Here is a 72,089-nt window from a genome sequence, read left to right on the forward strand (position 1 = left end):
AAATACCTTGGCTATTACATGTTAGAGATTGCTTAAGTGTGAAGAAGAATCAGTTCCCTAATAATAGCAAATATTGAAATGCTTGATGATAGTGTCTGTTTGATGTTATGGTTGATTTTATCTTGCTATTGCGATTTTAATAAAATCTCATTCCTTCCAAATGCAGATAGTTTTTTTTAGAGGCTGAACCATCCAGGGAGGAAGAAGAAAATGTTGAAATAATGATCTATATCTATGAAACTCCCTTAACTTTTCACAATGTAATTAAATGTATGCATGGATGCTATAACCCTTTAAGCTATTATTTTGGAGCTGTAATTTGACTAAGTTGTTGTTTGTGTTTAATTCTAAGATTTATTATGATTGTATTTCACATCTTAAGCTTCAAATCAATAGGTACAATATTCAATTGGATATATGTATGATTGATGGTGATTTTTTAAAATTAGGGTTTGAAATTTGGAAAATATTTTAGACCAATGGAATAGTAGTAATTTCCATACAAATCAGGTACTATTTCACCCTGAATTGGCTCCTAAGAATATTTTTTCCTTGAAAGAGAACTCAAAGAGCTTTCTGTACAACCTGGAATCACTTTATTTCAATTTGTTTAGAATTGATTATGAATTTTCAAAGTTGGACAGAAATTCTGGATTTACCAAGTGAACAGTAAATCCGTAAGTAACATCCCAGATTCGTTTTTCTTAAGTGTTAAGGCCATCCAAAGTGGTCTAAATTGACATAAAATGGACTCTAAGGTATTATAGAAGTAAGGTGTAACACTGCCTGTAGGGTATACTAGCCCAAAATACTCATAAAGTATTGCAAATAAGGGTATATTGCCCTCTCCAAAAGGCCAACTATAGCATACGCTATGAAGGAAAACCATATTGTAATATATATCAGTCTCTATCACAACACCTCCTTCAAGTGTTAGGTCAGTTAATCATAGCTATGACATTTCTTAATTCTCATAAGGTATCGCAAGAACATGTGTCATATGAGATTCAAAACATACCATGCTCATACCGGATAATTAACATCACACCATACAATACTATTCTCTAATAATCAAGGCATAAACATATAGTCCCAATTGTCAGCATGCCATCACAACATATATTATATGAACACACAAAGTGAGAATAGACAGTATAACAAACCTGAGCTCCTTGCCACGATGAACAAGGTCCTTTACTGCAGCAGACATTGTTCCCACCATGATGAAACACAAAAAATTTCACCACCGTGAACATCACTGTTCACTATCAAAATCAAAAAAATAGTCAAGAAATCACTGATTTAGGCCTCTATCTAGTCCTAGAGCTCCAAAAATTTGATACTTTCATAACATTCAGTTATGCTAGTTCAGTTACCAGCTACAAATAGCACTCTATCCAATTTTTATACATAGTTGTTCTATTTCAGAAAAAACTAAAATTGATTATTTAATTAAAAAATGCAACATCCTAAAGTTTAGGCCTAGAAATGTAAGAAATAATCTAAAATGGGTAGGCCACTAGACCTTTTTTGGTGTGAGTCTCAGAAATTCTCTATAAGGATAGAAGGATTCTCAGGGACCAAATTACAAAGTAAAAGTTTTTTGAGACTAGGGAACGAGGAATATAGAGACTCCAATGAAGTCTCGGGTCAAGTAGGAGAAATTGAGATGATTATGGGCTACAAATCATGTTAGACACCTCAACAAGATAATTTTTTAGGTTAAACCCTAGTAGGGACTAAACCATAACTTTGACAAGTTTCAAGTCGAAAAGGACAATGATAAAATATCCTTAAAATTCTAAAAAACTTTCAAAAAATGGGAAACGAGTTATAAAGGCCTATTTGAGATTAAAAATGATAAAAATATCCCTAAAACACATTTAAGCGATTTTAGAAATTTAGCCAATTATGAGAACTTTGGCTAATTAGGAAAAATTACTTAGTTAATTATTTAATTATATGGGGGTTTCAGATAATCAGACAGAAATGGAAGAAAATTAATTTAGAGATTATTGAAGATTGTAAAATTATTTCTGACCCTTGAAGATGAAGAGGTTGACTTTAAATAAAATTTAAAGCCAAATATCCTATAAATGAGGGTATTTGGGAAATCTTTAAAAGAAATATTTACAGGTCAAATTTTAATATGAGAAAAATTAGGAAATTTCCTTATAATAAAAGGGATATAGTGAAGTAGAGGAGTGAATTTATAGATCCAAGAAACATCAGGAAGCATTTGGTCAAAAATACGATGGAATAAAATAAATTGATGTTTTGCTTTTAGACATATAAACCCTAAAGACATTTTTACCTAGTCATTGTCATCATTTGAAGTCATATATGATAAGTGAGGGAGTGTAATTGCAGGATAAGGATATCAAAACACATGTTAGTGTTATCAAGGAAGTTAGGACCTAAAAAAATACCCCATGTGGTGCAATATTGGAAGATTAATTAAAGAATAACCTAGGGTTTATTTTTAAACGAATTTTGCCTATTTTTCATCCATTTTTTGTGCCAATTTTCATGATGGGATAGTATTAGAATTTTAGCATTTGTCAAAGGGCAAATTAGAAAGGAATTGTCATAGAATTTTAGCATTTGTTCAAAGGTTAAATTAGAAAGGAATTACTTTTAGATAAAACCATATTGGGTGGAAATGAAGACAGTGGCTGTGGTAATTTTTACCAACTTCAAGGGTAAAATAAAGTCTTTGAACTTACATGGACACTTGAAAAATATGACACATATTTTAATTTTGTGTAAGATTGATGGAAAAAATATGAAGGGTTAACCTAAGAGGCATTATAAATATCTTTCCCTTTTTCCCGAAATTTGCATGAGGATTTTTGGCCAAAATAGAGAGAAGAGGAGGATGAAATTTGACCTATAAGGAAGAAGAAGAGGAAGAGAAAAGGAGCCATGTAAGATCAAGCTTCCATATAAGGTAAGGATATGGATTTTGATGTATTTTATGATGCGCAAAGTTTGGTTATGGTTTTTGATGAGTTTTGGAAGCATTAGAATTAAAAATGAAATTTTTGCTCTAAAACCTATATTTTTTGACCAAGGCTTGTTCATAGGAAAAGAATTGGATTTTGTTAATTTTGAACTTGGAAATAGATTCGACATGCAAAATTATGTGAAAATAGCATGTGAAATTAAATTTAGAAAGATTGGATTGAAAGTCCAAAAGTTGGAGGTTAATATATGTTAAAGAAAGCAAAGTATAAATGTTGCTTGTTACTATGGCTCTAATAAGTGAATAACATGATATGTTAATATAATTACGGCCATGTGACATCAAAGAAGATGAAAGGAAAAGGTTAATCAAGAAACTTCAAAGATTGGTTGCAAAAGGAGCAAGAGATCAAAGAATGTGATAAGTGAAATATAGTAAGCTTTATCCTACTCTTATGTGCTTAGTATTTGTTTACATGTATGACATATTTGTTATGTTTATGTGATTTTATTAACTCATGCATTGTGTATGTGATAATATTTGAAGAGGCCTATGTGATTTATGATTAATGTATGATGGTTTCTAAACATGTTATTATGTTATGAAAGTTAAATTTGCAAGCATGTTATGAATGTCAAGCTACGCCATGTATGTTTGGATAGTACTTGTTTACTATTGAGATTCTCCCGAATCTCACCCTCCCTTAACCAAGCGTAATAGGTGTTATATGCATTGTAATGTAATATTTCTCCCTTATGTTGATGTATTTATGAATATGCCTATGTTATGTAATGACGAATGATGAGAATGACATGTAAGGTTGAGCATGATGATCTATAGGAATGATTTATTAGAATGCTTGCATGGGTAACACCTTAAATTTTCTGGCTTAAGACAAGTAGAAAAGAAAATTTTATTTAAAATTATTTAAAGCCTAAGTAAATTGGGAAAAATTATGGAATATCAGTTTTAAAGACTTTTGGAAATTTTATGAAAAATTTTATTCCCTAGAAAGTGGCTTAAATAATTTTAAAGCTATTTTTAGAGTAAAATGCATTAATTTATTAGAAAATTCTAAAAAAAATATTTAGAGGTTTCTAATTCATTTGGACATTTTAGGGAAATTAGTTTAAGTGATAAAGAAGCCATTTGAGTCATAAAATTCTTAAAATGGGTTAAGGATTAATTTCTAGAGTTAATGACTATTTTCTTAAAAAATTCTAAAAAAAAAGATAGGAGATGAATTTTGATCCAAAATTTTTATGGAAATTATTTTAAGGTTCAAGAAAGCTATTGGATAAGAAAAATCCATATAAAATACTATGGATTAATTTTTGGATTCGCTCTTTAATTTCAAGAAATTTAAGTGAAGGATGGAATTAGAAATAAGAAATTAATATAGACGGGCAAATTGGTCCAGGAATTTCACTCCCACACTTCACACGTGTACCCAACCTTTTAACCATCCGATTTACTCCTCCCATTCTCATTTGTTTGCTGCTGCTCAAAGTAAAAAGAAGAGAGGAATGCGAGAGAGGGAGTCAACGTCGAAGAGTGGTTCCATGGGACCAATCTCACATGCAAGCTTAGTTTTGGGGTGAGGTAAGCTCTTTTAACATCATTCTACTCTTGATTTCTGCATACGGAGTGTATTTGCGATAATGAAAAATCTGAAAGTTAAAGAGAAAAATGAAGAAATGGAGAATAAGGAAGATATGCATGTGTGTTTGGTTCTATTACACGTTGATTTTCTAGGTTGCATGTGTTGTTTTCCTTCTCTGTTCAGCTGGTTGCTAAAAACCGAGGTGAAAATCGCAAGTTTGAGATGAAAATGGACCAATGCTTGTGGAGTGTGTTGAATGGGTTGCATGTGGAATTTTGCTCTGTTTTGTCCTCGCCGAAACAGAGTCTGGTTTCTTTTATAATCATGGCATTCAATTTGAGTCTGGCAGGTAATAAATGTTGCTGCATGTTGATGATAATGATTGCATGTGAGTTCTGGCTCTATTGTTCAGTCTCAGAAATGAGGGTTTTGGTTCATGGGGTTCGAATTCATGGAGATAAGGGGGGAAGAATTGAACTAATATGTGTATATATAGTTGTTGTGGCTGTTTCGAATGAGGTTTAGGAGTGATATTATGATGATTCTTAGCTGGTTAAGTTTCAAAGCCCATGATTTCATGTTTTGGTGGTAGCGACGGGGTCGTTGGGTTATGAAGTTTCTTGTTTACGTTGAAAAGGAAAAAAAATAGTGAACTGCTGGATTGTGTGTCGGGTTTCATGAGATGGTTAGTCAATGATATATAAATATATACATGTATATGTGATGGGATATGGAGTAATGACTAATTAGAATTTTTTATATTTTAAATATTTATCATTATTAGGAAAATTTAGTTTAATTTTGATTGATTGTTATCTTTTATCATCAATCATCATTTTCATTTAATTTTAGGATTTCTAGAATATTATACATTTAATTTTTAGGGTTAGGTTGGGGCTTATAAATAGACCCTCAACTCATTTACTTTGTATGTCTTATGATTTGAATAAATATATTATTGAGTTTCTTCTCCTCTGGGTTCTCTTCCTTTTTTATTCATCTAAGTTTTCCCTCCTTTCTTGTTGTCTTCCCCCTCTAGTCTCTTCCTTCCCCTTCTTTGTACCTTACTCCCCTTCTATAATCTCCTTCTTCTTTCTTTCACCCCCTTATCTTACATCAATTAGTATTAAGTTAGGTTCACACTTCTCTTCTCCTTGCATGTAAGCCTTCCAAGTTAACACTTAAAATCTCAATAGCCTTCCATAGCTTTAAGATTATAAAGTTTTGCTATGCCATATTGTTTTGCGTGGTTTTGGCCATTTTAAGTCTCCCTCAAGTAATAGATCGTTACACGGAAGAACTTAGAAAAGTTTTTTGAGTTTCACCATCTAGAGCTGTTGTTTGGGTAAACTTTTTCCTCTTTCTGTTGATTTCATTTTTTAAAAAAACAAAGGGCAAAAAAGTAAAATGCAAGAAAAAAAGAAAAAAAAAGCAAAAAAAAATGTTGCAAAGCCAAAAAAAAGAGGGGAAAAAATCAAAATCCAGGGAGGAAAGTTCAATTTCTCGACTTGTACTTTTTTTTTGAATTTTGTTTCTTTAATTTATACTCTTTATTGCTTTGCTTAACCTATTTGCTTTATCCTAGACCGGCCCTATATGTAGGTCAAATTTATCCTAGGTTAGTTGAAGTTTCTAACAGTTTTCCTATGAGGTTACTGTTAAGACTTTGCTCAGGTTGTTACTTATTTAGCCAAGCATAATCCCTGTGGAGCTATAGAGTTCACTGAAGATTAAACTTGTTAAATAGGGTCTTCACTTTATAGGTAGGGGCAACTTGGGAACTTTTTTTAGATTTGGAGAACCACCCTGGAATTCCTAAGAAGCATGTTGTTCAGCTATAATTATGAGTTTTAGACAATGCCCGTGTAAAGAATATTGATATTGTTGGATTTTGGGCTTGGATCCGCCCTTGATGGACCAGATTGTTTGACTGGGTATAAAGAGAATATACCAGTCAAATATCCAGGCGATATTGTGATATGTTTGACTTGGTCAAACACCCTAAATCATATCCAATCGGTTACGATATAAATCTAATTAATTTAATATTAAATTAATTAATTTATATTGTGTAGATTAAATATATATTAAGTATATATATTTAGAATTAATTGTGATTGATTTTGGATTTGAATTCAAATATCATGATATTATGAGATAAGGATATATTTATATATCCTATCTCAGATTTTATCTGATGGGCTCAGTGGATATTTTGGCTACCCAAAATACCCCTGACAAAAGCTATAAATAGAGGCTTCCCCCCATTAGTTCAAATCACTCCAGTAGTAGAGCTTTCCTACTATATCTCTCTCTCTCTCTCTTATTTTCTTTCTTGCAAAAAGGTGCTCTACTGTGCATTTAAAAGCTTAGACTTTTATAGTCTAGCTTAAGCATGAGCTAAGAAGATTAGACCGACCCGACCCGAGATTTGATCCGGTATGTTTTCGATCCATTGTCTTTTTATTCTAACATTGGCATCAGAGCCACGATGATCTTGAGGCTTTCATTATATATGCTATTCGCTTATTCCGCTGTCGTTAATATGCTAATATACCATTCGAATTTGATGTGCTTGTGTTTTAAACTCGAATACACGCTATGTATATATATTTGAAGCTTGAAAACATTACCTGTAATGCCGTAAGGTTCAAAAAGGTGATCAAAATCCTTTTTCCAAAAAGCTCCAGTGTCGGCCGTACAATCCTATTTTTGGGTCTTTAAAAATGATGTTTTTTAAAGAAATTGAACCCATAGAGTTGTAGAGCACGAAAATACGAGTTCATAGACACCTAAAATGCATAAAACGGAGCTCGGAGGTGAAAGATATTAAGGTTCGAAAATGACGGGTCGCGACGGACCCGTCGGAGCTCCAGCTAGATCTGGGGCGACACGGTCACCCGGCTGGAGGTCAAGGATGACCTGACCAACCCAAAACGACGTCGTTTTGGGCTGGCCAGGACGCAGCATTTCACTTCAAGTGAAACACTGCATCCCGGGTCTGGTGGACTCGGATCCTCCCTGGAAGTCCCGACCCAAAAAAATTTTTTTTAAAAATTTTTTTTTGAAATTTTTTTTAGATGCACCTTGTGGGCGCGTGGGGTCCACCTGGGGGCCCTTTGGTCATAAAATGCACATGTATAGATTCCATAGGACGTGAGGAATCAGATAGAATAGGTCAGGTAACGGCGAGAGGCCGGAAAGGCAACGCGTGTAAGACACGCGCCGGTCCCGAGAGTGGACAAACCTACCCCTTATTTTAAAAAAAATTGGGAATGTTTATTGGGGCACGTGAGGGCTTATGAGGGCCTATTTTTGAGCCCTGTTTGACCTAAAATATTTCTAAAATCATGAGCTACAAATTGATATATTATGTGCTTATTTTTTATGATCTTTTGGGTACGAAAAATGGCATATAAATGTTTTGAGTATTTTTTTTTATATTTTTCTTAACTTCTTTTATTTTTTGGGTTTAGGAAATGGCAAACTCAAATTATAACCAATCTTTTGAGACATATCCAACTTATTCTCCTCTTTTTGATGCTCTGAAGTCTTCAAATTATTATGCTGAAGAAAGTACAAATAAAAGAAAAGCGCCTCAATCACAAGTAAACTCTAATGTACCTGAGGGGAGCAGTGGTAAAAGGAAATGTGTTCCTGATCAACAAGAGGAAGAAGTCTGCAGACCCAAGGACATAAATTTAATAGAACAAATAGCCGAAAGACATGCTGATGAATACAAGCATCAAAAGTGTCTGTTTTCAAAATTGAGTTATTATGCTAAACAAATTTTCAATGAGCAATACGCACTCTTTTTCTCAAACATTACAATCCAATATAGAGAGGAACTGGCAAGGAGGGGACACATATTTAGTGAAGGATTTTTTAAACAAGTCTTTGTAGATGCTGGAAAGATGTTGAAGAGAGTTTGAGAGAACCCATAATAAAATATATAACGAACGAATGAGTTTTTGTTCACATTTATTTTTCCCTTTTCATTTTATGTTTACTCTTTGAGACTTTATTTTTAGATGATCCAAACTTTTGTAAACATTTATGCTTTGTTAAATAAAGTTTTTTTTATTTTAAATGCTTTATTTGAGTGGGAGTTTCATGAGGAAAACTCAAATTAGGGATATGTTCAAGGAAAGTCAGAGATAAGAAAGGTAAGAGACTAACCAGGAGTAATGGGATGGGAGCCAACCTAGTTGTCTCCTGATCATGAAAATGGTAAGACTCTTACCCGGACGACCTATGACCTACTTGAATGATGTGTATGTTGCATACCGTACTAAAATGCATTGTTGTCTATGTGATAGCATGATGTCTCAAAGAGGAATCAAGTCCATTATAGCTGACCTCGTAGGAGGTGACAAGCTGAACGGAGACATTTATAGCATGTGGCGTCGTAAGATATCATATGTCCTCGAAGAACAAGAAGTCACTGATGTGTTGACTACTTTTCTTCCAGAGCCTGAGGCGAATGCATCGCGAAGGGACCAAGACGGCTATGCGGCCTGGAAAAGAAGGGATACCATCGCAAGAATTACTATGCTAAGTGCCATGACTGACGATGTGTTGGTGCAATTCGAAACACACCCTTCCGCCTCTGCCATGTGGGCAGCGCTGAAATCCGAATTTGACGGTACCTCTGCTGCAAGGCTTAGGAGACTCACCGTCAAACTTGATAATTTCAAGTTGGGTCCTAACACTCCCATAAGGCATCACCTAAGGGCAATACAGAACTTAATCAGGGAGCTTAAGGAAGCCAGAGGCGCCTTATCTGATGAGCAATAGATTCAAGCTGTCATGAGATCTCTCCCGGCAAGTTGGGATGCCATGAAGCACACCATTACTCATAATAAGAGTATAAAAACTTTGCTAATGTAGCTCGCCACCTCCAACTGGAGGATGACCGGATGGAAACTGTGAAACCTATCAGTAAGGCATATTTAACTGAAGGAAAAGGAGGGGCAGCCTCCCAAAACTAGTCCAAGAGAAGCAAAGGCTCTCAAAATAAGAAAGGCGGCCCTAAAGTGAAAAAGGGAAAGAATTCCTTCAAGAAAGGCAAGAAACCTGCAAAAAGTGGAACATAGCAACCATCAAATGCTATGCTTGCCAACAAAAGGGGCATTATGCCAAGGACTGCCCTGAGCAGAAAAAGGTATTGGATTCAGATTCAATACATTTCTCTTATGTTTCTAGCACTGCGTTTATTGCTGAAACTAATCCTGTTTGGATTATAGACTCAGGGGCCACAGACCACGTGAGCAAGGATCGTGGCAACTTCACAGAATTTCGTCGGTTACCAGCAAGAAGCATATGGCTTTATGTTGGGAACAACGCGAGAGTAGGAGTCAAAGGGATTGGTACTTGTGAGCTAACCCTGCATGGAGGAAAAACCCTAATCCTGTAAAATGTCCTCTATGCTCCGGAAATCCGATGAAATCTTGTGTCTGTTATTTCCTTAGTTAAATTTCATTTTAATGTCTTTTTCCATGATTTCACAGTAGACATTTCATATGGGACCAATTTTTCAGTTTCTGGTTATGCTTCGGATGGTTTCTTTGTTTTAGAGAATTTCAATGACAATTTTTCTAGTTCTTGCTATGCACTTTCTTCTGATGTCAATTATGATATATGGCACGCTAGATTAGGACATATTGGTCAAGAACGCATGACCAAACTGGCAAAAGAGGGTTTGCCAGGAAACGTGTCCAAAAAGGAAATGTCTCTGTGTGAACATTGCCTTGCTGGCAAGAGCACAAGGAAACCTTTCAGAAAGGCAACCAGGGCTAACCATCCTCTTGAATTGGTACACTCTGATAGTTGCAGACCAATGAGTGTTGGGGCACGTCACGGAGTATGGTATTTTATTACCTTCATCGATGATTCTTCCCGATATGGCTATACTTACCTGATTTCCCACAAATCTGAGGCATTAGCGTGCTTTAGAAAATATCTCAATCTAGTGGAAAATCAGCTAGGTTCAAGAATCAAAGCCTTAAGAACTGACCGAGGTCGAGAATACCTCTCTGATCAGTTCAATGAGCTCTGTGAAGAAAGGGGTATTACTAGGCAACTAACAATCCCCGGCACTCCTCAACAAAACGGAGTTGCTGAAAGGAGAAACAGAACTCTCCTCGATATGGTTAGATCAATGATGGCACAAGCTGAGCTTCCAACCTCATATTGGGGAGATGCTCTTTTAACTGCCACATTCATACTTAACCGAGTGCCTTCTAAATCAGTCACCACAACCCCTTATGAATTATGGACAAACCGCAAACTGGATCTAAGCATCCTGAGACCATGGGGGTCAGCGGCCTACATTCGTGATTCTTCCCATAAGTATGACAAGCTAGAACCGAGGGGCAAAAAGTGTATCTTCATAAGATACTCTGAGAACTCTAAGGGGTATGTCTTCATTGGTGAAAATGATGACGGCTCAGTGACTGAGATAGAGTCAAGGGACGTAACATTCATAGAAACCGAATTTCCTAGTAGAGGGAGTATTGATCTAACAAGCCGTCTTTATGAGGATGATAGCAATGAGGTACAACAAAGTGTTCCTTAGTCTACTGATCCGAGTGGGAGGGTTGAACCATTTTCACAACAAGGTTTAACCCAGCCACATGAAGAAAGTCCTACAGCAACCCCACTTAGAAGAAGTAACAGAGACAAAACTCCCAGGAGACGCTTCTCAATTGAAGGACAACCTTCATCGTTAGTCCAGAAAATGATGAAGAAGACCCCGTAAGTGTTAAAGAAGCACTAACAGGACCTGCTAAGGAAAAATGGCAGAAGGCCTTACAAGAGGAAATGGATTCCATGGAGTCCAACCAAGTATGGGAATTAGTTGATCTACCACCTGGCCGAAAGGCAATTGGGAGCAAGTGGGTTCTCAAGTACAAACGTAAGGCTGATGGATCAATTGATAAACCCAAAGCAAGGTTAGTTGCCAAAGGGTATACACAACGAGAAGGAGTGGATTACGGAGACACCTTCTCACTTGTTGTATGTTTCAACTCGATAAAACTGATACTGGCTCTAGTAGCAAGTTTAGACTTAGAGTTACATCAGATAGATGTAAAAACCGCTTTCCTGAATGGAGAACTAGATAAGGAAATCTATATGGAACAGCTTGAGGGCTTCATACAAAAAGGAAACAAACAAAAGGTTTGTAAACTCTTGAGATCCATTTATGGACTCAAGCAATCGTCTAGGCAGTGGTACTTAAGGTTCCACAAAGCTATAAGCTCCTATGACTTTGAAATGATCAAGGAAGATCACTGTGTTTATATCAAGCGGTTTGGAGACAACTTTGTTATTCTATCCCTCTATGTCGATGACATACTACTGGCTGGTACCAATCTTAAGCTAATAAAGATGATCAAAGAGTGGTTATCCTTGAACTTCGAGATGAAAGACATAGGCGAAGCAGAATATATCTTAGGTGTTAAGATAAGAAGAGATCGTTCTAGAAAATTGCTGTCATTGTCACAAAAGGCATACATAGCAAAGATTCTTGAGCGTTTCAATGTGAGAGACTGTAAGCCTATGGATACCCCTATGGTTAAGGGACATAACTTCAGTGAGGAAATGCGCCCTACAAAATAATGTGATATAGAACGCATGAAGAGAGTCCCATACTCAAGTGCTATTGGCAACCTAATGTACGCCATGTTGTGTACCAGGCCAAACATATGCTTCGCAGTCAAACTTGTGAGCCAATTCCAATCCAATCCAGGAGTAAAACACTAGGAAGCTGTAAAGAGGGTGTGGAGGGTTATTCCGATGCTGATTGGGCAGGAGACCTGGACGATCGACACTCGACGTCAGGCTATGCTTTCCTACTGAATAACGGAGCAATCTCCTGGAGTAGCAAGAAACAAACATGTGTGTCTCTTTTATCCATGGAAGCAGAATATGTAGCATGTTCTGCAACTGTCCAAGAAGCTCTATGGCTTAAAAGATTCTTAGTATGATTGGGAATCCATGGTGGGAGTGAAGGACCAACTCTGATTCACTATGATAATCAAGCAGCAGCCTATGCAAAGGACCCTAAGTACCACAATCGTACTAAGCATATAGACATAAAATATCACTTTGTAAATGATATGATCGCTAAGAAACAAGTGACAGTTCAATACTTGTCCACTCATAAGATGTTGGCAGATCCCCTAACCAAGCCTATAGCTAGAGATTCTTTCATCAAGCATGTAAAGGCCTTGGGCATGCGTAGAGCATGATGTATTGAACTCTTTTTTCTTTTTGATCCTTTTTCAAATACGCAGGCACAAGGCATGTTGTATTGAACTTTATGTTTCCTCTTACTTAGTAATTCAATGCATTTTATCTAGTTCAAGGAAATTTTTCTTGTATATACCTTTGTGTATTTAGACATGCATAGGCACGAGGTATGCAATACAAAAACGTCGTACAGGTCACAAGGTTGGCTCACTCACACTAGCAGCCGCCTTGCTATGTTCTCATAGGACATAGAAGGTTTGACAGTAGATGATCACCATGAGATGGTAGAGAAGAATCACCACACAGATGTCGCCTCAGTTAGACTGAGATGAGACCCATAAAAGTTCGGGCCGAATCATGGATAATGTGTCATCTATGAGACATGTAGCTGGACAAGGAACTCTTCACTGGTAAGACGTCATATATAGTTGTGATGAAAGAGCTCCTAGTTCAAATGTTGGAGTGCATTTGGAACTTAAGTCTGTACAGTGCTATTAAAACCAAAAGCAACATACTCCACCTGGTGGATTGAGCGTCGTAGCATGCAATTCATACTGCATGAGCTCACTCAAATCCGCAACATGGGATGTAGATGGAAGATCCCTGATCCATTACGGTGTGAGTCCCAGAAAGGAAATAAACCTTTCATAATGCCCTTAAGACTTAGACAACATCACAAGGTTTTGGTTTAGTGACAGCTACTCTAGTCTAAACCCCATGGTCAAGAATAATGCGATCTAACGGGTCAAGACTGGGAAAGCGACTATGCCAAATCTAAATGATGAATAGTTAGAAGGAAGATTTATCCTAAAATACACATCTACGTTGGTGTATGTGACATGTCCCTTGCAGGTTGAACAGAACAACTAAGCAAGTGTGGATGCCATACGTATAGGAAGGCAATTTGAGTAAACAAAATGACTCGAGAGGGATTAGATATCCCACGAGTAAAGTGTATGGATAAAACTAGGGTATTTGAGGCAACAAGCATACAATTTGCAGGTACACCAAGGGTGTTCTTGTGTGCTAGTTCTACATAAAGGATTCCTAGTGCACAAGTACCCGAATCGATGACGTCATGCCCACGCAGTCACGACAGACACCTAGTATGAAGCAATGAAAGATTTAGCTATCGCATGATGGGCAGCCCATCAAGTGCGAGTGGGAGATGTTGGATTTTGAGCTTGGATCCTCCCTTGATGGGCCGGATTGTTTGACCGGGTATAAAGAGAATATACCAGTCAAATATCCAGGCGATATTGTGATATGTCTGACTTGGTCAAACACCCTAAATCATATCTAATCGGTTACGATATAAATCTAATTAATTTAATATTAAATTAATTAATTTATATTGTGTAGATTAAATATATATTAAGTATATATATTTAGAATTAATTGTGATTGATTCTGGATTTGAATTCAAATATCATAATTGTAAGACCCTTAATCTCAAAACATTATAATCTGGTCATAACACCACTACTATGGTAGAAAAGGAACGCTAATAAAATGAACTACCATAGTAGAAAGAAATTTGTATAATTTTAGAAATTGAAATTGACTTTCAAACTCGGGTCAAACCCAAACTCAGTTGCATGCAACTAACATCAAACATTAACAACCATTGGGCCTCCGAGCCTCCGACCCGGGTAACAGCATACATCACAAATAGCCCATCCAAATGGTTTCCAACAATGTAAATCAAAGTTCCACAAACAATAGAAAGGGCCTCCGGCCAATTAAAAGTGAGAAGATACACTTCCTCCGGTTTACAATAAAGTCGGGCAATCAAAATATTTCAAAAGACCCTACTGTGGCAATATACAACTGGTCATATATAAACAAAGGCTAGAGGCCTAAAGCTAACCAAGCTCAAGCCTCTGCGTCTCTTCCCGAAGGCGCACGCCTAGCACCTTCACCTGAAAACATTGTAAACCACGGGGTGAGACAAAGTCCCAGTAACCAACCATTCCAATTTAAGGTACTACTAAATAGGTGTTTGTGAGGTGTCAAGTGGGGCAGTTCACAAGTAATATAATAAATGATAGCCACAACGATTCATGCAAGTGCAATGATGTAATTCCTATCAACCATATCCCTCACTTTGGGGGGATTTTCAAGAGCCGAACCCGGCCTATCCCTTACTATGGGGAACGTAAGGAGCCATAAAAGGCCTATCCCTCACTCTGGGGGACGTAGGGAGCCAAAAGGACTATCCCTCACTATGGGGGACGTAAAGAACCAACCATCATGCATTAATGGAGGCCTTACCATGTGGTAGTAACTATCAAAAACTCTCACCAATTCCCAATTCATGCATCATGCTCAACCCAAAATCAAATAGTAATTGAACATTTCATAAGTAACTTCATTCAGTGGCATATCCATCACAATTTCAAGATTTCATTCATCAATCGAAACCCCACAAAACGGTTTTTCCTTTTTATACACAACATACACTTTGAACATAATTACTATTTGGAGCACAAAACATAAATCTACTCACAATACCATAGAAGCAAGTACTAGGGATTAGAAAGTGGTTACCTCTCACCTGAGCAAGGAATAACAAACCAACAATGTGGGCCCATGCACCACCAAGACTCACAACCAGTCTACACAAGCACACAAACACACAACCATCATGTATTAGCTTTCAAACTAATAATGTGGCCAAAACAATACTTGGGGACACAAAATTCCTATCTTCCATCAAAACTCTACCCAACTCAAAGGGTATAACTATCCAAAACAACACTCTAAAGTCATAAAAGTCCATTAAAACATCGAATCCCCTTCCAAGCATCAATTAGGGTTCAAACCTCAAGGACCCACTATAGGAATTCAACCTCCAACATCCCATTTGAACAATTGAGGTTCTAACAACAATATAAACCGATTAAACATCCAATTTAACCCTCCTTAACATAACCCAATTCACAAAACTCAGAATCAACCTCTACATTGTCATCCTCAATCCCAAATCACCTATTTCCATAAACCCTAGCTTTAAAAACTCATGATTCTTTAAATCCAAGGAAACTACACCGATTAAAAACTTAAACTAACCCAAAGCAATCAATTAAACTCAAAACAATTGGTCAAAAACCTCAATTCCAACACAACCTAGAAAACTCTAGGGTTCCACCAAAAATCCTCAGAAATTCCAAGAAAGAAAGTAGATTAGAGGTTAAAATCACTTACTTGAGGTAATGGATCCTTAGAAATGTCTTTCCCAAGCCTTAACACCGAAACCCTAGCAGAGCTCCTCTCTCCTCCTTCAGATTTTCTAATTTTCGCACACTGAACCCCTCCTGCGACTATATAGATTCGGGACCTTTTGCCGCGGTGAACTAATCCCGAGAGGGATTACTCGCCTGAAAACCCGACTTCGCCGCGGCGAAAACTTCCCGAGAGGAAACTCTCGCTCGCCCAGAAAAACTTCGCCACGGCATGCCCTCACCTTCGCCGCGGCGAAACATTCCCGAAAGAATACTCTCCCTTGGAACTCCCGGTGCGCTGCGGCGAAGTTTTACTTCGCCGCGGCGAACATACCCTAAGAGGGGTACGTTCACCTATTCCTCCAACATACCTCAAATCCAACCCAAACACCAAGATCAAGATTAAATTGCTAATCTATCCTCAAAATCAACCAAAAGAGGCTATTAAAACCCGATAAAACTCAGGATGTTACAATGATATTATGAGATAAGGATATATTTATATATCTTATCTCAGATTTTATCTAATGGGCTCAGTGGATATTTTGGCTACCCAAAATACCCCTGACAAAAGCTATAAATAGAGGCTTCCCCCCATCAGTTCAAATCACTCTAGTAGTAGAGCTTTCCTACTATATCTCTCTCTCTTATTTTCTTTCTTGCAAAGAGGTGCTCTGCTATGCACTTAAAAGCTTAGACTTTTATAGTCTAGCTTAAGCGTGAGCTAAGAAGATTAGACCGACCCGACCCATGATCTGATCCGGTATGTTTTTGATCCATTGTCTTTTTATTCTAACAGATATAAATACGACACCCTACCCCTATATATCCAGCTCAACATGACTTTGAAAATTACCGATGCTACAAAAATAAGGAACATCACTATCATCAATATGATGGGTATGCTGATCAACAACAGTGTAAATATACTAATTGCTATCAATATGAATATGTTGATTAATATGGGTCTAAGGCTGAAGAAGACAGTGAGGCTATTGAAGAGCATCGGCATCTAGATTTCATAATAACTAAGCTCGAGTATATATGAGATCAAATTAATGAGTGCAAAAAGGAAAGAGAAGAGGCATCATATCAAAAAAGCACGTTGACGAAGATCATTAGATACTATCAATGCACTGCCCCTTGCACATGTGGACCCAATTAATGGCTCTAAAGTGACCCTACTAGCACCTATGCCACAATAAGCACCATTAGATACTCTTGTGACTCAAGCGAATGAAGATTCTAATCTCATTGTCACTAGCAAAACAAATTCTTCAATCAATAATCAGGTTGCTAAGACTACATGTCATATCCTGTTAATTTTGACCTACAAGATGAGGGATTCAGAACTGACTGTGGGTCAGATAAAATAGTAGAGATAGAGATGAAAAAACTTTTGAAGTGAAACCCGGGCAGGGATTGAACTGTCATTTTGAAAAATTTTGGTTAAGAAATGGTAGTATTGGAAATTTTGCCCAAATTTTCTAAAAATTTCCAAAAATTCATAAATAATAGAATAAAGTGTCTAGAATGGTATTTGAGGCCTAAAAGGTGAAAATAGAATGAGAATTATTTATCAGAGAATTCTCTATAATTATGGGTATTTTTGGCTAAATAAGAAAAATTAGCCAAAGTAAATTATTTTAAATGTTTAGAGGCCTCAATTGTTCAGACACAAATGAGAAAAAATTAGTTGGGGGTTTATTACAGATTGTAAAATTATTCCCAACTCTTAAAGGTGAGAAGGCTAACTTTAAAAATAGTTAAAGCCAAATTATGTCAGAAAAAGATCGATTTGGAAAAAATTAAATAGAAGGAGTTACAAGTTGAATTGTGACCTAAAAAAATTGGTGAACTTCTCCTTAATAGGAGGGAATTATTGATGTAGAGGAATGAATTTTAGAATTACTGGATTGGATAGGGTCTAGGAAAAATTTAACCAATACAGGGAGATTATACAGTGAAATAAACTAGAGCTTGGTGGAACAATTTTTCTTCCAAATTTTCTACTATATATAGCACCAAAAATGATGAGGGGGACATGGATGGAATGATGCCATTTGCTAAGGTAGATAATTGGAAAAGGATTAAAACAATTGTCTTCCATCACATGATAAATATGCTAAAGACACTTAGCAAGAAGAGAAGTTGTTCATGAGTTCATTATGGTTTTCTCTTCTTCTTTTTTCATCCAATGCCATCCAGCTTGATGGTGTAAGGGAGATAATGTAAGGGGACACATGAATAGTCATCTCATTCTCTCATAATGCTTAGTATGATCATGTAAAATATGGCTTGATGAAGGGGACAAATGGTCCTTGTAATTCTAATATTTTTCAAGGGAAAAACAAGGAAAATCAAAGGCAAAAATTTGTCTATAAATACCCCCCCACGTATACATAATTCAGCCAGCATAAGGAGACATAGGGAGGGAAGATTTTGCTCTTGAATCAAAGGGAAAAGGAAGAGAAAAAGGAAAAAGAACCAAGTCAACTTCAAGGCAACACACAAGGTAAGTTAGAGATTCTTTTAAGGGTTTAATTACCTAGACTAGTGATTGATGTCGATGTAATTTTGATGGAGAAAGATGACTAAAAACCCTATGATATCTTTCTGCCCAAAATGGTCTAAGTCATGACATAAATGATTAAAGGGGTGGCCTGGGGATTAAATGATAGAAAAAGGTTAGAAACTTGTGTTGAAACTTAGAATGCCCCTATTGTATATTTGATATGCATTGTCCATTAGCAAAGAAAAGCTTTAAGGACAAAGGAAAAGAAGCAAGAGTCAAGCTTGAAAGAGGTAGCAAAAACTTACAACCTTCATGTTAACTTGCATTGTTTGTTTATTTGCTATATATGTGTATGCCATGAGGTGGTTGAGCTAGATATGATGGGATGTATTGAACTCCTTGCATTTGATGTCTTGGTAATATGCATAGTTGAGTTATGAAATAGTGTAATAATGTGCTTCCTTTCTATGGTATAATGATGGAAATGATAATACATGAGAATGTTGATTGATATATAGCATGACATAACATTGTATTGTTAGCATTTTTATAGTGGTTCATTGTTATTGAAATTTCTATGAAATCTAGCCCTTTCATATTTAAAATGACACAACTTAGGGGCTGGCTCACCAGGAAGCAAAGGCAAAGAAATGGAGATATCATAAAGAATTTTATGTGATGTTATAGAGTTGTGAACCTTTTCTTTAGTTTATTTATATTTGAAATAATTATGGATAAATGTATGAGGTAGTAGCCTAACTAAATGTAACTTATGTCCATATTATGATATGGATGGATATGTATGATAAATGGGGTTACATGATTTGTCCGTGGCTTAAAATGTTTGAGAAATGGCATTAAAAAGGGGTAGTAATTAAATTGAAATGCCATAACATAGTGCGCATGAATTATTCAGCAAATGAATGAATCTAGCCATGAGATTTGGCAACAATGCTTGTCCTAAGCTTTGAATAGTGATAAATCACCTAATTTGGAACTAGTTACAAAAAGTTATGAATTTTTGAAGTTATAGCAGTAATTTGGAAAGTACAATTTTGATTAAATGAACAGTAAATTTTTGCGAATTAACTGTATGAATTGAGATGATTTAAGTCCAAATATATATATCTTTTCTTTATAGAAAATTGAAAGAGATTCAAATAGAAATTGGAACTACTTGGTTTCAATTTTTCTAGAATAGTAACCCGAGAAGAAAATTTTTGAAAACTTGATTTTTTAATCTGGAGGCCATGAAATATGATTCTTTTCGTTTCTTTTTGATAACTTTTATGGCGAAAAGGAGAGATGTTACACTACACACGTATAAGTCGCTCTTACTCAAACTATGATCATCAAAGATCCACTTAATCACATGGTAGCTCTACCGCAAACGCAAGTTTTACCTCCTAATGTTGATCTACTACTTAATAGGCCACTCTATGAGTATCTTGTCCATTGAAAAGGCTTTCCAAACATTCTCAATGATCAAGCTCGTCATTCCCTCAATGGTTCTGTCTTTTAATACCTTACCTGTTGGAGAGGATTTTCAAACCGAAGTACTATACGAGGGTTTACTCAAGCTACTTATGCCTCTTATGGTTTTCTCTTTTGCTATCTCACTTGTTGGAAATGATTTCCAAATCAAAGCACCATATAGAGACCCATCCTTCCCTCTCTAGATATGTGCCTCTCTTTTAACTCGTTAGGTGTCGAGATTTTCAAACAGGAGAAAAATGATAGGATATGGAGTAATGATTAATTAGAATTTTTGACATTTCAAATATTTATCATTATTATTATTATTAGGAATATTTAGGTTAATTTTGATAGATTGTTATCTTTTACCATCAATTATCATTTTCATTTAATTTCAGGATTTCTAAAATGTTATACATTTAATCTTTAGGGTTAGGTTGAGGCCTATAAATAGACTCAACTTATTTCCTCCGTACGTATTTATTGAGTTATTTCTTCTCCTTTGAGTTCTCTTCCCCTTTATTCATCTAATTTCTCCCTCCTTTCTTGTTGTCTTCCCCTATCTAGTCTCTCCCTTCCCCTTCTCTCTATCCCACTCCCCTTCTCTATTCTCCATCTCTTTTCTTTCTCCTCCCCATCCTACATCAATATGCTTGCTGATGCTATAGGGATTTGAAATGGTATTTTCCAATTTCTTAAAAGGAAATGGGGTGTACAAATACTGGAATAAGGATTAAATGTTTAGGTTTGATACATGGAATCTTAAAGGGATGAATGAAGGAAACTGAGCTAATATATATATGTCGTGAGATTCGAATGGCCGGATAAATTAGAATATAGTTAAGATATATGAATACACACACACCCATAAGCTTTGTTATATGTGTATGCTGATCAGGATATAATGAAATCTGAAATTATAGACTGGAAAAGAGTAAATGAGTGTTATGGGAGATAGGTAATAGTTAGAGAATAAATAGAAGCAAGAGTTTATTTTGGTTTGCTAAACTATGAACATAAACTTTGAATGTTGTTTAAATATACACATGTCTTTGGAGGGTTGTTAAGTGAAGAGAATAAAAAGGACTAAATAGATTAGATTGTTCAAAGCAAGTAGAGAATGAGGTAGATATGTAAATGCATGAAGTAATTAAGCAATGTTAGAGTTTAGCTTTTGGTATGCATATGAAATCTGGAAAATTTCAGATTTGAGGTAAAAATACTTAAAATTAATTTTAATACTGATAAAGGTGTAAATTAATTCTAAAGTTATTGGAGGTGGGTCCTTGTGTGAATCAGATGTTGGTTTAGTGTAAAAGTTGCTAAGTTAGAGGGGTAGATTATTGGAAATGAGAGCTTTTAACATCAAAATCAATTGTGGATTATTGTTCATAACTTTTAGAAGTTAAATAAGTAAATATATGCACTAGTTGAAGCTATGATGCTATGAGTCGTGAATTCTGACTCCTTGAATCCAAAATTTTGGCTAAAATGAAGAAGAAGAGAAATTGAAATGGGACTTTTGGGTTTGAATGATTTTGATTTGTGTTGAGGGTGAAAACTAAATGAAGCCATAAATGTGGGTGTTGAGAGTCATTTAAAATGTTGTTACGGTGGTTGAAAGTGAATAATGAAGGTTTAGTATTTAATAAGCGTGAAGATGCTTCCTTGTATCAAGTAATGAAGAATTTCAGGCATACCTGGAATCTACAACAAAATCAGATGGCCACACAGAGGTCCGATCATGGTGACGGAGTCGGATATAGATTTTCACAACAAATGCACTGGGAGGGAGTTTTTGGAACACAGAACGGAGGAAGTCTAAAATGAAAACAAATCGGGGGTTTTTACTGAACTAATCCCTGGCGATTTTCTAACTGCACATTTTTTAATTAAAAGAAAACTACCTTCTCCGTCCAACCGTTCCCGCTTTTTGGCAAAATATATGAAAAGGCAAAAATCACAGTTAGAGACCCTTTTTGCTATTCACACTGGGGCCCCAAATACCAATAGGCCTGGGTCCAATCCACCAAGGGTGGATTGGCCCATTTTCTTACATCTCCTACTCACACTTGGTGGATTAGATGTCGCGGGTCTAGTCTTGTTGCCTCCCCTCAATTTCATACTTAGTGCTTTGCCGTGACCGCGCGAGCATGACGTCTTTGCTTGGGTTCTTGTACTAGAAATCCTTTTATAGGATCAACACAAGTCACCCTCTCCTTCGTGTAGCTTGAATTTTAAAATTATGCCTCAGATGTCTCAGATTTACTTATATACACTTTTTCACAGTAAATCTAATCCCTCTCGAGTCAATGGTTGACTCAGATTACCTTTCTTGTATGTCTAGTGTCCACACTTATGACCACGGAATGTCATAAGGGACATGTCACAGACACTAGCATAAGTGTGTATATCACAGTCAATCTTCCTTTCATCCAAATATCATTTTGAGATGAATCAGTCGCTTTCTTAGCATACTACCTTAGATCCCATCAATCATGACCATAGGACATATGCCAAAGTAGCAATCACTGAAACATATCTTCGTAATATTGTCAAAGTCAAAGGACACCAATAGGAGGATAATTCCTCCCTGAGACTCACACAGCAATGAAGCAGGGATCTTTCACTTGCTTCCCTTTTGCGGTTCTCCCAGCACATGTGGTATGAAACACATGCTACGGTGTTACTCTTTTACTATAAGAGCATATGTCATTTTAGACTTATAATTAACACTGTACAGACTTAAGTCTAGACACATTCAGTATCTAAACCCAAATTCTTCAACTTTGCTCATTGTTGTGACGTCGACGTTGAAGAGTTTGTTATCTGGCTATAGGTATTATGGAAGTGGGATTCCAAACTTCGATCCAACTTTATCAACGTGGATCTCATCTTGACTTGCAACACTTTAGTCAAGGCGACATAAAGTTTGTGTTTCTTCCTTACCATATCAGCATTTATTGCTGCTTTACTGGTGAACACAAATGTCTCATCTTTGTTCACTCTACTTGAGTGTCAAAGGCGGTTGCCCGTGTGAGAGAGCCAACCTTTTTAACCTGTACGACATACTAGACATTGTATACTTTCGGACAGACACATAAAGTGATAACAGAAAAGTATAATTTCATTAATAAGGTTTACAAATTACACTTTACGTATGCCAAGGGCTTGCACATGTTCTTTAAAAACTTTTTTGCCTATTGGCTTTGTCAAAGCATCTGCTACCATATATTTGGTTGAAATGTATTGTACAGTAACAACCTTTTGTGCTATATAATCTCTAACAAAATTATACTTGATGTCAATGTGCTTGATTTTGCTGTGATACTTAGGATCTTTAGTATAGGCTATGGCTATAGTATTGTCACAGTATACCATCACCGGATTGGTACTCTTGTTTCCAAATCCAAGGTGTTCTATAAATCTCTTCAGCCATAAAGCCTCTTGCACTGCTGTAGTGCATACCACAAACTCAGCTTCCATTGAATGTAATGCAATGCACGTTTGCTTCTTGCTACTCCAACATATGACGCTATTGTTGAGCAAGAAAGTATAACTTGAAGTTAACCTTCGTTCTTCTTTATCTCTGCCTACATCAGCATCAGAGTACCCAACAAGGCACAGGTCGCTTCCTTCATAGCACAGTGCATAATTGGAAGTGCCTTTTAAGTATCTCAAGATCCTCTTCTCTGCTTTCCAATGCTTTTCACTGGGGTTTGACTGGAATCTGCTCACCAGTCCCACTACATAACAGATGCTTGGTCTTGTACACATCATTGCATACATCAAACTACCAACAGCACTGGCATATGGAACTCTTTCCATCTTCTTTTTTTCAGACTCGGTTTTGGGACACATGTCAGAACTCAAAGCCACTCCAGTAGCAACAGGGATACTCATGGGATTGCAGTCTGTCATGTTAAATCGCTCAAGAATCTTGTTGATGTAATTCTCTTGTGAAAGAGAGAGGATTCATTTTGAACAATTTCTTTGGATCTTAACTCCAAGTATCTACTCTGCTTCACCCATATCTTTTATTTCAAAATTCGATGAAAGCCATTCTTTAATAGCCACCACTGAATCTAGACTATTTCCAGCTAATAGTATATCATCTACATATAAGGATAATATGACAAAATTACCCTCAAACCGCTTAATGTAGACGCAGTGGTCTTCCTCTATTATTTGGAAGTCATATGAGATTATTGCTTTGTGAAACCTCAAATACTACTGTCTGGATGATTGCTTCAATCCATAAATGGACCTTTTGAGTTTACAAACTTTGTTCTCTTTTCCTTTTTCAATAAAACCTAATGGTTGTTCCATATAGATTTCTTCATCAAGATCACTATTTAGAAATGTGGTTTTTACATCCATCTGATGTAATTCTAGGTCTAAACTGTTTACTATAGCCAGAATAAGTCTAATAGAATTGAAACACACAACAGGTAAGAACGTATCTTCATAATCTATTCCTTCCTGTTGTGTGTATCCCTTTGCCACTAATCGAGCCTTGTATTTGTCAACTAATCCATCCACTTTTCTTTTAATTTTGAGAACCCACTTGTTCCCAATGGCTTTACACCCTTTTGGAAGATCAACTAACATCCAAACTTGGTTCTTTTTCATTGAGTCCATTTCTTCTCTCATAGCTTTCATCCATTCATCTTTCGCAGGACCTGACAAGGCTTCTCGTACAGAATGGGGCTCATCATCCCCTTTTGGAGTAACTAAGAGAGATTCGCCCTCTATTTGAAAGCATCTTTTGGGAACACTTACCCTGTTACTCCTTCTGACGGGAGCTATTTGCTTATCTTTCTTTCTTTGTTCAGGTCTCGGTGTTGACCTTTCTTTGCTCCCACTCAGATTGACACACCTTAGACAATTTTGGTTTGTCAATTTGTTCTGCACTCTCTTGTTCCTGTGTCTCATAAAGAGAAACAGTGCGGTCAACATCTCCTTTATTAGGAAATTCAGTCTCAATGAATGTTACATCCCTTGATTCTGTTTCAGTCACCATTCCATCTTCATTTTCACCTATGAAAACATATCCCTTTGATTGTTCAGAGTACCTTATGAAGACACATTTCTTTGCTCTAGGACCCAACTTCCCATGCTTATGAGAAGCGTCATGGATATACGCCGCTGACCCCCAGGGTCTCAAGATGCTTAGATCTGGTTAGTGTTTTGTCCATAACTCGTAGGGTGTGGAAGTGACTGATTTTGAGGGTACACGGTTGAGTATGAAGGTCGCCGTTAACAAAGCATCACCCCAATATGAAATTGGCAGGTTTGCTTAAGCCATCATTGACCTAACCATGTCTAGAAGAGTTCTGTTTCTTCTTTCAGCAACTCCATTTTGTTGTGGAGTGCCAGGGATAGTCAGTTGTCTGATTATCTCTTTTTCTTCACAGAGCTGTTTGAATTGATCAGATAAATATTCACGACCTTGATCAGTGCGTAATGCTTTAATTTTACTGTCCATTTGATTCTCTACCTCATTTATGTATCGTCTAAAGCATTCAAGAGCTTCAGACTTATGTGAGATCAAATAGACATGACCATATCGTGAAAAATCATCAATAAAGGTAATAAAATACTAAGCTCCGTGTCTCGCCCTCACACTCATTGGACCACAGATATCAGAATGGATTAATTGCAATGGATTTTCATCTCTTTTTCCCTTACCGAAAGGTTTTCTTGTTGCCTTACCAGCTAGACAATTCTCACATAGTGACATTTCCATATTGGGAATGGCACCTAACAATCCTTCTTTTGCTAGCTTAATCATTCTATTTTGATTAATGTGTCCTAGTCTAGCATGCCAGGTGTTTATGTCAACATTATTCGAAGAAACAGCAAAGCATTCATTACTATTGAAATCAACAATAATATCCAAAACAAAGAACTTCTTAAACAAGGAAGTTGAACCATAAAGAACTGAGTTGCTAAAAATGTTTGCAACTTTACTATGAAAGTTTACATTAAACCCAAATTCTAACAGACACAATACAGAAAACAAGTTCCGCCAGATGTTGGGAACGTAAAGTACATCATGGAGTATCAAGGTCTTCCTACCACGCAAAGTAAATTTGCAGGTGCCCAAACCCTTAACCTTTATCCTCGCATTGTTCCCAACGTAAAGCCACTTGTTTTGATACGGCAACTGAAGGTACTCGATAAAGGATCCTCGATCCTTGGTTACGTGGTATGTGGAGCCTGAGTCTATAATCCAAGAAGAAGAAATAGGTTCTGTTAGAAAAACAGTACTAGAAACATATGAAACATGTGAATTCACATAATTCACTAATACCTTTTCGCTCTCAGCTTGTTTTGAATAGTCACGTGCGAAATGGCCCATTCTCTGGCAGGCGAAGCATTTGACCTTCTTTAGGTCTAGCTTCTTCTTCCCACCTTTCTTTCCCTTCTTTTTGAATTGCTTTTTTCCCTTTTTGGGTTGAGGACCACCCTTCTTCCCTTTCTTTTGAAACTTCTTCCCCTTCTTGGAATCGGGCCTTGATTAGGAAGTACTAACATCCTCAGTGTAATAAGCTTGTGCAGAGGTCTTGTAAGCCTCTAAACGTTCATCGTCCAGCTCCAAGTGTTTGGCTACATCGTTAAAAGTAACAATGTTTTCATTATGGGTCAGGTTGACTTTCATGTGCTCCCAGCTAGCAGGAAGCGATCTGAAAACAGCCTGCACTTGCTATTCATCAGACAGGACATGGCCTGCTTCCTTAAGTTCTCTGATCATGTTGGCCATCTCTCTCAGATGTTGTTTCATAGGATTGTTTGGCTTGAGCTTGTAGGTGTCGAACTTAATCGTCAACCTTCTAAGTTTAGTGGTAGAAGTACCACCAAACTTGTCTTTCAACGCTATCCACATAGCCTGTGTAGTTTTGTGCCTTTCAAACTCGCACATAATGTCATCAGCCATGGCACTCAGAAGCGTAATTCTTGCTATGCTGTTTTTCTTCTTCTAAACTAGGTAAGCCTCTTTGTCTCTCCTATGTTGGGCTGTATTCCCAGCTTCAGGTTCGACCATTGCAGTGGTTAAAGGTTTAACCGCATCTTGTTCCTCCAAGATGTATTGAACCTTTCGGTGCCATATGTCCCAGTTATCCCCGTTGAGCTTTTCTCCCTTATTAAGCTCAGCAATTATGTTCTTGGTTGCCATTTTTAGTTCTGTGACAAATTTATCCCACATTATTCTACGTTCTCTCTAAAAGAGAGACGTACCATAGAACATTTCAGTTATATAGCACAATAAAGTATACAATGTCTTGTATTTATATCATCCTTGATCAGAAAGTAATGACACTACAAGATCCATGATCAAGAGCATACGTTTGTACCTCCCATCACATAGATACAAGCAATAATCATCATGTCCTATCAAGGATTATATATAAGCACTTCAAAAATTGTGACTCTTAGAAGTCTTATCTTCTAAAAGCTCCCACTTATAAAAAGCATACACATATTATTTACAAATAATCATACAATAATAATTCATGTAATTTCACACTTAGTCTGTTTACAAAGCATGAAACCACAAACTTAATATAACAAATGTCAATAAGGCGAATACAAATATTACATCATTTAATATGAACATAAAGGTAATCAAGCATTGCTCTCCTCAGCTTTCTAAGTTTGCGTGTTTTGGTCATAAAGGATGATACCAAATCTATAGCCCAGATCCAGTAAAATTTCCTTATAGGTTTTCCTTTAGGTTTGCCTCTAACCCTTATTGCTCTTATGTACTCCATTATGAATTTAAGGTAGAATTCAGTATTCTTCTTATTGGTCATGTAATGGACGTAGCTGGCGAGCACGCCATTGATGCCTTTTATGTTTGTCAGTTTGGCTGCATCTCTTTCAGCTATTCTCATAGCTAAAGCAGGGGTACAGGGTTGATTCACCTCTTCTCCTTCCTCAACTTCGGTTTCATTAGGAAGATCTAGTGAATCATTAAAGACCAAATGACGTTCAGTACGGAGGGGTTCAGTGGAGAATATAGATTCCGACTCAGATCCAAAATCCATTAACTCCTCTAGGTCTTCTTGAGGAACCTCTTAAGGGTCCTCTTCAGGATCCTCATCCTCTGGTTCATATTCTGGAACTGCATTATCCATGTATGAGTATTCCAATGAACCATCTTTGATATTTTCAGTGCTACTAGAAGCCTCTTGCTTTATTTTCACCTAGAACAAAATAATTTAAATTATTTTAAATATTATGGAATTTATTTTCGCATGAAAATACCAGAAAATACACTGAAAATACTCACAAACAGATCCTTAATTGTCTCCAAAATTATCAAATTATATGTTAAAATGAAGATCTTGATTTTAGGGATTTTTAGAGACAAACCACACCTCAAATAGACCTCCCACGTGTCCACACGCGTCCCTAGAAGGATGAATTAGCAAAAAATTGAAAAAAAATTTTGCCCACTTGTGCTGTCAGCGTGTGTACAACACGTGCCGCAATGAAGCCGGCCGCCGGTGACACGCGCCGTTCCAGCGGCCTTCACGCGCCACTACCTATCAGGTGTGGGCCCCATGTGTCTAGATGACGTGCCACCTGCATTTCTGGACAAAAAAATTTTTTTTAATGGACCAGATCCCTCCTTTTTTTTTTTTTGGTATAGGCTCGTCCTTTTCTGGCCCAATTGAGAAAACCCCCTTTTTTTTTAATTAAGGACAATAGGCCAGTCAGACAGCCCAAAACCGTATCCTTTTTTTTTTTGCAGTGATCAAAACGATGCCGTTTTGATCACTATGCATTGTCTTCTACCTCCAGCAGGGTCAAACCGACCGGCTGGAGTGATGGGTCGGGTTTGACAGACTCGTTAGACCCAGAAACTTCTCTCCTCCATATCTTGGCCGTCCAGTGTCCGTTTTTCACACATTTTATATCGTTTTCTTCATTTTTTCGTCCTCTACACAATGGGATAGTTTTTATAGCCTAAAAACTTGATTTTCCAGACACCCAAAAATGAAAAAATGTACGGCTAAAAAAGGATTACTGTGAAATGATTTTCATGGAGGCAGAGGGATAATGTATCATATCTACTTATAAATATAAGTCAGAAAACAATCACACAACAGTATAAATGGAAGGATTTGCATAATATTTATTGGATCAAATCACTGGATACTCAGAACCAAAGAAACAAAAAAAAGAACACTGATATAAAAATACAGGCCACAGAATGACTCCAACAGGAAAAATAAACCATGCTCTGATACCAATGAAGAATTTCGGGCATACCTGGAATCTACAACAAAATTAGATAGCCACGCGGAGGTCTGATCATGGTGACGGAGTCGGATGTGGATTTTCACAACGAATACACCAGGAGGGAGTTTTTGGAACACAGAACGGAGGAAGGCTAAAATGAAAACAAATCGGGGGTTTTTACTGAACTAATCCCTGGCGGTTTTCTAACTGCATATTTTTGAATTAAAAGAAAACTACCTTCTCCGTCCAATCATTCCCGCTTTTTGGCAAAATATATGAAAAAGCAAAAATCACAGTTAGAGACCCATAATTTTTGCTATTCACACTGGGGCCCCAAATGCCAATGGGCCGGGTCCAATCTACCAAGGGTGGACTGGCCCATTTTCTTACAGTAATTACCCTAGTAAATAAATTTGGTTAGAACTAGGAAGAGGATTGGTAATCTATTGTTTAGATTTGAGATTTTGGATGTTACATAAGTGAGTATATGATTCGATTATTTGTGTGAGTTTGGCCTAAGGACTAAGGGAAAATTTATGCTTGAAATTTTAGAAGGAATTAAACTTGATTTGTTGATTGATTAAGTCATTTAGCTAAATTAGATATGATAGTGTCTAAGAGGTTTGAAATTATGTGTCGAGTTGGGATTTTGGAGCTAAGGAGTTGATATTAACAAAGTAGAAAGATAAAATTGCTTAATTTGAATTTAAATATTGATTGAGTTCCACGATGACCAGCCACTTGATGAAGTGGAGTCGGCATAGGAAAGGGACGCAGCATTGTCCTTAAATGTAATAATTAAAATAATATTTTCGATCAAGATGACTAGTCACTAAGTGAGGTAACTATATGACATGGGATAAGAAAGGAAACCTTCACTACTATAAAAATATAAATAGTTGATAGTTATTTTTACCTATACTTAACAGCTATAAATTGTCAAATATGAAGGCGTTATACATTTGACGGTTGCTACTAATAACTTTCAAGCACTATAAGAAAACACTTGATAGTTTTAACGGTAAAACTGTCAAGTATGTGTACCTTTTACTTGACAGTTATTGGTAATAACCGTCCAATATTTATTATAGATACTTGATGGTTATTATCAATAACCGTCAAGTATTGTTGACATTTTTTAAAAAAATAAGGTCCCTGTAACACCTCCTTTTATATCATATTATACATCAATTATAACCATTATAACGCATTTCCTAACGTTTCCGAGTGAACAATTTCAATTTCATAACTTTGTATATAAGTCTATCCGTATACTGTTCATCTGAATTTAGGTCAAATTTGAAAATTCATAACTAATTCTAGAAATATCAAAATGAGGTGGTTCTAATTTTCCCTTGAAGCTTGCTAAGAGTTCATTAGAGGAAAAATATTCATTGTACTCAATTCCATACAAAACAACACTAGAAAATTTAACAAAATGCACCGTTTATATGGTCAATTTTTAAAGTTTCAGTATTTTAACCCAATTTTGGAAGGGCATAACTCTTAGCACACAACTCCAAATTTAACGATTTACTACTTGATTTAAAGATAAAAATGAGATATAATTGCCTACAAAATCTCAGGTCCAGATTCTATCATTTGCTTATTATTTTATGTCTAACAAGTTTGCCCCTGATTCAGGCTTTTTTATCCCCTTAATCACATTTTTCTTGAAATTATTTCCCTTTTCCCTTTTTCCTTATCCTTTTGACATTGCACCATTCAATATTTTAGCATTAGGGCATATGATAACAATACAATTTACATTATATGATTATCCATAATTCATTACAACTTAACATAAAGTTCCTTAAAACATTACATAACATAACTTGGTGATATAATTTCCATAATGCTCTTCTATCCCAATACCAACCTTGCCTTGATCCATGGATGAGCCATTCCCTATTTGAGACATAATTTAACATAGGAGTAATGAGATTTCATAGAAATCTTAGTAGCAATTGAACTATAATTATCATGTAAATCAAGCAAATTATAATGTGACATGTTATCACACCTCAAGGCATAATCAAATCACATTAAAATCATAGTTAACACCATACTAGGAGAGGAATACCAACACTTCCACAATAACAAAATTCAATGCATTTGGCCAAAACATAACCCAAAGCCATCCAATCAACCAAGATCACAACACAATTCTTTAATCCAAGCAAACAACATAACCACATTAGACAAGCGAGATAAACAATCAAATTATAATTCAATGCTGCCTTTTATCACTTGATAATTTTGGCCTCCTTAAGGGATTGTGTTTCTCCTTGATTTCTCCTCACAAAACCTATTGATCCATGCATAAATACAAGCTATATTAATAACTAAATAACTTATACACAACAATTTATTTTAACTTAACAATTTCCCCTCTTTTTCTTTGATTTTCAACAATATTGATCCTCCTTTGGGATCAATGATCTCTTGGCTCAATTCTACACAATGTTTTATGAATAATTCAAATATCCAATTATTTTTTCAAAAATCAAACTCCTTCCCTATGAAACTAGTTTGGCCAAATGGGGTGTTCAAGCTTCTAAAAATTCCATTTTTGATTCTAATGATTTTAAACACTTCCCAATAGTATATCACTACACAAAAACACATTTTAAACGATTGGAATCATCAAATTAAAGTGAAACAAACTCCTACCCCATGAACAATGCTTGGCCGAAATGAAGCATAAGGGACCCTAGGTTGATTTTCTTCCAAATACCACTTCACACATCACTTAAACAAGCTTGTTCCATATCATATTTAAGGTTTCTATCCTTTCCTAATAGCCAAGCATGTTAACTGAATTTGTGCAGCATTTTTTCTTAATTTTTCATGTCAAAAACTCCACCAAAACTAACTTAAAACTTAGGGATAGAAACGCTTGAACATACCTTGATGTTCTCTTGATAAAAACTGAATGATTCCTTGCCCAAATAACCCTCAAATTTTGGTCTTGTTGGTCTGGATACAAAGTCGCAGCACCCCCACCTCTTTTTCTAATTTTCTAACATTTTTTGTATTTTAGGGAGGGTATTTATAGACAAATAAACTACCATTTTCAATTTTGGATGCCTAAAATGCCCCTTAATAGATGAGTTGGTAGCCATCAAGTGCAAGATAGCTTCAAATTTAACCATGTGTCCATCACTAGAGTTTTCCAACAATTATCCCTTATTGATTACTATTCACTAATAACATTTCATAATTTTTTCAGACCTCCAAAAATTCATTTCTTTCTATGATAATTCACCTTTTAATATAAGAACATGATCTAAAAATTTTCAGGATTTTTTACCACCTCTAGATATTTATTTTGAATTTTCTCTAATTAGGCCTCTATTAGTGTCTCTGTGGGAAAATAAATTTCCTAAAATTAATTCCTGAGCTTCTAAAGCCTAAAAATAATTTTATAAATTCAAATAAATATTAAAATGATTTTTTCATAATTTTCTCAAAATTATTGAGGCCTCTAACTAATTAAAATAATTATTTTTCTCTGATTTTCTATTAATTTTTCCAAAAACCTCTGTTTACGGGAAATTCTATAATAATTTATTTTCACAATAATTTCACCTTTCGAGCCTCAACCGAGGTTTCAAAACCTTTACCTTATACTTTTACCATTTTTCAGGAATTTTCTAGAGTTTTTCTTAGAATTTTCCGTTTTGCCCTTCCTATACCGATAATTACGAAAATGCCAGCCCGGACCTTATCGGGGTTTCACATCAAAAGTTGTTTCGTCTCCCCATCTAGTTTCTACATTGGCTCTCATCCCAATTTTTAATTTCCTATATTCAGGTGAAATTTCTAAGGATGTGACAATCCCTTTCATTTTAAAGACAAAATGCAGCAACAAAGAACCAAGAATAGGTACCAATCTAGCCAGCAAATTAGTTATATTTTAAGAAGCCAAAAGTCATATACAATGCACTCTAAAATAAAAGGAAAATTAGACAAGAGAAAGGAAAACCAAATTGGCCAAGTATCCTAAACCAAAACTAAAATTGGCTGAATACCAAAACCACAACAAAATTGCCCAAGTACCAAAAACAAAAGCACAAGGCATTGAACTGTGACAAATATAATTAAAAAAAGAGACAAATACCAAAATCAATATTGGCTTCTTCTCTATCTATTCTATGCTCACTGACAGTACAATTTTGTTACCGACTCTTTCATAATTTCTTCCATCTGACAGGATGAATATTGCATGCAATATGTATCCACAAAGTACTACATGCAAAAAACAAAGAATTTGATGAAGTTTAACGTAAGTATGAATTGAACTTTGAACAAATACATGTTACCTTAGTAGGGATTGTGTCAACATTGTGCATGAGTGTCTCCTTTATGAACTTCATCACATAATATCCACAATCTGAGCTTTCATTTGGTCGCAGTGGGCACTATAACGAAAGGAGAAGGAAAATATATCAATGATATTATAATAAACTATATTTAGTTGAATACTTAATGGTTATTAATACTTTCACTTTCTTTCATGTGAACACAGAATCAACTAGGCTGCCTTTGACTGGGAGGCATGTTAAGCGTTGATCTGTATGGAACAACCACAGAGCTTTGAGAATACAATGAAATAAAATGTTAATGATTGACAAAAATTAGATGAAAAAAGAAAAGAAGAAGAAATCAAATTCAATGTGAACATATTCAAGATATCTATTAAACAGTGATTGCATAATTGATCTATTGGTCGGATCCCAATTAAGAGAATCAGAATACCAAATCCTTGGCTTGAAGGGTTGACCACAATCAGCATCCAATGTCCTTTAAGTACAATAACGACAAGGAGAACAATTGGAAACTAGTATAAAATATAAAAATTTAAGAAAATTTAGTATACCTACCCTTGGCAGTAAGGCACCAAAAAGAAAGTATCGTTATTCCTTACTACCATTGAAATGGATATTTCTGCCAAATCCCTCAATAAGTCTTACTTCATATCATGGTGGCGACTAATGAGCCTAAACTTTTCATCAAGGTTGTCAAAGAATGAAATTCTTATATAGGTATGTAAATGCCCAAACAAACGTATCAATATAATAAATATTCTAAGTGGTTAAGTATTTAATCATGGTTTAAAGAAATACCTTAGATAAAAGTTATAGGCATTTATGCCAGCCATATCATGTATCAAATTTTTTTCCAGTATGTTATTTATGATGTATTCAAATACGACTCTACAATAGACTTCTGGCTCAAAGTCAAGGGGAATCAGCAAAGAGTAGCCATGTTGTAATCTTGCCTCACTTGTTCCTTCAGATATATTTGATGTCTTAATAACACTACGGGAATAGGCTCAAAGGGCTTCTTTTATGAACATGACAACAACTGATCTCCCAATAGGCTCTTCTTCCCCGTAGACTAGCAAACATATAGCTAGCAATTAAAATAGAATTTATATATTATTTTAAATTAGCCAAAGGTTTCAACATATATATACCTTTTTAGGTGGTGCTAATGTAAGAAGGCCGCCAAGCTAAGCAACAAAACAACCCACAGCTTGAGCCACTATCTCTACATCTAGGGTGGGTACAGGAAGGGCATAGTTAGCATATATGGCAGTGTTCAACTATACCCTTACATGATCAGCATAGAGAGCCACATTGTGAATCATGGTCTTCCTTGGTAATTTGAACATACGGCCCGTTATAACAAATGTGATGTTTAGGGCTGTCTACCACACATTAAACGTCTCCTTTACCCTAAGTAAATATAAATATGTTATTTAGTTTGATCTGAAAATAATTAAATATGATAATATAAACACATACAGTATTATATGTTAGGTAAATAGGGGAATATGCAGCTGTCTTTCCTGCTTGGGCTGAGATTCAAAGCTGGTTGTAGTGCTTGGCTCTTACCCCTTGCTTGGATTAAGAGAAAATTGGGGAGGAAAGAAAACTAGAGAGGAAAACATGGAGAGAAACAAGTTTTCCCTTGCTTGGATAAGGAAGAAAATGTTTGAGGAAGGAAAAGTAGAGGAGAAAATAAGGTGGACCCCATACCTTATTTTCTCTCCATATATAGAGAGATTTGGAAAGGAAAACAAGATTTCCATGATTACCCCTCCTCTCTCTTCCTCTCCATATTTATTTTCTTTTATTATATTTAAAAAGTGATTCACTTTTTATTTTTTATCTTAAAACAATGTTTTTATTAAATAATTTGGTTTTAAAACATAATAATATGAAAAAATATATAAATCAAATAACTTGATTTTAAATTATTTGATGATGCTAATGTTAGTATAATTTTTCTATTGCAATATTTATTTTAATTTAATTTTAAATATGATGTATTTTGATAAGAATATTTTAGTCATTTAGATATTTACTAATTTTCTCTCCTCTCTATTTTCTCTCATCCATCCAAGTAAGAAGGATGATGACAACTTCCCTCTAGTTTTTCCTTCTTTCTATTTTCTCTCCTCTTATTTTCTTTCCTCTCAACTTTTCTTCTCATCCAAGTAGAGTATTAATCAATTGATCAATTAGAAGCACTTGTACTTTGACTTGCTTCTTTAACCAACATGTCTCCTCCTTCAACTCTATAAACTCAACAAAAGAAGGTGCGTTTGATGTTAAGGGCTTTGGCGTAGCCACAAAGTAAGCTTACTTTGTGACTCCGAAGCCAAAACCCCTAAGACGATAGGGGTGCTCAAGAGTCCCCAATGCCATCCTTAATATATCTTGATTATTTGATAGATTACTTTTTTCTTGGAAAACCTCTTGGGACATAGGTTTTCGATGCAGCAAACACTATTAGTATAGCTACTCAAAAAGCTACATATACGTATGTTACAGAAGGCAAGAAGACCAAGCTGTAGTGCTTTCAAAAGTGCTACAACACACATATATATTTTAAAAAATTAATAATATTATGTAGCATTTCTTAGAGAAAGTGCTACAAAGGATAGGCATCCTGTAACGTTTCCTTAAATGTGTATACTAGACATTCTATAATGCTTCCTCAACATGTCTTTTTCTGAAAAAAAAAAATACATGAAGAAAACCCTACAAAACATTTTTCCGGACTAAATTTACAACAATTACAGCAATTTTACTTACAAATTTTTACTACCACCAATAAAAATCAAACAACATCACAATTAATTTAGTATAAACACACAAACCTGCCTTTCTATTATATAATTACAACAATTTTAGTGAAATCAATTTATTTTAACTTTACAAAAAATAACAACTAACAACATGAGTATAACTATTAATATTAAATTAAATCATATACAACTTATTAGTACTGTACTCTTAACAATTTTTTAGTTATAGCCAAAATATAGACAAAAAAACTAAATGAAGTAGCATACGTAATTAGTAGTAAGAAAAATAAAGAAATCACATAAATATAAAATCCTGGATAAAAATATACTATACCCAAATTATATATGCCTAATGCATCTAAACTTCAGAAGATCTACAAAAAAAAAAAAAAGACAACAATAAATCATGTTAGATCTAAAAGTTAAGGATTAAAAAAGTTACCTTCTAAGCCTAATAAATGCAAAAGAAGCAAAGCTAGAGATCTTTGCCAACTTACTTTGTTGGAGAGCTCAGGAATGAGAGAAAAGAAGTAGAGTTGTAGATCTCTTCACTGCTTACTTCGCACGGGCACGTTTTTTTTTTTTTTTTTTAAATGGTGATTGATTTTCCTTAGATACAAGGAGAGAAGTGCCAAGAAGAAGAAAAGAGAGATGACTAATCAGAGGGCCGGCTATGGGAAGAGTGAAAGAAAGTGTGAAATATAAATGGAAGCATATAGGGTTTGTGGTAGGAGTAAAAGGTAGGGTGTTTTTTTTTTAAAAAAATAAAATAAAAAACACTTGCTATGAGGAAGCGCTTCCTCACAGCAAATATAAATTTTAAAATACACACACACTTCTGTAGCACTTGTCATGGGCACGTTTTTTTTTTTTTTTTTTTTAAAAAATGGTGATTGATTTTCATTAGATACAAGAAGAGAAGTGCCAAGATGAAGAAAAGAGAGATGACTAATGAGAGGGCCGGCTATGGGAAGAGTGAAAGAAAGTGTGAAATATAAATGGAAGCATATAGGATTTGTGGTAGGAGTAGAAGGTAGAGTGTTTTTCTTTAAAAAATAAAAATAAAAAACACTTGCTATGAGGAAGCGCTTTGTCACAGTAAATATAAATTTTAAAATACACACACTTCTGTAGCACTTCATCAAGAAAGCACTATAGGAAGTATTATACATTATGTGGTGCTCCCTTGAGAAAGTGCTATAATAGTTTAATATTTTTAAAAAATAAAAAAATATATAGAAGTTGTAGCGCTTCGTCAAGAAAGTGCTTCTTTTGTAGCACTACAGCTGTTTAATATTTTAAAAAATATAAAAAAAAATAGATATGTAGCATTTTGTTAAATATGTGCTACAAAACTGCACTACTTATTTAACTTTTTATAGTAGTACATGAAATCGATTTACAATGTGGGATGGATTGGGGATAGAACCTTGATAACCAAAACAATTTAGCCACCTCCAAAACTACCAAAAAAAAAAAACAAATTGACAACAAAATTTAGTGATGAAATTTCGGTTATCAATCAATTTAGCGATGCAATCCTATTGCAAGTAAATCAATGGCAGATCTTTTACCACTCTTTTTTTATTAGGCATATGTATCATTCTATTAGAGGCAATATTGTTCAAGGCTCTCTTAGGTACTAAATGTCTGTACCTCTCCCAGTAAAGATTCAAAACTTAGTTTTCCAAGTTGTAAGGGACTAACTACTTCCACTAGACCCAACCCCTATTAGTTAGCTCTTTTACCACCTAACACTAAGGTTCAATGGTAAATTAAATAGGCCAATGAATCATTTACCTTATGGCCTATATCTTTATTTATTTTAAGAGAAAAAACTCTGACCAACCTTCTATTTTGCCTCAATTACAAATACCTTCCTTTTATTTTTAAAAGCATATACTTTAATCCAAATTATTAACACCTTTAAATAGTATTCTAAAAAGATTCCTGAAGTATGTTTTTAATTAAAAATCATATTAGAATAAATATTTTTGCTAAGTTGCCCCTCGCTATACTAAATTTCTAATTTTTCTTTTTATATTAATATTTATTGATGAATCTATTTAATATCTTTACTAAGTTTAGACAAAGTTTAAGTAACTTAAAATTAGCAACTTGATTGAAAATTTGAGTAATTTTTTTAACAAAGATATGTTTTATGAAATATATTTAAAAATTTCGAATTATAACATATTAATATAACAATATGAAAATTATATCATTTTATAACTTTATAATTTAATTGAAAGTACATATATACAATTAAAAAAAATTTTGGTTGACACATATATTTAAAAGATATGCTTTAATAAATAAATGAGATTAAACATTTAAATTTATTGAAATTTTTTTATAATTATGAAATTAATTGAATTTTTATGGTAATTGATTTAATAATATATCAAATATTAAAATATGTAATAAAATTATTTTTAAATTCTGGATAAACATATGTCATATGTGATTAATTTATAATTATTAAATAATATTTGTATTATAGAGGGAATTTTAGTCAAAATAATGGGTCAACGATATGATTTAACAGTCAACTAATAGTTGTGTGTGTGAAAGTTGAATATCAAAACCAGAAGAAAGATTTGTGCAGCACATATTTTAATTTTAAGAAAGGTTCATATAGATTTTCAAAATAAAGGAGAGGTCTTTATAATTTAAGGTGAATAAAGGAGAGATTGATGTATTTTACTCTTCTTTTTATCAAATTTTATTATTGTTTCCAAGAAAAAAATCTGCATTTTGTTAATATTTGACATTTGTCTTTATAGCTTCGTTATTATCTGAAATAACCCAAAATATATTTAAAAATATATTATTTTAATTATGATTAATCTGACTCAAACTTGATAACTGCTTGACCCACTAACCTTTAAATTACTGCCTCTACTAGTTTATTACCTGGTACGATTTTTAACACCTTACTAAAAAGAAACCAAAAGAAATTATTACAACAATAGGTGTTAATTATATAAAATAAATTCATAGAACACTTAGAATTTGTTTATATTGAATTGGGTAATTGCCATGAATCACTCCCTTAAGATTTGCATTTAAATTAAATTTAAATAAAATGAGATTATAACATAATAAAGAGATATCAAATAATTAAACGATATGAGAAAATTTACATATATAGATAAAGTGAAATAATGGAAAATTAATATCATGTTATTTAATAATTCTCTAGAAAATCAACACAAAAACTACATATGTATAGAGAGGTTAGCAGTAGTTATTCACGGGCATTTTCAAAGTATGGATGCTTTTCATTAGAGGAAAAAAATTCAAAAATGATGTGGCACGCTGTGGTGCTTAGCTTGACCCATCTAATAAAAATACAGTATATTAAAAGATCATGAGCATACAAAATGCTGTCTATAATTGAGGAAACCATAAGGATTCAACATTTTTGCCATGGTATTATCTGCTATGAAGGAGTCCCCTTAAAGGAATTCTTATGGAAAAATAAAAATATTGTTGGTTCGGTCTTTCATTCTAAATGTTTCAGAGCTGCTCTCATTTGGATCAGAAACTCTAATGTGGGTGTTATCAAAAAAAAGAAACTCTAATGTGGGGAATTTCACTGATAAGCCTGCCCTTCATATTCATTATGTGAAGAAGAAGTTCATTTGCTTTCCTTCTGAAGACCACTCTACTCTTGGTATCACCTGGCACGAAATACTTACTCTCATTTGCTTGTTTTCTTCTATTCAGTTTTTTGTGATTTCTAAACTTAGTTTTCTAGATTTTAGTTTTCTTAACGTAGGTTTATTTAGTTATTGTAATTTGTGAGGACTCTCTATTATCTATAATTTTCCTTTTGTTTTTGGTTAAAAAAACAAGAAATTAAAAATTAGATGATCTATAAGAATCGATGAATTAATTTTTTTGTGGATTGAAATTATACAATAATAAATGTGGTAGATCTGGTTTCCTGTTTCACGTATAAGAATGTTTAGATTTTTTAACACAATTTTCACATTAATAAATAATGCCCTTAATGTAACTGATGTATAATGTCATAGGCTACATAAGCTGAGGTGCGTAACATTGACTTTAACATTAAAGCCAGCATTTTGCTATTTGAAAGCATGACAACATCTTTCAACAATAGGCTAGTTGTTTGGCCAGAAACAAGGAAAACAAAACCGGACTGGCCGGTTCAACCAGAAAACCGGGTGAACCCGTCACCAGTCCGGTCTAGTTCACCTAAAAAACCGGTCCATAGTTGAACCGGTGGAAAACCGGTTCAACCAGTCAAAACCGGTGCTGAACCGGTAACCACTGGTTACCCAGTTCAATTTTTTTTTTTATTGAGCCAGTCATTCTGTTAAAGAAAAAATCTCTCAACCAAAATCTCCTTCAGCCCTCACTCTCATCCAGCTAACCAGTTTCGTCTTCGATCTTCTCATCTTCCCAAATCTAAAAATCTCCTCCCCCCAAATCGCAAAATCGCCTTGCTCCTTCTCCCAGATTCCAACCTTTCCCTCCACCAGAATCCATACCTTCGCTGACGGCGGACCTCCTAGTTTGGCCATTCACTGACAGATGTCCTACTTCGCCTTTGCCGTTCACTGGCATCGTGCTTCCATGTCGCAACTCAGATTGCAAGTCGCAGCTTAGATCGCAAGTCGTAGCTCACTGGCGTTATGCTTCAAGGATGTTCTCTTCGCCTTCACCGTTCACGGAAGCTTCACCTTTGGTCTGTGCGTTGAGCTGTATTATGATAAAATTATAAAAGATAAAAACCAGTGAATGTTTAGCTTGTGGGTGAACATCTGCTGCCATGTTTCCATAGTAAAACTCATGCAACTGCTGAATTGCATATTCGGTGATTAATTACAATTTCCATCTGCTTCAAAGTGTTGGTAAAGTGTTGTATCAAGTATGAATTGAATTGTACCAAAACAAAAAAGTCTGAATTGAATTAATTCAAAAAAATTTTAAATTCGATATTATGATAAAATTATAAAAGATAAAAAAAATTAATTTTTAAGATATGTATTTTATTAATGTTCATTTGGTATAATTAAACATTTAAACTACTTTGTTAGCTTCTTTTTTTTTTCCGGTGATTATTATTTGTGAATTTTGTTCTATTTTAATGTTATCAATTAAATTTTATTATTTTAATATGACCGGTCCGACCCCGGTCTGACCAATGACCTTTAACCCACTGCCTAGACCGGTTTAACTCCCGGTCCGGTTTTTTGTTCCTTGGCCAGAAAAGCACAATAGGCTAGCTGGTAGAAGAAGGGAGCAAAAATGAAAAAATAAATTGGATTCATACTTGGGCTAGGAAAAGGACCGGGGTGCGTTCATATTGGGATATTATAGTATCTAGTAATATATATAAAGAGAATTAAAAAAATACTTTTAAAATTTAGGAATGACTATGAAAATGTATTATGAGTTTTTTTTCAAATATTGTCAATTGTTATTAAAGTATAGCGAACAAGAGTGATTTGAAATTTTAAAATTTAAACATATTTTTTTGGATTCTCCCTAATATATATACCCCTCAATCCTCAAAATAGAAATTATAGAGCAGGCCGAAAAGAAAGTAGAAATTATATAACTTATTTAGCGAGATTTAAGGAATCAGTTTAGTTAATTTGTGGAAGAAAGTGTTTATTTTCTTAAAGTAATCTCATTTAATTATTTATATTGTAAGTTGTCTCACTAATCTAAACAATTTTAATATACGTAATTAACAAAAATAATTTAAAAATTATAAATTTGAGAAGAAAATATATTAAAATCTTATATTTAATGTCATATCCAATTAATTGTTACAAGGGAGTACCTTCTATACGTATGTCCATTTTTGTCAATAAGAAAAATAATTGATAATTTTGGAATCATCCCTTTGTCCCAAATTTGGAAGCAAACAGAAGGCTCCAATACAATCCATCTATATTTAACTAAATAACCAACCAGCTGACCCAAAAAGTAAGTAAATAAATAAATAACGAACCAGTCATGTACATACAGATGGCCTGATGGCCGATGGAGTGTTTGGGTTGGTTGGTAGTTATAATTGAATCGATAATATTTTGCCAAAAATGGATATACTACAACATTTTGAAATTTGCATCATTTGAGATCAGCATTTTCAAATATAATTAAAAAAGAAAAACAAAAGAAAATCTGGACTTTCCTTATTTCGTTTACAGTTTACAAAGGAATGCATGTTATTTATGTGTCTGATTTCTACCGTCGCTAAAAAGGAATCCGCTCCGAATTGACGTGGTAATATCTCTCTAAAAAAAAAAACACTCATGATTAGATCAAAAAGTTATAGGAAAAATTAATATGCAATTTCATATAATTTCACTTCATTTTTAATCATGTTCTTATAGTTTTTTCCCCGGGTTCCTATAGTGTCTTCTATTTATAGATATTGACCCATACATTCATAATTTATTAATTTGCAAAGGAAATATTACACCAATAGTCGATCACCATGTATATCTCATTTAATTTTGCAACATGCATCTAAATAAAGGATATCTCATAGAGGCCCAAGTTGAAAGATCATGAATATAGGATATTAATATCTATAAACGATGATCTTATCAAATATATATATATATATATATATATATCTATAAACGATGAAAGTGTAAGGACCAAATTAAAAAGAAAATACAGGGAACTCATTAAAAATCGGGTAAATCTATAAGGATTTGTAAATTAATTTTTGTTTTCAAAATTATATATTTGAGGAGAGATCAAGAATAAAAAAATAATTGTAACAGTGGCATATAATTATATCTTCATATCCTCTTGTCTTTTTTCCAAATACATGAACGTGTGATGGGAAGGATCCAAATTGATTGATAACACACCTAATGAATGATATTCTTTGAACAATCATAATTTGATTGGATTTCGTTCATATAATATTTTTTTTTCATTCCCCTCTGTACATACAAAATTGAGCCAACACGTCAATTTGAGTTTGAAGCGTTTACAGACGTAAAACTCAAAACCTGATATGATTGGAACTGAGAATATGCTGTTTCTGATACTCCTCACCTTCTATTTTTGCGCCTATAAATTGATGTATCACCGAACACTAGCTTCATTCTTCCTTGATTGTTTCAATCCCACAAATCTGAGAACACCAAAATGAAGTCCAAGGGATACTTCTTCTTCATCAATATAGCCTTGTGCTGCTTCTGCAGAATATCTCAGTTCTCTGTGTTTCACAGGACTTCGATTTCTTCTACTTTGTCCAACAGGTTTGTTCCCAAAAGTCCTATATCTTTGCTTCGCTTGTTTTGAAATAATCATGAAGCACTATATATATGTGTGTATGCCACTGAAATTGTTTGCATCTGTTAGATTTTGGGCTTGGGATCGGCCCTTGATGGGCCGGATTATTTGACCGGGTATAAAGAGAATATATCAGTCAAATATCCAAACGATATTGTGATATGTTTGACTTGGTCAAACACCCTGAATCATATCCAATCGGTTACGATATAAATCTAATTAATTTATATTAAATTAATTAGTTTATATTGTGTAGATTAAATATATATTAAGTATATATATTTAGAATTAATTGTGATTGATTCTGGATTTAAATTCAAATATCATGATATTATGAGATAAGAATATATTATATCTTATCTCAGATTTTATCTGATGGGCTCAGTGGATATTTTTATGCTACCCAAAATATCCCTGACAAAAGCTATAAATAGAGGCTTCCCCCCACCAGTTCAAATCACTCAAGTAGTAGAGTTTTCCTATTATCTCTCTCTCTCTCTTATTTTCTTTCTTGCAAAAGTGGTGCTCTGCTGTGCACTTAAAAGCTTAGACTTTTATAGTCTAGCTTAAGCTTGAGCTAAGAAGACCCGACCGACCCGACCCGGTATGTTTTCGATCCATTGTGTTATTTGTCTTACAGCATCTGATGTTGAAGTGGCCAGGATCATATTGTGACCCCCAGAAGAGTTGTTGCTACCCGACAACTGGAAAGCCTGAAGCAGATTTTGGCATTCATGGACTGCGGCCTAATTATAATGATGGCTCCTATCCATCTAACTATGATTCTTCTAACTCCTTTAAGCAATCGAGTTATGACCTTTTTCTTTCGGCAACACAGGACCTTTTCATGCGTTCATGCTGTGCTAAATCTGATACTGCGGCAAAATAATAGTTTTAGATGATCTAAGTCGTGTCTGAGAACACACTGTACTTAAGGACTCTTCCATTATACGAATGCCTCCCAGAATCAAACAGGCCCTTATTGAAATATCTCAGGGAAAGGGAACTACAAGATGTAGGACACTAACATGATTTTGGATATGGCTACAGATATCAGACTTGACAAACGGTCTGCAGAAGAACCGGCCAACACTGGCATGCCCAAGTGGGAATGGGATACAATTCTAGAGCCATGAATGGGAGAAACATGGAAGTTGCTCTGAGTCAATTCTCAAGCAACAAGATTATTTTGAAACTGCTCTCACTCTCAAACAGAAATCCAATCTCCTTTAAGCTCTCAATACTGCTGGTACATCTCTGAACTTTTTTGATGTTAGTTGTCTTTAGATTTTCTTCATCCATAATTCTCATACCTTGAGAGAGAGAGAGAGGATAGAGAGACAAAACATAATTGTCTGTGTGTGGGTCCCACATGTCATAATTAGGTATGGGGCTCACTACATCTTTTTTAATCTAACTTGGATCTCTTTTTGAACAGATCATCTACGTTTTCATTCTGTGAATTTAGAGGCCGAATGATATATAGATTGACGATTAAGGCCATGGGATTTTGAAATAGTGAATGCTTTTATTTGTTTGAGGTTTACATGACTTGATGTGTGAATATATAGGAATAGACACTACTAGAAAAAAAGACTTTTAACGTTGCAAAATCACGGTGGTTAAGCAGAAAAACGATGTGGAAAAAAAGGCGGTGGCATTTTTGAAAACCGTCGTGGAAAGTGTGTTAATTAACCCTACGGCGTTCGCATTTGGTCATTCTTTCTCGGTTCATCAGTAGTGCGCCATGGTCCCCCTCTGTCCCACCACTAAAAAACTGCCATTACCGGCCATTCCCCCCACTACCCCACCGTTTAAACTCCTCCATTGAGCTTGTGATGTCTTGCTGCTGTCCACCGCCGTTTGAACGCCCCTCATTTCCGTTTGAACTATCTTTACTCTGTGAATATCCTCTTTTTTCATTCCTTTCAATTTTTCTTAGTTTGTTGAATGTTTTGTCCATGAAAATCTGTTGTATTTGAAATGGATTTGTTAGTTTTACATTGTGGTTGGCTTGTATTGTTTATTTTGCGTTTTTTATGCTGTTGAACCGTTGATTGGTGGACATTGGATGTGAGAAAACCTTAATTCCTTCTTATATACCATATTAGAAACATGTTTAAATGTTTGAAGTTGATTAGTTGTGAAGTTTTTAAATTTTTTTTATAATTTTTTTATATTTATTTCGAATTTTTGGTAATTTTTTTGTAATAAATATAAGAATTTAGTAATAAATAATCTATTTGTTATTTTGTGTTTTTTTTCTTTGTTATGAATTTTGATTGATAGTAAAGTGTTGTTTAAAATTTCACTACAAATGGATATCATTTGTGTTCTCGTTTTGGATTCAGAAGTTTTAGCTTTAAAAATATTTATTAATTGAATTGGTTTGAAATTGAATTTTTTTTGTTTTATTTGTTATATTCCTTCAAATTTGTTATATTTTTTCAAATTTATCATGTTGAAATATGTTATGAACAATATTTTTTTTGTTTATTAAAATAATTTTTGTTTAACTATTTCAACGTTGAAATATGTTATTTTTGCTTTTGTTTTATTTGTTATATTTTTGGATTCATGTTGGTTAAAGATTTTGAGTTTTTTTTTCTAATTTGGTGTTTAATTTGTACATAGTTGTTAAGGGGAAATTTTGGCAAATTTTTTATTTTTAAAAAAGAGACATTCTCTTTAATTTGTAATTAAGTGTTAGTCAATTTTAATTTATTGACTAACATTTAATGATTTTATTATTTCAATATTTGAATTAAGGAATTAGAATTGAGCTTGACAACTATATTCATTGACTCTGTAGAACAATGGATCGTAATTGGATGAAAGCTAAGAGAATTGGCAAGGAATATGAGGATGGGGTTGAAAGGTTTCTTGAGTTTGCTCAGAGAAATGTCCCTAGTAAAAGAGATGGATTGTACTATTGTTCTTGTGTCAAATGTTTAAACAATAGTCGACGGAGTATTTCTGAGATAAAAGAGCATCTTATCTGTGATGGGATAAATTTGAGGTATACAAATTGGATATGGCATAGAGAAATTAGAAAGACTACACTGTCTGCAAATGAGAAGGTTGTGAATAAAGACTTTAGTGATAGAATTTCGGATATGTTTTGTGATATAAGGTCTGAATCCTCTACACAGTTCTCTCCCACCTTTGAAACTTTGTGTAGTGATGCAGAGACGCCTTTATACCCAGGGTGCAAAAATGATTACATAAGGTTGACAACCGTATTGAAACTGATGAATTTGAAGGCAAGAAATGGTTAGACCGATATTAGTTTTACGGAATTGCTTGAATTGCTGAGTGATATTCTTCCCAAACTCTACTAGAGAAAAAACATTTAACGTCGCAAAATAACGGCGGTTAAGAAGAAAAACGCTGCGGAAAAAAAGGCGGTGGCAATTTTGTAATTAAGTGGAATAACTCTTGCTTTTCCACGGCGGTTATCTGGAAAACCGCCGTGGAAATTTTTGAATTAACCCTACGGCGCATTCTGGTTCTCTCATTTTCATAGTCTCGACTTAGTGCGCCGTGGTCTTCCTCTGTCCCACCACCAAAAAACTTCCATTACTGGTCATTCCCTCCACTCTCCCGCCGTTTAAACTTCTCCATTTTGCTTGTGGGGTCTTGCCGCTGTCCGCCACTGCCCACCGCCGTGGAGTCGCCCCTCTTTTCACATTGAATCATCTCTACTTTGTGAGTATCCTCTTCTTTCATTCTCTTCAATTTTTTTTGGTTTCGTGGATGTTTTGGCCATTAAAATCCGTTGTATTTCGAATGGGTTTGTTAGTTTTACATTGTGGTTAACTTACATTGTCGATTTTGCATTTTTTATTTGGTTGAGTTGTTGATTAGGGACACTGGATATGAGAAAACCTCAATTCCTTCCTATGTACAGTATTAGAAATATGTTTAAATGTTTGAAGTTGATTAGTTTTGAATTTTTTGATTTTTTAATAATTTTTTGATATTTATTTCGAAATTTTGGTAAATTTTTTGAAATAAATTTTATAATTTAGTAATAAATAATCTATTAATTGTTTTGTGATTTTTTTTTCGTTATGAACTTTGATTGATGATAAAGTGTTGTTTAACATTTCATTATAAATGGATATCGTTCGTGTTCCCGTTTTGTATTCAGAAGTTTTAGCTTTAAGAATTTTTATTCATTGAATTGGTTTGAAATTGAATTCTTATTTTTGTTTTATTTATTATATTTCTTCAAATTTATCCTATTTTTAATTAATTTTGCTACATTTTTATATTGGTTTGATTGATTGATTGATTTTTTTAATTTTTTTATACAAATTTAGGATTTGTTATAGGAAAAATTAGATTGAAAAATTATATGAATTTTTTATTTTTAAAAGGGTGACATTCCCTTTAATTTGTAATTAAGTGTTAGTCAATTTTAATTTATTGACTAACATTTAATTATTTTATTATTTCAATATTTGAATTGAGGAGTTACAATTGAGCTTGACAACTATGTTCATTGACTTTGTAGAATAATGGATCGTAGTTGGATGAAAGCTAAGAGAATTAGCAAAGAATATGAGGATGGGGTTGAAAGGTTTCTTCAGTTTGCTCAGAGAAATGTCTATAGTCAAAGAGATAGATTATATTATTGTCCTTGTGTCAAATGTCTAAACAATAGTCGGAGGAGTATTTCTGAGATAAAAGAGCATGTTATCTGTGATGGGATAAATTTAAGGTATACAAATTGGATATGGCATGGAGAAATTAGAAAGACTACACTATCTGGAAAGGAGAAGGCTGTGAATGAAGACTTTGGTGATAGAATTTCGGATATGTTTCATGACATAAGGTCTGAATCTTTTACACAGTTCTCTTCCACTTTTGAAACTTTGTGTAGTGATGCAGAAACGTCTTTATACCCAGGGTATAAAGATAATTACACAAGGTTGACAACCGTGTTGAAATTGATGAACTTGAAGGCAAAAAATGGTTGGACCGATGCTAGTTTCACAGAATTACTTGAACTGCTGAGTGATATTCTTCCAAAGGGGAATTCACTTTCGAAACGAATGTATGAGGCAAAAAAGATTTTGTGTCCGATGGGTTTGGAATATGAGAAGATACATGCATGCCCTAATGACTGTATATTATTCAGAAATGAGTATGAAGGGTTGAATAAGTGCCCTAAATGTGAGACTTCAAGATACAAGGTTAAGAAAGATGGTGGTGATTATAATGAGATGTGTAACACCCTGAATTTTATGATTTAGGATGAGCAGAAGAAATTCATTAAAATTATTTATTTACCAAATAAAGTGGGGAAAATTATGGAATAATGATTTTTAAGGTTTAGAGACATTTTGGAAAAGGTATTTTCCTCAAAAATGGCTTAAATAATTTTAATGGATAATTTTAAGAGAAAAATAGTTAGGAGTTGACTTTTGATCTGAAATTCTTAGGAAAATTATTTTATGGATCAAAGAAGCTAAGGGATAAGAAAAATCCATTTATGATATTTTGGTTTAATTTCTGGATATATCTTATATTTCAGAAAAATAGGAGAGGGATAAGATTGGAGGAATAATTATTTAGGAGGGCAAAATGACTCAGCAACCATGTAGTACACGTGCTGCCTTCTTTGTTTGCCACCTGATTCACTCCCTCAATTATCAGCTGGTCATCCACGTGTTCTGCCTCTTTAATCTCCAGACCGATCCTACCCTGCTTTTTCACTTCATTCTGCGACGCTGAGAGAGAGAACGCGAGAGACAGACCGTGAGAGGAAGAGGTTGGCGACGGAGGAATTGATCGGAGGTAGTTTTTCTTGCATGTAAACTTGGATTCTGAATCAGGTGAGCTTCACATGTCCATCACTATCTTTATTTTCTGGTTTCGGTCATATTTCCGGTGATGGCGAAGAGAGAGAGAGATACGTTTTAGTGAGAGAAACTCCCAATGAAGGCTGGAACTTGATGATGATGAAAGAGTAATGCTTGTTGATGATAATGGAGTATGATTTTTAGCTTGTATGTCCATTACATGTCGATTATTGTTGCTGTAAGTGAAGGGTGGTTCTGTTTTGTGATAGCCGAAACAGAGATTTATATATTCATGGCTGTGGCTTCGTTATTCCTGGGTAACCAGATAATAAACCTCAGTTCTTGGGTTATAGAAACGTTAATACGATGCTGTTAGGAGTGGAGTTGCTGGGTTGACCGACGAAACTGGGTTTAATAGTTCAGGGGTTGGCGTCGGGTTCTGTGGAATTGAAGTGATGAATATATATGTATATATTTTCTGGTTGCATGTCGGTTTGTGGCCTTCGAAACAGGGGTTGAATGATTTCTAATAATGGCGTCTTATTTTGGGTATGGAATGATGAAAGAAGGTGATTATATATATGTTTGCTTGCACGAGTGTGACGGTGGGGGTGAAATTTTAGAATCTAAGATAGTGTAAATGTGTATATTTACACGCTGATGCCATAGAAGTGTGGGGTTAATAGGCTCTGTTTCTATAAAAGGGAAAGAAGCGAAGGCAAATCAATATATACAGGTATATATATTATTAGTGATGTCCGAAGGGTGTTAGGAAGTAGGAATAGGCGATATGATGGGTGTATATATATAATAACATGACACCATCTTAGTAATATATAAATAAGATTGATGGTGAAATCGCAAGTTTTGAGGAACCTAGGAATGGCTACAAGGTTACCGGGCATATGTTTGAAGTGCCATAAGTTGTAGCCTAGAGCTGGAAAATTCTTCACGTCAACAAAAGTTGTTGGACAATTAACTTTGATAAATGAATCGGGTCTGAATGCATTAGGGGATGATTTTGAGTTTGAGGATAAAAATTTATTGAGATTCAAGTGTGAGTTTGAGAGATGGAGTTTAATGGAATTCACTAGGAGGAGAACCATGTATGATTTGTTCTTAAGGTTTTGAATGATAAGTGATGATTATGTAAGTTAATTTGTTATATGATCGAATGGTGAATAGAAATGGTTGAAGCTTGGGGGCTTTTGAATTTTTAAGAGGAAAATTGATTAGAACTCTAAAATGTGAAACTTTGAACCATGGGATATTTTGTTACAAAGTATTGATAAATCATTGGATTTTATTGATAAAAGAACCTATAGAAGGTTGAGTGGAGTGATTTAGCTATTGGCCTTCAATCTGGAATTTTCTTTTAGACTTAGAGTGAAGAATTGTATGGATTTGGGAATTACAGTATGAAGTTAATTAAGCCAAGCCAATTTTAGAAGCAAGTTGAAAGTGCAGAAATAATAGTTTATACTTTATCATAGGCGCCTAAGTGTTAGGAGAATAGCATGGGAGGTGCTACAAAATATATATTTGTGTGTGTGTTCTTGGAAGTTGGGAAGTTCAAATATAGAGTCAATAGAACAGATATAATGGGAAGTTTTAAAGATTGAAGGATTGAGTGAGAATTAAAGTTAATGGCTATTTGGTCGCCAAATAAACTTAAAGTTAGATATTTGTTTAAGGAAGTTTAAGTTGGGATCTAAGAGATTAAGAATGATGTTTAGTTAATTATGAAAATATTTATGGGTGCATGGAAATTTAGATGAGTACTTGTAGTTTGGGTGTGTGTCTCGGCCAAACTGGTAAAAGAAGTAGAGTTGAATTTTAATTGATTTAATTTCAATAAGATTAGAATGTTTAAGTATAGGGAACTCATTATTTGCCTTCAAATATAATAAATAGAAATAGTATTTTTGACCAAGATGACTAGTTACTAAGTAAAGTAACTGCTTGGGTTGAGATAAGGAAGGAAACCCTCCAAAGAGAAAAGTTTAAATAAGAAAAATTGTTTAGGATGACCAACTATTAAGGAAGAGTAGAGATTAAAAGAGATTGGGATTTAAAGAGAGTTATTTAAATTAAAAATTATGTTGGATCAAGCATTAACCTATCCTTACTAATAGGTTTTCATAGCTGCAGATAGTTGCAAAAGCCCACCGAAGAAGCTAAGAGAAAGGAAGCAAGTAAGGTTTGATTTTGAAGTGGAAGGTTCAGGTAGTAGTTCTTTCCTACCTTACACTTGTGTATGATTGTTGCATGTCTGTTTGTGCCATATTGCTTTTCTAAAGTATGAGAACATGTAATCCTTAATTCCTTGCATGGATTATTTAGCCGTGATCACATGTAGCTGATAGACATGGGATAGTATTTGCCAAATATTTGTGCATTATTTATTCAGCTTGTCTATCTATCATTGCGCATAAATGCTTAATTGCATTTGCTTGCAAGGTTATGTTCCACTTTGGCTTGTTTTGCATGCTTTATGTGATCTGCACATTTGTTTGATGGAAATTACTACTACGGGGATTCGTTCGAATCTCACCCTCCCTTGCTATATTATACAGTAAGGGCAAGCAGTTCCAAGGGTAAGGAGGTCATAAGTGCTGAAGGTGGGCTTGTATGAAGAGCAGGAATGCCTGTTGCTTTTGTACCTGTAGAATAATTATTTTGATAGTTAATTATCTAACTTATTAGATGTTTAAGAGCAAGTAACCTCTACTTGCTAGTGTTTATACTATTTTGTATCCTCCATAAAGAGGCATGCACATCTAGTGCCCAGGTAAAGGTCATTGTCCTAAATGGCCAGTATAACTACTTATATAAATGTAGTATTATTTTAAATCTGTGTGCCTGTCGTACGAGCTTTAGGAGTAGGGTTCAAGTGTGTGAATCACTCATCAGTGTATTCATATAAAAAAAATTCTGTCATTTTTATAATAGAACACTTGCGTCTAGTGATTCACAGATGTTAAATGGACCCTGTTAGTATATATAGAGGTAAGGTGTTGCAAGATGACCAAAAGTTCTCCTTTGAAGGTTTTGTGGTATCTTCCAATAACACCACGATTTAAGCGTCTATTTGTTAATGCCGCAGAAGCAAAGAACTTGAGATGGCATTTTGATGAGAAAATATGTGATGGAAAGCTTTGTCACCCTGTAGATTCTCCTCAATGGAAAACAATAGATCAAAAATTTTCTCCATTCGGTAGCGAGCCAAGAAATCTTCGGCTAGGTCTTTGTACGAACGGAATTAATCCATATGGTAATCTTAGTAGCACACAGTGCTTGGTCGGTGCTTCTCGTAATTTACAATTTGCCTCCTTGGTTATGTATGAAAAGAAAATATATCATGCTATCTTTGATGATCTCAGGGTCAAAATAGTCGGGAAACGATATCGATGTGTATTTGACACCTTTGATTGAGGATTTGAAAAAATTATGGGTGGAAGGTGTTGATGTGTTTGATGCATATAAACAAGAGACCTTCAATTTACGTGCTATGATCTTCACCACAATAAATGACTTTCATGCATATGGAAATTTGTCAGGATACAGTGTTAAGGGGCATAAAGCATGCCCAATATACGAAGAAGGCACCCACTACATGCAACTTAAACATGGCAGGAAGACAGTGTACCATGGCCACAGAAGGTTTCTTAGTCGATATCACCCTTACCGTAGATTGAAAAAGGCATTTAATGGCTCACAAGAATATGAAATGGCTCCAAGACCATTAACTGGAGAAGAAGTTTATCAATGGGTGGAGGGAATTAATGTGGTCTTTGGTAAGAAGAAGAAGACTGCCAGTGAGAGGAATATATGGAAAAAAGATCTATCTTTTTTTATCTTCCATATTGGTAAAGTCTTGATATGAGACAGTCTAGATGTGATGCATGTGGAGAAGAATGTGTGTGAGAGCCTTGTTGGCACACTTTTGCATATAAGTGGAAAGACTAAAGATGGAATCAATACAAGACGAGACTTAGTCGAAATTGGAATAAGAAATGTCCTCCACCCACAAGAAAGAGATGGTAAGAGGGCTTATTTACATCCAGCTGCGCAGACATTATCAAAAGAAGAGAAAAGAAGTTTCTGTGGTTTTGTCAATAGTATTAAGGTGCCACAAGGTTATTCTTCTAATTTAACCAAACTTGTTTCAATGCAAGATTTGAAGATAACGGGAATGAAGTCTCATGATTGTCATGTGTTGATGCAACAATTACTTCCACTTGCTATTCGAGGCATTATGAAAACCGATGTGAGAAATACTATTACAAGACTTTGTATGTTTTTTAGTGCCATTTGCAGCAAAGTCATTGATCTTGCTGAGTTGGATGAATTAGAAAATAAAGGTTATGTGATCCTCTCTCAATTGGAAATGCATTTTCCTCCATCATTTTTTGATATTATGGTCCACTTGATAGCTCATTTTATGTGAGAGATAAGACTTTGTGGCCCTATGTGTTTAAGATGGATGTACCCGTTTGAGAGATACATGAAAATCCTAAAAGGGTACTCTAAGAATCCTTATTGGCCTGAGGGATCAATTGTTGAGAGATATGTAGCTGAGGAGGTAGTTGAGTTTTGTAACACATATCTTGATAGGGTAAAGGCAGTTGGTCTTCCTCAATCTCGACATGATCAGGGGAGAAGAAGCAAGGGGACACGGGGTGTCATAGTGAGGTCTATGTCAAGAGAAGTTGTAATGCAGGCACATCTATACATTTTAAACAACACAGATGAAGTTTTGCCTTACTTGAATGCTCACAAGAATATGCTGAAGAACTTGAATCCAAGAAAGAACGATACGCAACTAGCTAATGAACATAATAAGTCATTTGCAGAGTGGTTAAAGCGAGAAGTGTAATCCTTCTGAGACAATACAGAGGCTAGCTGCAGGACCTTCTTTTGAGGTTTTGTGTTGGGGTGGATATGATATAAATGGTTATTCTTTTTACACAAAAACCCAAGACAATAAGAGTACTATGCAGAATAGTGGGGTGATGGTAGTAGCGGAAGCTATGCATTTTGCTAGTTCTAAAGACAGAAACCCAATGTTGGCAGCAATGTTCTATTATGGAATAATAGAAGAGATATGGGAGGTTAGTTATACCAAGTTTAAAGTTCCCGTCTTCAAATGTAAGTGGGTTAATAGTAATGTTGTGCAAGTGGATGAAGAATTTGGATTTGTTTCAGTCGATCTTAATAGGTTTGGATATGGAGACGAACCATTTATTTTGGCAAGTCAAGCAAAACAAGTGTTCTTCGTTCCCGATCTAGCAAAAAAGAAATTGTCTATCGTGCTTCAAGATAAAAGGCAAGGAGTTGGTGAAGATGATGGTGACTTAGAGCTTAATCTTGATGAAACCCTGCCTTTCACAGCTACTCAACCTAAAACAGTTGAATTAGATTTGGTAGATGATGACTATGCTGTTAGAGATGATCATTATGAAGGAATTTGGGAGGATAATCATTGTAAGGCTTAAATGAATTATTTGATGTTTTTTTGCTAAATATACTTAATAATGTTTTATATTATTCCTTGCCTCTTCCTGTACTCTTGCCTCTTCCTGGTGATGTTGTGCTTATGTATTCCAGTTTGGAGGTTCTTCATTCCATGGTGCCAAACATGGATAAGCCTGTTACTTTCAAGATGCCGTTGGAGATTGTGGGTTCAGATATAACATACGACTTCACCATTGACAAGAGGGACCTCGTTTAATTCCTCAACTTTGAGGAGCTTGATATAGTCTTCATGCAGCTCGCTATTTTATGAGTTACAATATTATTTTCTTATTTCATGTTATACTTTATACATGTCCAAATGTTTTTTATTTGAACAACATGCACTTTAATCAAATCTGTCGAAACGGAGGACTTGAAGGAACATATGGTTTTATGTGTCCTCAAAGGGTGCAGAAAGATGTTGGAATGGCTGAACACCCAAGAGGGGGGTGAATTGGGTGTTGATTAAAATTAAAAATCTTTTCACAATGTGATGAAATTCATAAGAAATTCTGAGTATAAAAACCAATGAATCGAGATAAGCATAATCACAGTAGTAAAATGGTTTAGCTGGAAATATAAAGAGGTAAGGGAAGAGAATATGCAAACAGTGATTTATCCTGGTTCGGTCCTCACTGACCTACGTCCAGTCCCCAGGCTCCCCCTGAGATTTTCAATCGACTATCTCCCTCAAGTTTAACACGGGTACTTGAGAACCACTACAATCACAAGTTTGATCCGGGCACTTGTGTCGCCACTTACAATCCTTAGACTAACCAGTCTAATTCAACAACAACCTCTCACTGAGGTAATAACTCCCCCTTACACACCGTAGGGATACAATCTGATAATGATAAGGAAGATTGAATATTTCTTCTCTCAAAGAAGTGATAGATCAATCTTAAGCACGTTTTGGAAACTCTCCTCTCTATCTCACGAATACATAAGTTTTAGTCTATGAAGTACAGAGACAGGGAGTTTTCTTTCGGAGCTCTAAATGAGAATATGTTGATTCGGCATTTTAGCATTTGATGTTGTAAGCTCAGACTCTTCTTTTTTTTTTTTGTTTTGAATGCTCTTCTATTTATAGATGATGTTGGGTAGTTGACCGTTGAGCTTTTTCTTCCCGTTTGGCTTGAAGAATATGACCGTTGAAACTAGCCGTTGGAAGCTTCTGACGAACGTCGATTCTTCACATCATAAATTCGTTGTGGCTCTTTATCTAAAATAATGTTCCTCAGATCAAGTGATAAGTATCTGATAATCTTAGAAACAATAAGTTGGAAAACATGGAATCAATCATCAGATCTTCAGATATTCAGAAAGTAAAATAATCTTACTTAATCGATGCCTTGATCGATAATCCTTTGATCGATTATATTATCGATTAATTACATGAAGAAAAGATATAGCAGATAGATGCAATTATCGAATAGATTATGGATCATATGATGATCGAACGAATGATCGATAAATGATGAAGCATGAATACAGTGACCCAAAAATGATTTATGCAAGAACAAACCTTTTCAAGTTACTTTTGCCTTCGTATCCTTTTAATAGAGAGTTATGTGTAAAAAGAAGGCTGAGAAAAGCTTTGAAGATAAAAAGATAAAGGATTTCGAAATCATCGTGAAATGCTGTTATGAAATGAATTTGTACAATGATCGAACAAGTGATCGAATACTTGTTGATCGAACAGGTTATCGATAATCCAAGTGTTACAGAAATGAAACTTCAGTCATTGATGATCGAACAAATTATCGATAATCAAATAATAGATAACCTTATCGATAAACAATAAGCAAAAGTATATTCGGAGAAAACACATGCTATGTAGGTTGATCGAATAAGTGATCGATTAATGAGTGATCGATAAAGTTATCGATAAAGTAAAACAAGGAGATTTAATCCTGTAAATTCAAAGAACTGATTTATCGATCACGTTACGTGAAAAACAGGGTAGACATGTAAGAGCAATGATCGATCATATTATCGATAAATGACTGATCGATGAGGTAATCGATAAATGGAGACTAAAGCAAAACATAGAATGAGTAGACCGCATTACCATTTATCTGTCTTCTCATCGGTAATCTATTTATCGATCATGTTATCGATAAATGCCTATTTATCCATAACGTTAACCTTGTTTATCAATCAAGTGATCGATAAATACATTTATCCATAATGTTATCCGAAAACCATTTATCCAACAGGTTATAAAACCTTAATAATATGTATGAAGATAAAAGAGAAGAATTGAGGAGATAGTACCAGTAACTCGATGAGTATGTAGTCGCTTGATCAGGCTCGAGTAACATATGATAATGGCTTTTCATTTCTTCATCTCTTCTAGATCTTTTACTCAATAACATGTTTGAGTAGCATGTTGCTTGAGAGTTCAGTGTAGAACTTCTAGTCTTTGCCTCAATAAATTCGAAGTCTGATTCCAGCAAAATGAAGGTCAACTTTGGGTGATCATAAATCTTCCAATTCAACTCCAATTTTTGCAAATGACCTATCTCCAGAAAGCTCTTTGAGTCTACTTTCTAATGCAACAAGAATTACCCCAAAATTCGTTGTGGTTGCAAAGTTATATTCATCACAGTGACTGAAGGTCGGAATCAAGGCGTTAATCCTTACTGCAATGTTTCGAGCAACATATCTCCCTCATATGAAACTCTTTGAAGGTGAATTTGGTGTCCATGAACCGTGTTCTGAGTCTAGTTTCATAGGAATCAAGTTTCACCTCAAACGGATTTGTGATTTGAGAGATATTGAAGAAATACCGAACCTATGTCAGAGCTGAACGAAGAACAGAGCATAACAGAGGATGTATTTTATCGATAACTTGATCGATAAATGGATGATCGATCAAGTGATCGATAATTGCCCATAAAAATCACCTTTGATGCTTATTTTCCATGTTTATATAAAGGGTGACTCAATATATGATGGTATAACTTCCCGTTTGTATATTTTAGCTTCCGACTGAGCCATTCAAACTTCTGATTGAGTATAGCAACATTTAACATCAAATCTATGAACTTGAATCTTGATATTTTCATTTGATCTTGCAAGTTCTTCTTTTCTCAATCTCTCTTCTTCTTCTTCCTCTTGATCATTCTCCATAACTCAAAGTGCAACATAATAACTCCTTTCTTTTCTTGAGGAAACTATGATAGTAAGTCAAAATATGAGATAAATAATTTATGTAAACTTTTTACTCTATTATTTGACATCATCAAAACTAATCATATCTAACAAAAGAGTTTAATACTGTGGAAGCGAGATCAATCTACATGATGACCACAATGACTCAAATCAGAAAGCCAATATATTTTGTACCTTACGTAGAAGGGTAAGTGTATTATTGTATTTGAGATACACAAGTTATATGTGTCGGATTATAATTAACATGGTTTGTCTTTTGTAGTTATCATTGGACTCTAATTGTTTGTGCCCCTTTTGATAACAAATTTTACTGGTTCGATTCACTCTGTGGAAGTCCATCCGAAGAAACCAAAGATGTCATCGACACGTTAGTTTATGTTTATATATTTATTACTTGTGAAGTTTATAAAAACATGCTCTAATATCATTTTCTTTTATATTGTTGATAGGGCTTTTCATAGTTTTAATGTTGTGGCGATTAAACAAAATAGACAACTACCAAGATGGATTCTTCCAAAGGTATATGTTGTTTTGAACTAACTTTTAAACATTTTTAGATGAATTAAAGTTAATGTTTATAATCAATAATGTCTAATATTCAATTTTATATCTCATTTTGTTAGTACTGTTGTCAACAAGGACATGTTGAATGTGGATATTATGTCATCCGCTACATGAATGACATCATTGAGACAAGAACGACTAAGAAATTAGATGAGGTAAAGATGAGTTACATTGCATGACGTTCTTCAATTCATTTCACATTTTTTACTAAGCTTACTATGTTATTTTTGATTAATAGGTATTTCAAAATATTGCGCCATATCCATGGATGACATCAACTTGATGAGGGACACTTTGTTAACAACATTGGTACAAAATATTGAAACTTAGATTTCAAATAGTTAGGTCATTTCTCAAAAAATTCATTGTTAGATGTTTTCTCTTGGTTCCCTCTTATACATGTTCATGATTTCTATTGTACAGAGAAGTAGTTTCTTCTTTTTCAGAATTGCTGGTTCTAGCCTATACGTGTTCTTTGGTCTTAACCCCTTAGTTCTATTGGCCGGTTTCTCTATTTTCACTTTGTGTAAAAGAAATTTCAATGCTGTATATATATTAACTAGCTAATTGATCTTGTTCTTCGCCTTCAAAACCGTCGTGAAAAGCCACTATTAACCTCCTTGAAAAGCCTTTTTTCTGGTAGTGAGAAGCAAATGGAGGATCCTACAGCTTGAGCAGCATAAGATGGGCTATAAAGGAAGCAATTCGCTATGCTCCATTCATAGAGTGTAATGATGATTCTTCTAGCAACAGACAACTCTACCAAGTGTATTTGTGTGTTGATACTTCTGCTTCCAACTTTATTGAATGTCCAGTGTTTCCTAGTGGCAAGTGTAGCTCAGATTCAATTCCCATCTTTCTGATGTAATAATGCATAGACTTTAGAGTCTTGCTGTGATGTTGATTTTTGCTTTTTTATTGATCCCTTTTCCATTAAACAATAGTGATAACTATTTCGTATGCTTGCTTTAATTAGCGTTGGGTAACTATTTAGGTATATTAAAAACTGGAGTTTGAATGCTCAACTTTAATCCCAAAAGTGGGGAAAAATCAACTTGAAAGTCAACTATTTTTTTAAAACAGAATTGATGCTGAGCGTCGCATCTAGAGCATGTCTTCTGAGTGATGTATATAAACGCTAAGTGTTTTTTCCAATTAGACTGTTTGGACGATTTAGATTTCTTAGCAATATTTTTATAGATTTTTAAAATTTTTAAATTTAAAAGTGAAACAAAACACAACGATATTTGATTTAAAACTATCACATTATAAAAAAAAACATTTTTTTAACACCTAACTCTAAAGATACAGGTATTTACTCAATAAAGAATCACTTTTTAAGTTGTAAAGTATCCAAAATTTTGAACTTTTAAAAACTTTTACTTTAAATCAATTTAGGTATGGATGAGCATTTCGGTTAAGTTGTCAGTCTTTGATGGGTTTTAGGCTTTCTTTTTTTTTTAGTTTTTTGTTACTTTGTAATCCAATTAGATTTTCTCAATTCTCAACAAGCAAAACTGAACATGCTTTTCAAGAAAATGACACGTTGGACTTGAACTTGGGAAGAGACAACAAGGCACATAACATGAGGCCCAATTTTGTTTTTTAAAACTTGGTTTTTCGGTTAAAACCCAAATTTTTCTATATTAATAATTGCATCGAAAATCAAAAACCAATATTTTTATATATAAGAACCAAATCAAAGAAAAAAAAATTGAATTAACTTAATCGGATTTTTGGTTTCGGTTTTATGGTGAGACCATGCTATCTAAAAAAAAGGTAAAGATGCAAAAATACCTACCAAATATCATGTACTTTTCAAATATTCAAAAGTATACATGAAAGTTCGTTGTTGATTCAGATTAAGACAGTTAATCTAATCTATCCAAGCTACTGAAAAAACTGGAAAGAAAATTAAAAAAGAAAAAAAGAAAAATCAAAATGTTCAAATCAAGACAACCAGTTAAAGACGGGCCAGCAACTTCGTTTACTCTTTAACACACCCTCTCGATCTCACCGCCTCTAACGAAGCTGATAACATCAATGTCCTCCTCTTCACGGATTGGATCCAACATTTCAATAAAAGCTAAAGCCCGTAGCCGAAGGACACTGCAAATGAAGGAAATAAAATAGATAGAGAAAGGAAACATACTGACTCGGTTCCGGGTCATAATGCTGGTAGCTCACACAGTGTCTTAACTACTAGAGTCTTGATAGAATGGCAAAGTAGATGCACTAGAGAGAGGAGAAGAGAACACCGGAAAGCTCTACGGTGTGGGGTGAAGAGAATGATTAAAGGCACCACCTATTTATAAGGCCAGGGTGGCCCATATTTCAGGAAGGTGCGATCTCTCTCATTTATTATAGGATAATATTCTGATTCCACAATCGACAATTAATATCTGATTGATTTTGTTAGATATAATTAGTTTTGATGATGTCAAATAATGGAGCAAAAAGTTTGCATAAATTATTTATCTTATACTTTGACTAATTATTGTACTTAATATCTTGAATAGTTTTCTCAAGAAAAGAAAGGAGCTATTATGTTGAACTCTGAGTTATGGAGAATGATCAAGAGGAAGAAGAAGAAGAGAGATTGAGAAAAGAAGAACTTGCAAGATCAAATGGAAATCTCAATATTCAAATTCATAAATTTCATATTGGAGGTTGCTATGCTCAATTAGAACTTGCATGATTAAATGAAAATATCAAGATTCAAATTCATAAATTTGATATTGGAGGTTGCTATACTCAATTAGAAGTTTGAATGGCTCAATCAGAAGCTAAAATGCACAAACTGGAAGTTATATCATCATATATTGAGTTACCCTTTATATAAACATTGAAAATAAGCTTCAAAGATGATTTTCATGGGCATTAATCGATCAACAACTCGAGTAGACACTTATCGATCAATTTATCGAGTAAACACATACTCTGTTATACTCTGTTCTTCATTCAGCTCTAACACAGGTTTGGTATTTCTCTCATATCTCTTACCACAAATTCGTTTAAGGTAAAACTTGATTCATATGAAACTAGACTCAAAACACAGTTCATGGACACCAAGATCAACTTTAAAGAGTTTCATATGAGGGAGATATGTTATTCAAAACATTGTAGTGGGTTTTAACACCTTTATTCTAACCTTCAGTCACTATGATGAACATAACTTTGTGACTACAATGAATTTTGGGGTGTTTCTTATTACATTAGAAATTAGACTCAAAGAGCTTTCTGGGGATAGGTTATTTGTAAAATTTGGAGTTGAATTGGAAGATTCATGATTACTCAAAGTTGACCTTCATTTTGCTTGAATCAGAATTCACTGCTAAAAAAAGGCTTTTAATGACAATTATTAAAGATTTTTCACAGCGGTTTTGGACTCACAGTGGATAGAGTCGACGTTGAAAGGTAAATAAAATATGGCGATTGAAAATTGCTATGGAAAATAGACTTTCCACGACAGTTCTGTCAAAAGCCGCAATGAAAAATCAAATTTCCACAACGGTTATTAATAAAACCGTCATGGAAAGTTCATGGCGGTTTTTTACATAAGCATCGTGGAAATTCAATTTTCCATGGCGGCTTTTAGAGGAACCGTCATGGTAAAGTTTGCGTGAATTCCTTTTTACCTTCCTGTAGTTTACAGTTCCAAATAAATCCAGTAGGTAATACAGAATATACAGAACTATTTCAAGATGACCATATGAACAAATAATCAACTAGCTGGTTAATATATATACATACAACTCAGCAAGCATTGAAATTTCTTTTAACATAGGCACCATGCTTACAAGGGATCGAATCTGTCTGGGCAGGACAGAAGCCAATCCTATAACTACAAGATGATAAGCTACTTCTCCTAACAACAAGTAAAGGCATAATTCAAAGAATAGTAATAAGCTAAGTTAACTCCGTCAGCACAATAGAACTAAGGAACATGTATAGGGGAAAACTAAGAGAAAAAAATTTAACAATGAATTTTTGAGGAATGACCTAACTATTTCAAATTTTCAAAACTCTATAGTAATGTCATTGACAAAGTGTCCTTCTTCAAGTTGATTTCTTCCATTTGATATGGTGCAGCATTTTGAAATACCTATAAATAAAAAATAACATAGTCAATTTAATAAAAAATGTGAAAAGAATTGAAGAATTATATGCAATGTAACTTATCTTTACCTCGTCTAATTTCTCAATCACCCTTGTCTCAATAATGTCATTTATGTAGTGGATGACATAATATCCACATTCAATACTCCCTTGTTGACTGGTACTAACAAAATAAAATATAAAATTGAATATTAGATTTTGATTGTAAACATTAACTTTAATTATTGAAAAAGATTTAAAAGTATATATTTAGCTCAAAACAACATACTTTTGGGATTATCCATATTGGTGGTTGTCTATTTTGCTTCTTCGCCACAACATTGAAACTATAAAAAGCCCTATCAACAATTAAAACAAAAAAAGATATTTGAGCATGTTTTTATAAACTTCACACCTAATAAATATATAAACATAAACTAACGTGTCAATGATATCTCTGGTTTCTTTGGATGGACTTCTACAGAGGGAATCAAACCAGTAGACTTTGTTATCAAAAGGGGCACAAACAATTAGGATTCAATCATAACTACAAAATATGAACCATGTTAATTATAATCCTATAGATACAACTTGTATATCTCAAATACAATAATGTAGTTACCCTTTCACATAAGATGCAAAATATATTTGCTTTCTCATCTGAGTTATTGTGGTCATCATGTAAATTGACCTCGCTTTCATAGTATTGACTATTTTCTGCACCCTTAGTGTTGGAAATTGTGCCCTAGGGGCCAATCATTATGTTATGAACATTGTTGATTTATGAATTTATTGATTACGTTATCATATTATTTGCATGTTTACTGTGATGACTATCCTTGGATAACTCATGATTTATCCTAAATGTCCCTAGTCGGTCATCTATGTGGGAGCAGAGATGAAATAAGACCAGTACGACTTTAAAGATATATAGAGATATAAATTAAAGTCATAGACACATGTAAGAGTACAAGGTGTTGGACCGACCTGCTATGAGAGAGCTGCATGGGTTAAGTCACAAGCTTCTCTCATATACAAACCATGTCACTGTGCCCTTTGACCTGAGATCATCATGGATTCCTACATGAGAAAAGCTTAGCTTTGACCTAGTCAAAAGTCACTTTTGATCGAGTGATCATAAAACTATGTTCAGGCTTAGTGGTTTTTCATGCGGAGGAATGTGAATGATCAAGATGGAATTTGTCCCTCACATTTGTAGAGAGATATTACTGGGCCCCTCGATGAGTGAGTCTGAGAAATGTATGGCCATACTATAATAGAAAGGTAGTTCCATTTCTATATTCAGACTACTCAGGGATCGAGAAAGTAACGGTCATGAATAGGAGGATGACGTTCTCCATGCCTCATCCATGACCAAAATCTCGTGTGACAAAAGGGACGTGATATGGTTGTATGAAAGTTGCATCGTTCAATGATCCTCATATGTTTTGGGTAGTCGTGATGTCTTGCTAGAGACCGCTTACAACTTGTGAGTCATTATAGTTAATGGCCCACTGCCAACTTCATATGGGCCTACAGGGTCGCACACAAAATAGCCCAACACGAGTTATGATGTCCAGATTCATTGAATATAAGATATGTCCATATTCAATGAATAATATAGGGTGGACGTGTATATATATATATAAATTCATATATATATACATATTATATAAATATAAGAGATATTAATTGTTAGATTTAATTTATAAGGATAAATTAGATCTATATAAATTAATTCCGTCATATCATTATTTTGAATTAAATAAATAGGTGAATTAAATCTGTGAGACGGATTTAATATAAATCGTATTTATTTAATTGTTCTCTTATCTGATTATGCAATATTTGATATTGTATTAATTTCAGAATTAATTTAGGATTAATTTCGAAATTAAATATCATTCATAATACCTATAGCATCCTATATATTTGATATTAGGGAGCTAGGGTTTTCAGTGAGTGAGAGAGTGAAAACACTTGCAGATAAGAGACGGCCAAAATAGAGAAGGAGGACGGACTCTTTGAAAAACCCTAGATGGACAAAGAGGCGCTAGCACGCCGTTCGTGACTGAGAGCTGTTCGTGTGGATACCGGTAAAGGAAGCCGACCGGAGTTGTCGACTTCGAGCGACAAAGGAGGCGAGCAGAGGCATCCTGAACGGCGGAATCATCGAGCCACCAAGAAATCCAACATCGAAGGTAATGCTTCTTATTACTTGACTTAAACACGATCGGTAGATCCGGGCAAGGGATTGAAATTATAAATTCTTAAATTCCGTTGCACGTTTTTCAATTCCCTATACTTAGAAGACACATAAAGCCATATGTTCCTTCAAGTCCTCCTTACTGACAGATTTGAGTAAAGTACCTGTTGATCAAATAAGAAATATTAGGACATACATAAGTATAATATGAATTAAGAAAATGATATTGTAACTTACAAAATAGCCAGCTGCATGAAGACTATATCCAGCTCCTCAAAGTTGAGGAACTGAACAAGGTCCTTCTTGTCAATAGTGAAGTTGTATGTTACGTCTGAACCCTCAACCTCCAGCGGCATCTTGAAAGTAACGGGCTTATCCATGTTTGTCACTACGGAATGAAGAACCTTCTAACTGGAATATATAAGGGCAAGATCACTAAAAAGAGGCAGGAGTACAGGATCTGATGATGCACTCTTTGTGGCCTTCTTTACTGTTGCCTTCTTTATCAATAGCTTTGCAACATGTCTTTTGGCCATAAAATAAAATGTCCTTTAGCCTAAGCTAATAGTCGAACCTCATCAGTAGGGTTGGGCACTGGTGTACCACCATAACCACAAAGAATCCTATCCACCGTCACCCTTGCTTCATCCTTCAGAACTTTCATGCCGTGGATCATTGTGGCCAGGAATGCTCGACTATTAGCGACATGAATAGATGAATCTTCAAAGTCCACATAAGGAGCACACAGCATTACATCACCTTCGACAGGGTCAGGGCTAGGGTCAGGATTAGACACTGTCAGTTACTGCATCTGATTATTACTGCCCTTCCCACTTTTTATCATAGGTGAACCCTAAAATATAATATGAAATTAGTTAAGGCACATTAAACAAGTTTGAATGGATTAAATGAACCTTTAGAAGGTTTGAAAAGATGTGTGATTATTACCTAGGAAGGTTTAGACACTCGAGACATTGGAATCTGGTCGTGCCTATCATTATCATAGCCTGTTGAAACTTGGCATCGAACTCCTTATGTATCTTTTGCATCTCTGCCTTGTGTTGCTCACTGAGTTCAGCTCGAACTCTCTCTGTGTCTTCATGTAATCACTGGTTGAGCTCTTCTTTAGATACCATGTTAGCGGAGGATGATCCAGTGCTTCTTTGTGAAGTAGAGCCAAAAAATTGTTTAATAACAATCCCTTTAGGGGACTCTGCCGGGATTGTCAGCCTTTTCAATGGCAGTGGCTAAGATATCCATCCGTCCTTGAAGGATGAATGTACCTTGGGATAATTGCTCCTCAGGTGTATCTTGCAACATTAAAGCAACAAATTCAATTTAAGATAATTGAAAAAAGCAATTTGAAGCATAATGTATAAATATTACTTACAATCCTCTCAGCAACAGCAGCAGACTCTGGAGTAATGTATTGAGCCTTTTTAATCCTTGTTGCCTTCCATTTTTGTTAGCGAGAAGGACATTTAATGGGTGGAATGTAGCCAATAGGATCTGAAGTAGCAGCCATCTATGTATTCTTCATCTACTCCTCCATCATACTTCTTTCCAACCCACCATACCCTGTATGAGACATGGTATGTGGGTACACATTATGCTCAGATATATGCTTGTTCTTCTGACTCAGTGCCTATGACAATGAAAGAAATTCAACAAAGTTAGTTTAGTTAAATAAAATATGAACTAATTAAAAACTAAGTTTGAAGAAACCAAACCTGAAATGCAGGGTCTTCACGTTGCTTCACAAAACTCTCCCATACCTCGTCGCTAATAAACTGGTATCATTCCTTAGGATGCTTACCCTTTCTTTTTCCATGACTATAGTGTTTTGTAAGCATGGATTTAAAATCCCTCCACTGTTTATTAAGTTGCTTAAATAGACAATCTCTCATTTGCTCAGTGACGGGAATATCAAATATCAGCTGCAATACAATAGCATAGGGTTATAAGTAAATAAGCAATTATAATTGAAACAAATAGAGAAAAGAATTCGTAACGTACCAAAATATCATCTCAAATATTTTGCTTCAAATCTTTGTCCACGTTCTTCTAGCTAGGAATGTCAATCCCAATCTTACTGCGTGTGACATAACCCACATAACTAGTAAATTGAGCCCTAGTCTTTCCTACAGGCTTTAAATTATCATCAAACCCCATTGTAATCCTCATGGGCTGTGTGGTCTCATCATGTAAAGCCAAATGCCTCATACGGGTTGGCCCTCTACCCTTTCTCTGACTAGTAAAAGAGCTGTCCTCGCCAAAACCCTATTGACTAGATCCATCCATTTCCTGTTCAGAGAACAACCAATTAATAAATGTAAGAATAAAAAATACCAAGTTAATATAAAACATTAAGTATATTTAACAAAAAACATCTTTCTATGAACAATAATAATAAATATGAAATAAATTTAATAAGAAACATCAAATAATTTATTTAGGCCTTACAATGATTATTCTCCTAAATTCCTTTACAATGATAATCTCTAACATCATAGTCATCATCTACCAAATCTAATTCAACTGTTTTAGGTCGAGTAGTTGTGAGAGGCGAGGTGTCATCAAGATTAAACTCTGAGTCACCATCATCTCCACCAACTCCTAGCTTCTTACCTTGAAGCACGATAGACAACTTCTTTGCTAGATCAGGAACATAAAGCACATGTTTCGCTTGACTTGGTAAAATAAATGGCTCATCTCTATATCTAAACCTCTCAAGATCGACCAAAACAAATCTAAATTCTTCATCTACTTGCACAGCATTAGTATTAACCCACTTATATTTAAAGATGGGAACTTTAAACTTGGTATAACTAACCTCCCATATCTCTTCTATTATTCCATAATAGGACATTGCTACCAAAATTGGGTTTCTATCTTTAGAACTAGCAAAATGCATAGCTTCAGCTACCACCATCACCCCATTGTTCTGCATAGTACTTTTATCGTCTTCATTTTTGTGTAAAATGAATAACCATTTATGTCATATCTTCCCTAACACAAAAACCTCAAAACAAGGCCCTGCAGCTAGCCTCTATATTGTCTCAGAAGAACTGCCATCTTTTAACACTTCTTGCCTGAGCTACTCTGCAAATGACTTATTATGTTTATTAGCTAGTTGCATATTGTTCTTTCTTGGATTCAAGTTCTTCAGCATATTCTTGTAGCATTCAAGTAAGGCAAAACTTCATCTGTGTTGTTTAAAATGTATAAATATGCCTGCATTACAACTTTTCTTGACATAGACCTCACTATGACACCCTGTGTTCCCTTGCTTCTTCCTGATCATGTCAAGACTGAGGAAGTCCAGCTGCCTTTACTCTATCAAGATATGCATTACAAAACTCAACTACCTCCTCAGCTACATATCTCTCAGCAATTGATGCCTTAGGCCGATAAGGATTCTTAGAGCACCCTTTTAGGATTTTCATATATCTCTCAAATGGGTACATCCATCTTAAACACACAGGGCTGCAAAGTCTTATCTCTTGCACACAATAAGCTATCAAGTGGACTATAATGTCAAAAAATAATAGAGGAAAGTGCATTTCTAATTGGGAGAGGATCACATACCTTCATTTTGTAATTCATCTAACTCAGCAGGATCAATGACTTTGCTACAAATGGCACTAAAAAACATATAAGGTCTTGTAATAGTACTTCTCACATCGGTTTTCATAATGTCTCGAATAACAAGTGGAAGTAATTATTGCATCAACATGTGACAATCATCGGTTTTCATAATGTCTCGAATAACAAGTGGAAGTAATTATTACATTAACATGTGACAATCATAAGACTTCATCTCGGTTAACTTCAAATCTTGCATTTAGATGTGTGCGCAGTTGAATGTAAATAAGCCCTCTTACCATCTCTTTCTTGTGGGTAGAGGAGTTTTCTTATTCCAATTTCGACTATGTCTCGTCTTACATTGATTTCATCTTTAGTTTTTCCACTTATATGTAGAAGTATACCAACAAGGCTCTCACACACATTCTTCTCCACATGCATCACATCTAGACTATGCCTCACATCAAAACTTGCCAATATGAAAGATCAAAAAAGATATATCTTTTTTTCCATATATTCCTCTCACCGGGAATCTACTTCTTTTTATCGAAGACCACATTAATTCCCTTCATCCGTTGATAAACTTCTTCTCCAGTTAATGGTATTGGAGCCATTTGATATTCTTGTAAGCTGTTAAATGCCTTCTTCAACATGCAGTAAGGGTGGTGCCGAATAAGAAACTTTTTGTGACTAAGGTAGATAGTATTCTTGTCATGTTTAAGTTGCATGTAGTGGGTGCCTTCTTTGCATATCGAACATGCTTTATGCCCCTTAACACTATATCCTAACAAATTTCCATATACCAGAAAGTCATTTATTGTGATGAAGATCATGGCTCGTAAATTGAAGGTCTCTTGCTTATATGCATCAAACATATCAAAACCTTCCTCCCATAATTTCTTCAAATCCTCATCTAAAGATGCCAAATACACATCGATATCATTTCCTAGCTGTTTTGGCCCTGAGATCATCAAAGATAGCATGATATACTTTCTTTTCATACATAACTGAGGAGGTAAGTTGTAAATTACGAGGAACACTAGCCAAGCACTGTGTGTGCTACTAAGATTACTATATGGATTAATTCTGTCTGTACAAAGCCCTAGCTAAAGGTTTTTTGGCTTGCTACTAAATTGAAGAAATTTTTGGTCTATTGTTTTCCATTAAGAAGAATCTGCTGGGTGACAAAGCTTTTCATCACATATTTTCTCTTTGAAATTCCATCTTAAGTTCTTTGCTTCTGTGGCATTAGCAAATAAACGCTTAAATCGTAGTACTATTGGAAGATACCACATAACCTTCAAAGGAGAACCTTTGGTTATCTCATTATAATCACCATCATCTTTCTTAACTCTGTATCTTAAAGTCTCATATTTAGGGCACTTATTCAACCCTTCATACTCATTTCTGAATAATATACAGTCATTAGGGCAAGCATGTATCTTCTCATATTCCAAACCCATTGGACACAAAATTTTCTTTGCCTCATACATTTGTTTTGGAAGTGAATTCCCCTTTGGAAGAATATCACTCAGCAATTCAAGTAATTTTGTGAAACTAGCATCAGTCCAACCATTTTTTGCCTTCAAGTTCATCAATTTTAACATAGGTGTCAGCCTTGTGTAATTATCTTTACACCCAGGGTATAAAGGCGTCTCTGCATCACTACACAAAGTTTCAAAAGTGGGAGAGAACTGTGTAGAGAATTCAGACCTTATGTCATGAAACATATCTGAAATTCTATCACCAAAGTCTTCATTTACAACCTTCTCCTTTCCAGATAGTGTAGTCTTTCTAATTTCTCCATGCCATATCCAATTTGTACACCTTAAAGTTATCCCATCATAGATAAGATGCTCTTTTATCTCAAAAATACTCTTCTGACTATTGTTTAAGCATTTGACACAAGGACAATAGTACGATCCATCTCTTTGACTAGGGAAATTTCTCTGAGCAAACTTAAGAAATGTTTCAACCCTATCCTCATATTCTTTGCTAATTCTCTTAGTTTTCATCCAACTACGATTTATTGTTCTACAGAGTCAATGAATATAGTTGTTGAGCTCAATTCTAACTCCTTAATTCAAATATTGAAATAATAAAATAATTAAATGTTAGTCAATAAATTAAAATTGATTAACACTTAATTACAAATTAAAGGCAATGTCTCTTTTTTAAAAATAAAAAATTCAACAGAATTTCCCCTTAAATATATAACAAAGGGAAAATTAGAGTGAAGGACCAAGAAAAAGTTATATTTATTAGAAAGAATCTTAAAAATTGTAATTATTTAAAAGGACCATAAATATATTAAATATATTATAATAAAAATGAAATATATAATTACTTTTAAAAATTAGATTAAGTTATTTTTTTAAAATTGATATATATAGTGAATAAGCGAAAATGTTGATAAAAATATAAAACCAAACAAACATATATAAGTTTTGTAAAATAGTTAAACAAAAATTATTTTAATTAAAATTAAAACTATTCTTCATAACATATTTCAACATACATAAAGTTTTATAAAAATATTAAATTAATTTAATATAATTTCTCTTCAAACACTTGTTTCTAATTTAAAGTTATAGAAATAAATAAAAATAGATTTGTATATAAAATTTAGCTTTTTGTAAAAATAAATTAAAACACATATATACTTAAAGAAGTAATTTTTTGTAAAAATATTATTCCTTTTAGATCATCCATTCTAATTTTTTCTATAACAAATCCTAAATTTGTATAAAAAAAATAAACAAATCAATCAATCAACCAAACCAACTTAACAATGTAATAAACAAATTTAAAACAGGATAAATTTGAAGAACTATAACAAATAAAACAAAAATAAAAATTCAATTTCAAATCAATTCAATGAAGAAATATTCTTAAAACTAAAACTTCTGAATCCAAAACTGGAACACAAATGATATCTATTTACAATGAAATTTTAAACAACACTTTATCATCAATCAAAGTTCATAACAAAAAAAGTCATAAAAAAATGAATAGATTATTTATGACTAAATTATCAAATTTATTACAAAAAAATTACCAAAAATTCAATATAAATATAAACAATTATAAAAAAATGAAAAACTTCAAAACTAATTAACTTCAAACATTTAAACATGTTTCTAATACTGTATATAGGAAGGAATTGCGAGTTTCTCACACCAAATGCCACCAATCAACAACTCAAGCACGTAAAAAACGCAAAATCAACAATGCAAGCCAACCACAATGTAAAACTAACAAACCCATTTGAAATACAACAGATTTTTATGGCCAAACATCCAAGAAACCAAGAAAAATTGAAAAGATTGAAAGAAGAGGATACTCACTCAGTAGAGACGATTCAAAGGCGCAAAGTTGAGCGTTCAAACAGCAGTAGACGGCAGCAAGACACCACGAGCTAAATGGAGGAGTTTAAAAGGTGG

The 72,089-nt window shown here is 34.5% G+C and overlaps 1 pseudogene; it reads left to right on the forward strand.

Moving 5' to 3' along the window:
• Nucleotides 1–28,533: 28,533 nt before the first annotated feature.
• LOC114755524 (ribonuclease 1-like) lies at nt 28,534–59,620 on the forward strand (annotated as a pseudogene).
• The last annotated feature ends 12,469 nt before the right edge of the window (nt 59,621–72,089 follow it).

This window comes from Neltuma alba, unplaced genomic scaffold (genome assembly GCF_004799145.2).
Source record: "Neltuma alba isolate B1F8T4 unplaced genomic scaffold, ASM479914v2 tig00010280_pilon, whole genome shotgun sequence".
Classification (NCBI taxonomy): domain Eukaryota; kingdom Viridiplantae; phylum Streptophyta; class Magnoliopsida; order Fabales; family Fabaceae; genus Neltuma; species Neltuma alba.